Genomic DNA, 72,089 nt, shown 5'->3' with positions numbered 1-72,089 from the left:
TTTTAAATTGTGAATTTTGAAGTACAGTAGAGTCTCACTTATCCAACATTCACTTATCCAATGTTCTGGATTATCCAACACATTTTTGTAGTCAAGGTTTCCAATACATCATGATATTTTGGTGCTAAATTCGTAAATACAGTAATTACTACATAGCATTACTTTGTATTGAACTACTTATTCTGTCAAATTTGTTATATAACATGATGTTTTGGTGCTTAATTTGTAAAATCATAACCTAATTCGATGTTTAATAGGCTTTTCCTTAATCCCTCCTTATTATCCAAGATATTCGCTTATCCAAGCTTCTGCCGGCCCGTTTAGCTTGGATAAGTGAGACTCTACTGTATGTACAAGTTGCTTTAATATTTATGGATCACATAGATTATTTTAAACTATGTTTTAATTAGGTATATGTTATGTGTTGTTAACTGCTTGTATATGGTGTATTTGAATATGCTTTGTTCCCCACCTTAATCCATGGAGAAAGTAGGTAAGAAATGATGATGATGATGATGATGATGATGATGATGATGATGACATAAACATAGTGATAGCAGAGGGAAAACAGATTAGCATACTACTCTTGCTTGTATGTTTAATTAGCCATTATATAGAATTCATAAAAAGGTATTCCTTAAGAATCCTCCAATAAATTCACTTTCTTTCTCAAGACTTTGCTTGACAATATAATTCCTGCTCCACACTACAATTAATTCTAATATTGTTTTGATTTTTCATTGAATCATTTTATATTTAAAAATTAAAATGGTCCAATGAAGAATCAAAACAACAACTGTGGAGAGCCTGGCAACAACTCTGGCCAGTGAGAGAGAAGGGAAGCTGCCAATTTGTTCATAGGACCTCTTCACATGGGACAAATAGCCCCATTTTGCCACTTTTATTTGCGGCTTGGAAGAGGCATGCCGAAAGGCACTTCCTCCACCACTATGGGGAGGAAAGTGTGTTTTGGGTAGCTCCCCTTTTCCCCATAAGATGAGGGCAAGGGTGGCAGGGCAACGTGCGTTGTCGCGTGTTATTGTCCTTTCTCCCATCTGATGGGGACAGGGTGCCAAAGCAACCTGTCCCATACCCATCATATGATGGGGAAGGAGGGAGGGTGCATGAGGTGCCAAAAGGGCTATGTGAAGAAATCCATAATAGTGAAAGACTCCTTCCCAACAAAATATACCTCCCTTCCTGTCTGTCTAGTATGTACCTTTACCTTTACTTTAAAAAGCGGGGAAATATTTTAAAGAAACCCAGGAACAAATGCCAGTGATTCATCAAAAAAGGGGAAGTTCACGAACAAAGCTCTTTGGCATGGAGATGGAGTGATAGCACCCCACCCATGGCCAGAACCGAGCACAAACCTCCATGATGAAAAAACAGGAAAAACCTATATATACCTCTATTCTGTGTACAATTGTCTTGTGTGTATATAAACGGCATTGAATGTTTGCCACATATGTATGTTCTCTGATCCACCCTGAGTTCTGTTTGGGGTGAGAAGAGTGGAATATAAATACTGTAAAAATAAATAAATATGTTCACAAATGAACAAGAGATGGGTGACAATGATAGCTAGTTCCATGGTGCACAGGGCTCACAGAATGTCTTGAAAAGTGTGCTATCTAGTAGGGTTGTGCATTTGGTTCAGAATTTATTTGAATTCGGATCTAATTAGGATGTTTAGCACTTTTGAAGCGAGTTCAACCCACCTGCTTGCTGCCTCCCCCCCCCCCAATATTAAGAATTTGAATCTAAAAGAGCCTATAATTCTTAAGCCTGGGATGTCTTCAGATGTAGCTGTGACCAAGCCCTGCTGAGAGGTGAAGCCAAACTTGTTGGCATGCCTCTCAGCCAATCAGGGTTGATGGAGGAGGGAGGGGGAGACAGATGCAAAGATTGCTCTTTAGTCTTGAAAAATGTTTTTTAAAACTTTGAAAATCCCCCCCCCCAAAAAAAAATATCAGTGGATGTTTGAAACCTTATGAAACTTGATAGGCAAAAAGTGATAAATGTGTTCTACTATTGTAGCAAGTTTCACCCCCAATAGCTTTAAAAATGAGGGAGAAAGGAGCCCCTGGATTTTCCCCATTTATAGTGATATAATGGGAACTAAGGCAAGGCCTGCACTAAACTACACTATCCAGAATGCATTGGGCTGGAGCAGCTAGCTGTGGTGTTGAGAGATAGTCTAATTAATATATATATAAAATCATAGAATCTGCAAAGAGAACAGCAATTAATAGTATAAATCTGTGCTAAGTTGTGTGGTTGTGTGTCAATAGGAGAAGCATAATAATTGGATGTCAAGAGAGTTTGGGTACTGCCTTTCTGTCCGGAAGAAAGGGGTCAGTCTAGATGTCCTTTGATGGTCTGTACAGTGATTTCTGTTCCTGGGGTCATCATAAAAACATGGTGAAACTTTATTACACTGCTCAAACTTTGTCTTTGTGCAAGAGACATCATTATATATATATATATATATATATATATATATATATATATATATATATATATTATAGCACATTTTGCTTTGTTGAGTCTCCACCAATTTAACACAGTTTCTTCCACAAAACAAAGTTTCTAGAGTAGAACAATGAAGTAAAGACCACACAATGAAACAGGATATAACACTTTCAAACAAGGAACAGATTTTTTATTATTAAAATATTTTTTATAAAAATTTTGAAACTTCACCAAAAATCTGTGGATAAGTCAAACGTTCTGAAATTTAGGAAATGTGTTCTACTATTGTAGCAAGTTTCACCTCAATAGCTTTAAAAATAAGTGAGATGTGAGCTCCTGAAGTTTTTCCACTGGCAATGATGTCTTCCTTATTGAGCAATGTCAACCGCCATTAACGAAATACTTACGAAGATTTGGAAGTTTTGTAAAGTTTTGAAATTTTTACCCCCAAAATTTGGAAAGTACTTTAGAAATGAAGTGCCAGTGCTCCCTACTTTTGAACACAGTTTAGAAACAGCAATGACATCATTGTGGTGGTTTACTACAGATTTATGTTTCAAAGGCAAACAAATTCAGAGCTAAAATTAAAAAATTAAAATGGAAGATGTCGCACAATAAAAACACAAAGCACATTCTTGTTATTGGAAATCCAAAAGCAACCAGGGAAAAACTACCACAATTCATTCCCCAGAAAATACACTCAAAATTGTATTACATTTCATTTGAGGAAAATGGCATTATGTTCCTGTTTTAATTATTGTTTATATGAAAATGCAATCAAAGTAATTAAATAAATTCATACAAAGTAATTGTATGGATTTTGATTTACAGAGGAACCTGCTGGTAAAAAGGAGAATGCAGTTCTTCTTCACTTGCCAGCTTTTATACTTAACTACATTCAGTTGCAAGCAAGGAATAAAAATGACAGAGAAGGGAATCATGTGTTCAGAGCCTGGGACTCTTTAAAGTAAAAATCTAGTTTCATATTTAGCCGCAGGATTTTACTTTACAGTTAGCAGCAAGCTAATTTTTTTTTACTTTGCAGTTAGCAACAAGGTAGATTTTGTTTTTTCTTCCAAATAGACCTTGTTAGTCCTGGGGGCCCTTCCACACAGCCATATAACACAGAATATCAAGGCAGAAAATCCCAAAATATTTGCTTTGAACTGGGATATCTGAGTCCACACTGTCATATATTCCAGTTCAAAGCAGATAATATGGGATATAATTCAGCTGTGTGGAAGGGGCCTGGGACACCTGGAATCTTGGCATTAATCATGAAACAGATCTGCAATAAATCTTCTAGGATTGCATGGACAATTTTCAAGGAAGGGAATGTCAAATAGGAAGCAGTAAGAACATTGATTCATATGAGTCACTGCTAGTGCTACACTAATTTTAGTATTGTAGGGCTCCAGAATTTAGCTGTCAGAGGTCTTCCAACAGGTCATTCCACAGTTGCAGGATGGCCAATGAAAAGGACATCTGGGTGATGTTTGCCAGTAAGGTTCTGGCTGGTTGAAGATCAAAGGGCCCTTCCACACAGCCATATAACCAAGAATATCAAGGCAGAATAACCCACAATATCTGCTTTGAACTGGGTTATCTGAGTTCGCACTGTCATATATCCCAGTTCAAGGCAAATAATGTGGATTTTATTCATCTGTGTGTAAGGGGTCTAAGCATTTTAAAGGATGGACTGTGCAAAAGAAGGCAATCCTGTAGATAACCTGGCTACAAACCATATAGGGCTTTAAAGGTTAAAACCAACACTTTGTACTTTGCCTGGAAATTAATTGGCAACCATTAGGCGTGACTTTAATGTGGATGGCATATGCTCACTCTTAGATGTTCTTGTAACCAATCTGGCTGCCATGTTTTGAACTTTGTATAGAGGTAACCAAATGTAAAGCGCATTTCAGCAGTCCAAACTTGAGATCACCAGCACATGCACCACCATCTTTAGGTTCTCTGATTCTAGGAAGGGGCACAGCAAGCGCATCAGCTGAAGCTGGTTGCAAGCACTCCTGACCATTGCATCTACCTGGAATGATATTTGGAGACACAGATCCAGGAACACTACCAAATTACAGTCTTTCAGGGGATTCTTGGATTCATCTCCAAGAAAAACCAAGCCTATCATCCCAGAATAACTATCCACTGTTCAATCAAGGAGACATTCCCCTTTGTCAGCTGATATCAATCAATGGACTTTTTTCTCCTAAAGAAATTGCATGAATTAATGAATTCCCACAGGAGAAAAGGCGTGGCCAGAGGTGGTCCAACATTGAGGTGAATTAAGCGGTCGCCTGTGATGCAGACCATGCGGGGGTGCTGTCGAGGTGGTGGTGGCGGTAGCAGCGGAAGGCCCAGCCACCCATCTGCATGGCTACCCTCCTGCTCTCCCTCGCTGTACGAGGACTCCTTGCCCACCAACTGCCCGTCAATGGGCCTGTGCGTGTGCGTGGTCGATTGGAAGGCCTGCACATGTGCACAGGCCCATCAACGGGCGGGTGGAGTGGACAGCGAGAGAGAGCAGGACAGATGGCTCAGCCTTCCGCCACCGCCGCAAGCGGTATTTATCAGCAATTTGTTTGGGGGGCACCAAAATTTGGGAGGGGCACCAAAATTCCGGTTGCCTACTCCCGAAAATTACCCCGGGACGGCTCTGGCCAGGTGGCACAGATAAGAAAGACAAGCTCAAGAATTCTTCCAGTAAAAAGCTTTAAGTTTCCTGCCATACATTTGTATACCCATCAATAATGAATGTATTTTGAACTGATAACACTATGAATTGTAATGTGTACCACTCACAGCAATTTCTATTCTTTCGCAGGTCTATAAAATATCCATGTCTGCAACTGTGGGGTATGTCAAATCTGGGAAAACTCCCTTGACATCCTTCTTTGGCCAACAGAGTAATAAATAAATTCTGACTCTGCCCTTCACCTTTGTGTGTCTATATTCGGATCACTTGCAGCTTGGAATGCTGAGATTTTGAACAAAAACCTTATTGATCATGCTTGCATAAATTTTAAGTGAAATTTTAAAATACTGTATTTTAAAAATGTTCCTAACAGTTACTATTTCCTTCCATCTTAATTGAAGTAGCAAAATTTTATGACCTGAATGCTTACGTTACATTTAGTTTCCAGCCTGGCTTTTTTCTCTTTTTCCTAAACATTCTTTCATGAATGTTTAAAATGTCTTAAAGAGAAGAGCTAATTTTCATTGTATTTCCCTGCTTACATTCTGTTGCACTGATGAAAAGACACAGCCCTTTCATTTACACTTTAGCAGACCCCTCCCGTCCTCCCCATTTAACCACAAAGGGATGAATCGACTCAGAGTGAGAGAAATAGAACCTGATTCTTAATTTCTAATATCATTGTGTTATTATTTTATTGATTTTTTCTTTGTCCGGGAGTCTCTCCCAAATTAAGACCAATTTCCCCAGATGTATCTTAAGAGGGCTAATAGTAGGCACCTGAGGATGATCCACCCAGTTTTCTAGCTCTCATGCCTCCTTTCTCAGTGCCCTTTTTATTTCTTAAAATAGAGCCAGAAAAACTGAGGAACAAAAAAAAAACCCCATAAAACAAATCCAGGAACTTGTGAAAAGGAGCTTGGGGGGGGGGGGGGGACTCAAACTCTTCCTTTTCAAAATTTAGGATGGTTTAGGCTTTATTTAGGATCTACAACTTGCAACTTGGTTTTCCTCACTGATGCTGATCATTCTTCCTCTTTCCCCTTTGTTGTTTTCTCCTTCCCTTTAAGATAGCTGGCAGATGTCCATTCTCCCTGCCTCACATTGTTATCTAAGGATCTCTGAGGCAATTGCTTCAGTGCAGCTCAGATCTGTCAAGCCAGATCAATGGGAGGCTGGAGGCTGTTGCCTGCTCTGAGTAAAAGAAAATTTAAAAGAGGAAAGAACCTACTCAGTGTTGCCAGGAGTTTTATTTACCAGCTGATTCAACTGCTCTCCTGGCTAACAAGAGCAATCCGAGTCACTGCACCAATAAACTGACACTTTTTGTGGGTGCCCCATCAAATTATTCATCTATGAGCCCCAAACAGACAGGGTTGGAAAGTTAAGAAAAACAAGAATGTATTAAAAACTTTCTGTGCAGAAAAGAGAACATGCAGTGGAATCAATCCACAAAAGCTGTCATTCTGAGAAACAAGGGGCTTCCTTTTCGTTTATACTCTTAACCATCAAGGTTAGAATTCTCCCATGGCCCATACCTTATATGAGTAAATCCCCCTTTAACTCCTCCCCACCTGCTATTTAACCAGCGATCAATACATTCCTTCCCCCTTTGCAGCCACATGGTTCAACACCTGAAATGGCTGAAAACAACCCCCAAGCAAATTCTACTAATGTCAAGCTTTTCAAAACCGTCATGAGGTTTTCTTGGCATGATTTGTTCCATGGGAATTTACCTTTGCCTTCTTTTGTAGCTAAGAGAGTGTGAGTTTCCCAGAGTTACCAGAGATTTTCCTCAGCTGAGTGGGGATACATATGCTGGTCTCCTAGGTAGTAATCCAATGCTCAAACCACTGCACTACACTGGTGCACTACACTGCACTTGCATAACAGGATATAGTTTTAGGGGTGCATTTGGAAAACCAGTCACAGCTGAAAAAGGCACGTAGTGCATCCTGTGAATCCATAGATTAAAATTTGAGGTCAGAGGACCCCTCCCACCTATCCACTCTGAGGCTGCACATTGATCCAATACCATCCAGCAGAGATCTTATTCCTCCAGCTATAAACTGATTGTCTCACCTGTCTTAAGTATGTCATGTGTTCACATGCATTGACTGTAACATTGAGTAGTTGTAGAAACTTATAAATATGCCTTAGCCATCACTGACCAAATACCACTTGGAGGGTTCTCATCTTGCCTCAAAAACAACAAATTTCATTTTGAAGGTCTTTTTCACACTCAGAGTGAGTTCGCAATCATGTATGTATTTCTTTTTTGTTCTGAGTTCACAAGATGTCTGTTTGGGCTATATGGAGTTTAATTCCAATTTCATGGCCACTTTATGTTCCATATTGGGAGAATATTGGTTTTTTTTTCGTGTCAGGAGCAACTTGAGTTGCTTCTGGAGTGAGAGAATTGGCCGTCTGCAAGGATGTTGCCCAGGGGACACTCGGATATTTTGATGTTTTTACCATCCTTGTGGGAGGCTTCTCTCATGTCCCCGCATGGAGCTGGAGCTGATAGAGGGAGCTCATCCGCACTCTCCCCGAGTGGGATTCAAACCTAGGAGCTTTCAGGGCAGCAACCCAACCTTCAAGTCATGAGGCTTTAGTCCACTACGCCATCAGGGGCTCCAGTAGGGTAATTTATATTGAGATATAAATTACATTAAAAATAAATATATTTACTGTATACCAGTTGATAAGACATCGGTTAATTTCTTATGATACAATGGAACTTCATTGACTTTATTGTTCAATTATGGGGGATTGATCACTCTGGTTTATTTTGCAAACTTAGGATCAAACCAGCTCTTTGTTGCTCCAGTGTCAATTCAGTTCCTATCTTCTCTTTCAATTCATATTATTTTCCATTTATTTCTATTTTTTTTTTCGTGTCAAGAGCAACCGGAATTGCTTATGGAGTGAGAGAATTGGCCGTCTGCAAGGACGTTGCCCAGGGGACGCCCGGATGTTTTGATGTTTTAACATCCTTGTGGGAGGCTTCTCTCATGTTCCTGCATGGAGCTGGAGCTGATAGAGGGAGCTCGTCCGCGCTCTCCCTGGGTGGGATTTGAACCTGGCAGCTTTCAGGTCAGCAACCCAACCTTCAAGTCACCAGGCTTTTATCCCCTAGGCCACTGGAGGCTCCTTGTTATTTCTGTAGCAGCTGGAGTTTCTACCTCTTTCTATCCCTTCACAGTAACCACTCCATTTCACTCCTTTTGTCCTTCTTAGAAAGTATATTTCTGGGAAACCCTCAGGATTTGTTGGGATGGTGAGAGGATGCCTGGTCTCTCTCATGTGTCGAATCCTGAATATCTACAGTTTTTGAGAGCAATTTTCATGCTCCCAAAACAGATCAGATCAAAAGCCAATTGAACCATATAGTTTATTTTCAATTAAAATGGTTTTTTTTTCCTCTTGAAGACTTCTAATCAATATAATGGCAGTCTGACAAAAGAAGTAGAAAATCAATACACACATTTGAAATCACATTAAATTGAGAAAGTTCACTTGCTGCTTCACCACAATATTTGGAAAGATATAAAAAACTTGATCCATCATACTATAGAATCATTATTTTTAGGTAATGACTTGACATAGAATTAAATTATTTTTAGAGAATGTCATACCAAATTAGCTTCTTCAGCTGTATGGTCAATAAAAATGTTTTTAAATTAATTACAAAATTAGGGAGCATTGGTGTTTTGTTTCTAAAATGTTTCTAAAGTATCATTGGTAAAGATTTTGTTACTATAACAAGAGTAACAAAATTTAATTACTTTTTTGTTATAGTAATTGTGCAAGTGGGAAAACTTCAGGGGCTGCTTTCTCTCCCATTTTTACAGCTATTGGGATGAAACTTGCTACAATGGTAGAACACATTTACCACTGTTTGCCCATCAAGTTTCAGAATGTTACACTTATCCACAGAACTTTGGGAAATTTTCAAAAGTTTTATAAACAACATTTTAAAAAGAAAACTGCAAGAGTTTTCTTCTTGAATTTTAGATGCAATGACACAAGATAACAGGATCATTCCTCCCCAACTTACAGAAATATGCATACATCTATTAATTTTAGGAAATTTTTAAAAAGTTTTGACAAAAACTTTTTTAAAAAAAGCCACAACAGCTATTATTGAATGTCTCTAAGATTAACTAATAGAACTTCCATTTAGGGATTTCTTCCCAGCCCAGTACAGAGATTTACTTACTAGAAGTATCAGTCAGTCCTCTTTTTTACAGATTCAACGGTTTATTGGAACTCTAGCTGGATGCTGCTATGAAGGGAGAAATCTTTCCCCTATCCTGATTGGGACTTTCTAATGCTGAGCAGAATTCTAGGAAATGTAGTTTAGGGAAGGGGATTTCGAATTCTCTGGCATAGGGCCCCTTGCCTTCACAAATGACACTTCCAAGAATTCTGTGCTTTCTCATCCTCTTTTTCAGCGAACTCTGTTTTTCCCCTGCTGCTTCCTTCTCCTAATGGTGAGAGGCCATTAATTTAAAGAGGAAAGGCAGCCTTTTTGGATTTGCTTTGCTTGCTTACACTGAACTGACTTTGGGAAGCTTCTGAGATTTACAAAATTCAAACAAAAAAGTATTGGGTAAGTTTTTGGTGCAGGCACACCCACGCATCAGATATTGCATCATAAGTATGAATTTGATATGACTTATGATGACTAACTAAAACATTGCATAGCCACCATGCCTCTGTTTTTGTTGTTATTTATCCATAGGTTTTCACAAACCTTTTTCACAAATAGAATTTTAATGAACATAAACAACTCAGAAAAGAATTCATGGAAAATCAGACCAGTAGAAATGGAAACATATAAATATTTGTTTGTTTGATTGCTTTTAGCACTGAGATAGATGAATTATAGTATATATAAGCACTAAGCAGACATGCAAAAAATGTACAATGACATTATGATTCTCAACATTTATACCTGGCAGCTTAGTATATATTCTGAAGTACCATTATTCACTTTGTGAGTACTTAGTTTATGCATATTAGGCCCCAAGCCTGAATAAATCTGTGCCTTCAAGTCATTTACAACTAAAGGCAACCTTACACTAAATGAAGGTTCATTCCCATTAACCTCTGCAGTATGTTCAGTTCATCATGGAGCTTCTTTGTGCCAAGTTTGATCCCAGTCCATTGTCAGTGGGGGTCACAGTATCAGTGAAGGTACTGCAAGTTCCATCACCCATGGCAAGTGTGGTCCAGGTCCACTGTAGGTTGAGTTCTCAGTGCTCTCTGGAAATCATGGTGAATTCCCCCCCAAACCTCTTGTTCAGCTGGCTTAATTCCTGTGTTAACTGTGTGCCAGCATAGGAAAGGCAGGGCTGTAGCCGGAGGGTGGGTGGGGGGTGGGTGGGTGGGTGGGTTAAGGGTTCACCCCCCCCCCCCCCCGAAATTTTTCAGGTTAAAAAAACCTGGTTTACTCATGAATTTTAACTGGTTAACCAACTCCTCATGCTAAGTCTATGAGACACAAAAAAATTAAGAGTCCCTCCAGAACTACAAGCACTATCTCAAGCAAATATTGACAGGCCTGTAGCGGGGGGGGGGGGGGGGAGAGGGGTTCAACCCCCCCCCCCCAATTTCAAACCCCCCCAAAAAAATTTTTTCTGGCTACGGCCCTGAGGAAAGGGTAGGAAAGGGTTAAGAGAGAGGCAGTGGGCAGGGTCTTGCAAAATAAGGAACCCTGGGATGTCCATTCTGGAGGAAAAACAGAACATCTAGGATGAAATGGTCCCTGCATGAAAGCCTTCACTTGGATGGTGGGCAGGATGGTGTTTGTGGAGGACACTGGCAGGGTTTGGGCTACATGTTCATGGCACTCACTATAACCTGCATTGTCTCTTGGAGGGAGGGGCATTAGTGTCTCCTGCTCAGTGGGAACTATAGCTGTTTGTGGAGGCGGAAGGCTGGACATGTCTGCCACATACACACATACACATTTTTCACTTTTATTATGTGTATAGATATAGATATAATAGATATAGATATAGATTAATAAGGAACGGTATTAACGGTTAACAGGAAGTGCTTAGATTATGTTTATTTTAGCAGGAGATGCTGATCAACTGGAAGTGAAGACTTAAATGAATGTTTTGAATGCATCTGAATGTATGAAGAATATTTATTTTCTGTGCAACATAATCACCACATGTTTTTAGTCTCTACCCACTATTTGCTCTGTGGCAGCAGGCTGCAAATGCTCAGAAAGACATGTTATTATAATGGGACCAACTATAGGTAACCCAAGTCGGTCCATGTCATATGCAGGTAATCCAGAAAGTTGATGGAAAGGATAGAGAAATGATTCACATAAGAAAAGGAAAATAGTGTAAGAAAAAGTACATTAAATAAAATCAGTCCAATGTCTAACCCCCCCCCCCAAAATACCAAAAACAAACAAACAAACAAAACCCAAGAGAAAAACCAGTTGAGGAAAGTGAATGGTTGCAAGCAAGGAGTCCCAGGAGCTACTGCTAAAGTTAACAGTAGCTGACTCAGGACACCAGATGCTTCGTCAGCATTTCCCATTTAACAGACATTGATTGTTATGATGCTATCCTTCTCCTTTTACTGAACTTAAATGAATTCAGGTCCCTAGTGCCAGATCAACTACATCCAAGAGGGAACTTGCAGAGGTTATTTTGGAACCACTGGCAATCATCTTTGAGAGTTCTTGGAAAACAGGAGAAGTCCCAGCAGATTGGAGAAGGGCAAATGTGGTCCCTATCTTTAAGAAGAGAAAAAAGGACGACCCAAACAATTAGTGTCCGTCAGCGTCACGTTGATACCAGACAAGATTCTGGCAAAGATTGTTAAGGAAGTGGTCTGCAAACACTTCGAAACAAATGTGGTCTTCGCTAATAATCAACATGGATTTATCAAAAACAATCATGCCATACTAATCTGATATCTTTTTTTATAGAGTTACGAGCTAGGTAGATGCAGGGAACACCGTGGATGTAGCATATCTGGATTTTAGTAAGGCCTTTGATAAGGTCCCCCATGACCTTCTGGCAAACAAGCTAGTCAAATGTGGGCTAGGCAAAACTATGGTTAGGTGGATCTGTAATTGGTTAAGCAAACGAGCCCAATCTATTCCTTTTCATTCAATTTGTATTCTTCTCTGTTCTTGTTAAATTGTTTCCTAATCCCATATCTCAGTTCCCTCACAGCTCTTACTGCACTAGTTTTCACTAGCTAGCATGAGATTCATGTGATGCATTTTTTTCCTAATCCTAATCTTTATTAACAGGCCCTTCTGTTAAAGAGACCCTGGGTACATCGACACTGTAGTATTAATTCAGTTTGGCACCACTGTAATTGCCATGACTCAATGCTGTGGAATCTTGGAATTTATAGTTTGCTGAACACTTTTTGGAAGAGAAAGTTAAAGATGGAGTAAAACTACAACCCCCAAGATTTCATGTCATTGAGAAATAGGGCAGCACTATGGACACCACACAGGCCTGCATTAATTGAGAACTGTTTAAGGAGAATGCTACTAATACTACAGAATTACTTCTTGAAGGAGAACTATTTATTCATTTACTTTTATTATAAATTCATTAATGCATAAATATTTGTGAATACGGCAAGTTCTGTCTTTCTGGATTAAAAACTGGGTACTGTTTGCATTTTTCCAGCCTCTTAAAATATCCTTTTCTGGGAGTATATTTTCATCCCAGTGTCACTATTTCATCCTATTGCTTTCAAAATACATTTTTGGCATCACATTTGAATACATTTCTTACTGTTTAGCTATGATAATTGTGTAGCGCTGGATATATGATCCATTCTTGATTGTTCCACTAGCAGAGCGTTGCATGTGATAAGAAGGCTAGCATAAAACTCAATGGAATAGTCTTCCTTCCACTTCCTCCCTGTCTGGTCCATCATGTGTAGTCCACTTCTATCATTGTGTTTGGATATGGCGAAAGGTATTTTCTCCTTTGTGAGGGATTGTAAACAAAGTTAGTCATGTTTCTTTAAGATAAAAAAAAATTCCAGAAGGACAATTTCTTCTTTGGCAGTAAAAATGTAATAAAAACACAAAGTGGGTTTTTTTGGACATCCCTAAATCTTTGGTGTTCTCTTTCCTAGCCTCAAGTTACTTTCCAAAGTACTGCTAATAATGAAGAATTTGCTGCTTTTTCATCACACCCAAAATCTGATGCCCAAAGGAAACAATTTCATTCTGTCTCAATAGCAGGGCTAGCCCTGGAGCCCAGATATCTGGGATCACAATGCATGTAGCAGTGTGCTTTAACATAGTGTAGACAGTGCTAGCTTATATGCAGGAAAGACAGTATGGTCCACTTCTGTGTTTATACTAAATTAAAAGGTAGTTTCTTCAGCTTTCCCTAACATAGGGTCTACATAGAAATGACCATTTTGTGTTGTGCTTCATTCTTATCCTACTTCATCCCAAAACCTCCTGTGCAGTACTCAACAATTAGTACCTACTGCTTTGAGAAACTAATGAATCTCCTCCTACTTTGTGTGTTAGCCATCTATAGAGGGACCTAGGGAAAAATTCATAATCACAGCCACTAACTGGCACAGTGGACATGGCGATATATGCATCCCACAGTTTAAACAGAAAAGCAGGCTGTGGAACTATTTGCAATGCAGGCACATTTGCATTTGAATAAACAGAAAGCAAAATGCACTTTGCATGGAAATGTAAAGTAGTACCAAGGAGGGAAATGAAGCACACATTGTCTATTTTTGTCTTCAAGTGAAGTGAAAAAAGGTGGTAATAATATTGAGAATTTCTCTGTTGCCAGTACCAACCCCAAATATTTTACAACTAGACAAAAGGACAAAACAGTGTAGATCATCCCAGTCATGGGTCATGCATGGAAACCATCTGAACTGGCCATTGAGTTCAATAATGTCAAGAGTGTTGGAGGTTGTAAATGTAAATAAATAGAATCTTTACCATGACTTCTGGACCAAAGTTTACTCTGTAGTGTAATATAAATAAGTAACAGGAACTTCACTTCAATAGATAAATGAGACCAATTAATATCTCTGATTTCTTACAAAAACAGAGGGAATAAACAGAAGAGAGCCAGATACCACTCCCCTGAAGATCCGGAAACAAAAAATGAATTGGACTCAATGGATACTGACAACAACGAAGAAGAAGTAGAAATAGAAGATACACCCACAGATGAAAGAAACCAAAATGATATGTGAATTCACACGACAAAATGTTTTTCAAACCATATTAATGGATTTAATTTCCCAAATAAAAGAAAAGCAATTATGAAACAGATGAAGAAAGGGAGATTTGATATCGTGGCACTCCAGGAGACTCATATAACCCAGAGACATGTGGCACATTTGGCAAATAGTGCAATTGGAAAAGAATTTTATTTGGCTGACCAGGAGAAAAAAAGGGGGTTAGTTACATACATTAATAAGGACATTCCCACGGAACTAAAATTTAAAGATTTGGAAGGTAGAGCTGTGGCAGTTGAGATCATAATTGGAATTAGTCAATTCTTATATTTGCTATGCTTGCATTTGGCAACTTTGCTCCTTGTCCCCTTTTTTCAATGTCTAAAATGCATTTCTAAGTTTTCAAGTGAAGTTTTAAGTTAATGCAATTTAAGAAACTTGGGGACTGAAAGGAAATTTCACTTAGAGTGGCACATACCCATAGCTACCCCACTGATAATCATTGCTGTACAAATGTGCTTTCCCACTTTTTAACATTATTATGATTCCCTCTGACTCTTGTGCTATGTATTATGAAGGAGTTACTGCTTATTAAGGGTGGTTCTACACAACCATCTCAACTGACTCAGGATATGGATTAAAGTGAGATGGTTTGCTGTGGAATGCTTATACAGACACCACAGGAACCAGTTGAAGCAGGCTTGCACAACCTATGGCCCCCCAGGGGTTTTGGACTTCAGCTCCCAGAATTTGTGACCATTAGACAAGCTGGCTAGGCTTCTTGGAGTTGGAGACCCAAACACAGGTTGTGCAGGTCTGAGATGGACGCTGAAACTGTAGTCACAAAGATCTGCTAAATGCCGATCTAGTGAATCCATGCATAGTTTTTCATCTGTCCTTATGCACTGATGGACATCACCATGTCCAGCACTCATGGGCAGCAGCGGTGTTTCTAGGTTTTTTAAATACATGAGTTCTAGTTCTGTCCTCCACTCAAGTCCAACTCTGCATGGGATATAAGGTGATCAGATTCAGTGGATTTTCTGGAATTTCCAGTGAGTTTTTCTTAACATGCTGTTTCTTGCTCGATATGTTCTACAGCACATATTGAGGGTGTACATTTTGTGGACACCCTGCCCTTGAGACAGCTTGGAGCTGCATTTTAACACCTGTGTAGAACCATCTTAAATCAGACATGAAGACTTCCTATTGGGCTAAGCTATATATCAGGATCCAAACATCGCATTCATTCACAGACCTTTCATAAACAAAAGCAGGCAAATATGTTTTTCCATGCCTAGTCCTTGCTTCATTCACTCTGTAGAATTAGAAATATCCAGAAATTGACTGGAAAAATACAAAAATGGTTAAATAACACTGAAGAATTCAGGAGACTTTTAGGACTCAAACAGAAAGAAAACGATGCTATAAACAAAAACATGACAAAGAAGAGACAAGAGATGTTAAAAGAAATGACGGAACTAAAATCAAATATTTAGTCTTTAACATAATGGCTAAGAATTCACAACTCTAGAAAAATTCTGAAATAAAGTGGAAGGAAATAAAAAAAAGATCTGGAGAATTGGAAACATTTAAATTCATCTCTAATCGGAAGAAGAGCAGCAATTAAATGAATGTTCTTCCAAAAATGCTATTCCTATTTCAAAATAATCCAATATTAAGAAATGTCCAAATTTTTAAGAGTTTGGCAAGAAAAAAAATCAAGAATAAAATTTATAGATTTAATGGATGAGAAAAAAGAGATGGCTTTGGCCTACCAGATTTGAAATTATATTACGAGGCCTGTAGACTTCTCTGGATAAAAGAGTGGACAAAAGTAAATAAAACCAAGATTTTAACATTGGAAGGTTTTGATCTTAGACCTTGGCATGTGTACTTGTGGTACAAGAGGAAGAAAATTGAAAAGAACTTTGGAAACTATTTCATAAGATCGGTCCTAATTAAACTTTGGGAAAATATAATTCTGGGTTCTATTCAAAAACTCCATTATGGATCTTGCCCTTGGAAGCAATGCAAAGAGGAGAATTGGGTTGGGGAAAATGCCCTACATATAAGGAAATTTTAGAAAAACAAAATGGAAATTACACAATAAAAACTCAAGAAAAAATCCATAAAACACACAAAAGCATTTCATAGAATCATAGAATCATAGAATCATAGAATAGTAGAGTTGGAAGAGACCACATGGGCCATCTAGTCCAACCCCCTGCTAAGAAGCAGGAAATCGCATTCAAAGCACCCCCGACAGATGGCCATCCAGCCTCTGCTTAAAAGCCTCCAAGGAAGGAGCCTCCACCACGGCCCCGGGGAGAGAGTTCCACTGTCGAACAGCTCTCACAGTGAGGAAGTTCTTCCTGATGTTCAGGTGGAATCTCCTTTCCTGTAGTTTGAAGCCATTGTTCCGTGTCCTAGTCTGCAGGGCAGCAGAAAACAAGCTTGCTCCCTCTTCCCTATGACTTCCCTTCACATATTTGTACATGGCTATCATGTCTCCTCTCAGCCTTCTCTTCTGCAGGCTAAACATGCCCAGCTCTTTAAGCCGCTCCTCATAGGGCTTGTTCTCCAGACCCTTAATCATTTTAGTCGCCCTCCTCTGGACGCTTTCCAGCTTGTCAACATCTCCCTTCAACTGTGGTGCCCAAAATTGGACACAGTATTCCAGGTGTGGTCTGACCAAGGCAGAATAGAGGGGGAGCATAACTTCCCTGGACCTAGACGCTATTCCCCTATTGATGCAGGCCAGAATCCCATTGGCTTTTTTAGCAGCCGCATCACATTTCCTAGTTCCAGTACTGACAATTAAAATAATATTTTAACAAAGGCAAGAAAACAGGATTTTCAGAAAAATAATCCATATGGGATTATATAATCTTACTAGAAAAGGTTATAAAAAAAATCTGAGATACTACTAAAATGATCAACAGAAACCGAACACTTAAAAGACTGTATGATCAAATGGGCAGCCAATGTGGGGCATTCAATTAAGATGGAAGAGTGAGAAGAAATATGGAATAATAAATTAAAATATACAAAAGCATATGATCTGAAAGAAAACTGGTATAAATGATGTACCAGTGGTATATAACTCCCCAAAAATCGGCATAATGTTACAAAAACACACCAGATAAATGTTGGAAATGTGAAACCCATGTGGATACTTTTTAACCACATGTGGTGGTCTTGCAAACTAGCAAATAATTATTGGAAGAACATACAGGAAAAAATACAGAAAATATTGGGAATAAGTTTCCAATTGAAACTGGAATACTTCCTACTAGGTATAATGCATATGAAGTTAGATAAAAACAAGGACAATTTTTAAAATTATTTTGTTTCAGCGGTCAGAATAATTTATACAAGATATTGAAAAATAAAAGAAGTCCCAACAATTGATTAATGGCTATTGCATTTCGCCAACATAATGAGCATGGACGAATTGACACTATTATTAACTACCAAGACAATGCCAAAAAAACCGGACTGGTCACTTTTCAAATAATATTTAAAATGAGAAAAAATGACAATGACAATATAAGAAAGAGATATAGAAAAACTGTTCACACTGAGAGAAAATACAAATGGGTGAAGAATAAGCTAAAAAAGAGACAAACTAAGCTTTTTGAAGCACAATGAAGAAAATTGGAAGCCAACAAATCCCCAATACCTTCCTTGCCATACCTTATATCCTTAGGTAATAAATACTTCCGCATAGGTAGTAATTCCCAATAGCTTTACCCCAAAGTACCGTCCCCATCCCCAATATTCCCATTTTCTTTTTATTACTGTATTAAATATTTCTACTAATAATTATATATTTTTAAAAGAAATTTCCAGAAATTTCCATGAAAACTATCCAGTTGAAAAATTGGGAAGTAATTGAATAAACACATTTAATCAACTAATCAACACAGAATATTGTTTTAAAAATAGGAAGATAATATTTTTCCTACTGAAACATTTTAGCATTGCCTCAGGTTCTGTAGTTGTCTGGTTTTCACCCATATGAATAGTTTTATTGAATAGTAAACACTTTATTATCCAAAAGACTTTAAGAACAATTGCATTTTCTTATGAAACACCTATATTGTACAATACAGGGTGTTTGAAAAATAACTCCCTAGTTTTAAGTATAAATACATTAAAACTAGAGAGTTCTTTTTCGAACACCCTGTATATATAGACTTAGATTAAAATGAAAACTAAACCAAAGCTACTCTAACAGTGTGGCAATCATGAAATGCTTCCACTAAATTAGTGGGCATTGGTACTAAAATCCATTGAAACATATCAATGAATCATGAACTGACATCATCATCAAAATATCTCTAGATTCTATTGCTAATTCAGTGACTTAATGTATGATTTATGCAATATTTTGGAAGAGTGGGCTGAGGAGTACACAATAACAATGGGCTGAGGCTTAATAACAACAGTGCCAATATACTGTAGTTAATAATTATGCTTTGAGTGATCACTCATGGCCAAGCACAATTTTCTTTCAGAGATAGTTTTGGTGGTGGAACTATAACTGACTGTCAAGACCTATTGTGGATTCACATGGTGTTTCATATTCAGGACATAAATTTGCAGAGGGAAGGCAGCCATCACAAGGATTTGCTTGACGTGCCTTTCTCTTGAAAATGGCAAAACAGCTGTCATGGCTAGTGCTGAAAATGAGGTGGGGGAGGATTATTTCTCTCAGTATTTGAGGTGGGCTCTAAAATAGATCAAGATCATGTGCAGCCAGACACTGAAGAGCCCATTACTTTGGAACAGGAACAACAGCAATCCCAAGTAGACAATGAAAGACTTACTGCTCCTCTGGGCTCATAGTAAGGGCAGGATTGGGACCTTGAGTTGGGAGATCAGGGCTTAAGTATTTTGGACTGGCTACAATTAAGGACAAATCGGATTCAAGTGTGGAGGTCTAGTCATTTGTCTGAGAAGAGGGCCAGCAAGTGGGAGCTCTGCAGTTTTTGAGCTTCAGCCTGAAGTATTGTGTCTTGTGCCTTGTGCCTTGAATCCTTGAAAGATAGACTGTACTTTGGATCTTGGATTATGGATTGTGAACTATTTTTTAGAAATTGTGTTAGTGAGATAACGTGGCTTTGAATATTGGAATGGGCTTACAGTTTACCCTCTTCAGCTGTGTTGACCTCGGACTGCCCCTGGGCTATGTTTCTGTGCTTGGCTGCTTTACAGGAACTCACTGGGCAGGACTCTGACAATAGCTGCCATTTAGGACCTGATCCAGAAGGAGCATGCTAACCTGGCATGTATTACAGAGACCTTGCTGGATGAGACTGGGGGAGTTAATTTCACTCTGCTCTGCCCATCAGGATTCTTTTTGCAGCAGTAGGTGAAACCTGGAGGGTGGGGAGGTGGAGTTATAATGGCCTATTGGGAAAACATCCCCCTGACCAGGTGCCCTACCCCTCAGTCTGCACTCTTTGAGTGTGTTTACCTAAAGGTGGGGAGCCAGGACAGAACAGGGATTCTGTTGGTTCACTTCCCACCCTGCTACTCAACAGTCTCCCTTCATGAGTTAGCCAAGGTGATCTCAGGATTGATGTTGGCGTCTTCATGGCTCATAGTACTGGAGGACTTATCATAGCTGTTCAACAGTGGAACTTTCTGCGCCAGAGTGTGATGGAGGCTCCTACTTTGGAGGCTTTTAGACAGATGCTGGATGGCCATCTGTCAGGGTGCTTTGAATGTGGTTTTCCTGCTTCTTGGAAGGGGATTGGACTGGATAGCCCATGAAGTCTCCTCCAACTCTATGATTCTATGATTTCAACATCCATGCCGAGACTGCCCTGTCGAGAGTGGCTCAGGACTTCATGTCTGCCTTGACAACCATGGTTCTGTCCTGATTGGTATCTGGCCCCAAACATGCTGTTGAACACACTCTAGAACTTGTATTTCGTACAGAGGGTAGGGGTGATGATAATCTGGCAATGGAAGAGCTCTCTGTGGCACCATTGTCATGGACAGATTATTATCTGGTCAGGTTTAGACTGGCTGAGACTCAGAACCTCTGCAAAGATGAAAGACCCATTAAGATGGTCCACCCCCGGAGGCTTATGAATCCAAATAGATTCCTCATGGCTCTTGGGAAATTTCCTGCTACTCAGACAAATATTCCTGTCAAAGCTTTATAATCAGGACATGATTAGGCACAAGAGATCTCAGCCGGCATTTGGAAACAATAAACATTGACAAAATTACGATCTGCCAACTGCAAAAGGCCACCCTACTGGGATCTGCGCGCATCATCCAAAAATACATCACACAGTCCTAAACACTTGGGAAGTGTTCGACTGGTTTTGTGACACGAAATCCAGCATATCTATGTTGTTTGCTGTGTCATACTATGTTGTTGTGTCAATAATAATAATAATAATAATAATAATAATAATAATAATAATATAATCATAATGTATGAACAGCAGCTTGCTAAAAGATAAAAACTGGATCAGAGATGCCACTGGGTACCACAATGAAGGGGCTACTAGAGTGAAGGAGATATAACCCAACCTTAGTCTACCCTGCCATTATGTGGTTTGCTCAACCCATAATCTAAAAATGTTCTCAGTTATAGGTAAAGGTTTCCCCTGATGTTAAGTCCAGTTGCGTCCGACTCTGGGGGTTGGTGCTCATTTCCATTTCTAAGCCGAAGAGCCAGTATTGTCCGTAGACACTTCCAAGGTCATGTGACCGGCATGACAGCATGTTCTCAGTTATACAGTGTCATTAATTTAACAGCTTTCTCAGTATGTAGTTTGGTGCCAGTTATGCTCCCATGACATCAGCCTATGGAATTCTTGAATTTGCAGTTGATGGAAGACTTCAAACTACAGCAGAGAATTCTATGTAACAAACCAAATGACAAATCCCAGGATCCATATGATGGCACCATTGCAAAATGTCATCAAAGTGCTATAACTGCGGTGAAGAGACATACTTTGCCATTTTCAATTGAACATCCGAAAAAGTTAAAAGCTATAATTATTTGGTGTACTTTTCATAATATACATTGAGCAATTAACTGTACTAAAATTTGTAGTGATATTATCTTGTCTAAGTGATCATAGTCATTATTTTTGTAATCTTTACAACATCCCTGTAAGGGTGCCATCCTTATTGCAAATAGAGGGTGTGGGGACAGGAAGACATTATGAAAGTTGTTTTTTCTTGTTCTTTCAATCTGCTTTTTCTGTTTACAAAAGCCAATCAGATTGACATTTATTGCTCTCACCCTTCATTCGCACTTTTTCATACCATGGTAATTATGTGCGGAGCAGGCAGCTTCCAAAAACAATAAGCCAGTGAATTCCTTCTGATATTGAAAACAAAGCATCTTTTTCTGAAATGCTGGTGTTAAGTTGATGACTTCTTGTCATGCAAAACTGTTTTTGCAACCATTCATCTGGGTGAGTGGAATGTCGCACTCTTTGAGGTTTTCCCTCTTCATTCAGCAGCAAAGGGGTGGCATTCATATCAAGGTCTAATGATAATGAAAAAGTTTTTATTAAAAAATCTCCATATAACTTGTATAATAAGGCTATAGTTCTACCAATGCTTGCCTAAGAATAAGCTGAATTGAAACCAGTGGAATGTATATCTGAGTAAACACAAATATAGCAGCAGTGGGATTGATATTGTTAACAACTATCATGTTGACTTTGACCTAATGTGACCCTATGAATGAGAGGCCTCTAAAGGTGTAGCTTCAACACTCATGATGGTGAACCTATGACACGCATGTCAGCACTGAGACGCGTAGCCATTTTCAATTACACGCGGCCACATTCGGCCCCATACAGAGGAGTATGGGGCTGCATACCGAGAAGGACATTTCACCCTTGGCTCCTGCATGGCCAAGTTCAGTAGTCGAGGATAAAACATTTACTGTAGTGTCATGTAGACACTCCTGGATCCTGTTTTTATTATTATTATTATACAAGATCACTATGCTGGCTGCTGTATTGGATCATATGTTGGACACTTGCGGTCTAGGACTATGTGATATATTTGCGAATAATGCGTGCAAATCCGAGTAAGGTGGCCTTTTGCAGCTGATAGATGGTAATTTTGTCAGCACGGATTGTTTTCAAGTGCAGGCACTGCACCCAGTGTGCCGATCACACTGGGACCACTTTTACTGGCTTGTGCCAGTGTCTTTGCAGTTCAATCTTTAAATCCTTGTATCCAGGGCCGTAGCCAGAAAAAAATTTCGGGAGGGGTTTTGAAAATTTCGGGGGGGGGGGGTTGAACCCCTCCCCCCCCCCCCCCCCCGCTGCTACAAACCTGTCAATATCTGCTTGAGATAGTGCCTGGAGGGACTCTTAATGTTTTGCATCTCATAGACTTAGCATGGGGATTTGGTTAACCAGTTAAAATTCATGAGTAAACGAGATTTTTTTTTATAACTTGAAAAATTTCGGGAGGGGTTTGAACCCCTAACCCCCCCCCCCCCTCGCTACAGGCCTGCTTGTATCATGTCAGCTTTTCCAGTTGCTTCTTATTCATTCTGGAATTGCAACATTGACGATCCATACTTTGTTTTTTAACACAATCGTGAGGAGTATTGTGCTCCAAAACTCTGTCATTCTGAATTCAGAAGTCCTAGACTAGCTTTACGTGTTCATTTTTTGTAATATTATTGTTATTTGCAATTTCCTTCTCTAAATAAAGTTGGATCCAACATGGACTGCTAATCATTCCTCGTGAGACTTATGATGCATCTCCATGGTAGAATTAATGCAGATTGGCATCACTTTAACTGTCATGGCTCAAAGGTATGGAATCATGGGAGTTGTGGTTTTACAAGGCCTTAGCCTTCTTTGTCAAAGAGTGCTATGCCTAAAAATCTAAAATTCCATAGCACTAATTCATGGCAATCAAAGTGGTATCAAACTATACTAATTCTATAGCATAGAAGGACCCTAGGAGAAGCAATTCCACTTCAGTATGAAGTATTTCTTAAGGTTTGTGGAAGTAATAATGCCCTAATGGTTATATGGAATAAGTAGAAAATGCAGCAATTGCACATGCTGAAAATTTAAGGTGCATCCGTAAGGGGATTTTTAGTTTGATGGACTGCTTAAGTGTTTGGCATTGAATCTTGCTGGGTGTTGTAAGCCACCTTGAATCCCCTCGGGTGAAATGTTGTAAATAAATAAATAAATAAATAAATCTAGTCCAGTCTAATCCTCACAAGTCACATAGGCCCTGGTATGTAACTTTATAGCTGGTATTCATTTTGTCTGTATACTGATAAGAAATTAAACCTGGACTAATATTGAGCATGCTACACAGAAATCTTACGTTTTAATATATGGATAATAAAGTAATAAAGTATTACGTCATTTTGCCTTTATTACTCCAAAAAGTAATCTGTTATAAGTACTGCTACAATAGAGTTCTGGTTATCCGACATAAACAGGCGGGCCGAATGTCTGATAACCGAAACTGTTGGCTAATAGGGAGGCACTATTATCCATCACGGCAAGCCGTGTGCTTGCCAGCAGGGAAAAGCCTCAACCCTCCCGGCAGGCAAGCTTAGAGATGCCCCATCACATATTACTGCCTAGCAACATGTGGCAGGGCTTCTCCAAAGGACCGGGTGCTTTCTGGGAGGGACGAACTTCGTCTCTCCTGGCAAGCACGCAACCGGTTTAGAGAAGCCCCGCCGCATGTGGCTGCCTAGCAATATGCGGCAGGCTTCTCTAAACTGGTTGCTTTCTGGGAGAGAAAGTCTGCTCCAGCCACATCTCGTCCCTCCAGCAAGCACCCTGGGCTGCACATCGGATAATACGGTAGGTCGGATAACGGGAAGCTGAAAAACTGGAACTCTACTGTATTTTAACAATGAATGATACTTCCTTTAACTAATCTCAGGTTAATAACTGCATACCTTTCTTTACGTCACAGATGAAAACCAGGACAGACAGCCAAGCAGCATCAGAGGATCATCAAAATAGCAGAAAATATTAATATGGAAAAACACACAAGCTAGGGGAGGCTGCAGAAGTTTGCTTTTTACTCAGCTTATAGGGAAAGGCAAAACTCCACCCCAGCTCCTTTCATCTCTCTGTTGAGTTAATTAATTGCAAAGTACTTTTTCACTTTGAGTTAAGTTTGCACAATTGAAGTAAGCTGAGGACTAAGTGGAAGAAGAGAGAAAAACTGGGACATTAAATGGAGCAAAAACTGGGACATTAAAAGGAATTAAAAACTGAGACAACAGGGGAATAATTAGGACTGTGCTTACCACCCTCCAGATGAGAATTTTTTCCCCTAAAATTCTCAGGTTTTCTTTCTGTACATACTGATTTTTTTTTGGGGAGATCCCCATGAAGTTTTCTTCATTTCAAACTATTTCCTGAGAAATTGTGGCATTGCCAATAATTTTTCATTCGTACTTCCCAGGTTAGTTTAATTAAATTTAATTCAGTATTTTTCTGAAATGAAATATTTCTCTATTTGGCATTCTATTTATATAATCCCAGAACTAGCTTAGATAAATCCTACCAGTAAACACAGATATTCTTTCCAGGAAACACATTAAACAGACATAAAGGAAAATGAGTCTAATATTTAACTACTGTAATATTTGTATGGCATAATTCAATGATGGGCAACCTTTTGCGCTTGGTGTGTCAAAACTCATCAAAAAACCTAACATGACTTGGGTGGTGTGTCACTTCGAGAAAAAAACCACAATTTCGCAATATGTATAGTTTAAACAACAAAAATATATAATTGTAATATATAACTGTATTCAATAAATCAAAAACTATTTACTACCATTATTTCCATGTACAACAATCTATGGTAACTCTTGCAGTTTCCATGCTGATTTCTCTCTATTCTAGTTTCAATGTAGTCATGAATAATGAATAATATAATATAATAGTAATAATATGATAATATACTACAATAATAATAGAGTAATAATAGAATGATATTATACACACACATAATTCCCATGGAGTAAACAACAAAACCACTGGACCAAATCACACCAAATTTGGCCACAAAAGACATACTCATCCAGTCAATCTGCATGCGGCAGTGTGTCAGCAAAAATTGCTAGGCGTGTCAGTGCTGACACGCGTGTCATAGGTTGGCCATCACTGGCATAATTCCTGAATACAGAAAGCCTAATGAAAATTGTTCAAAATAAATTTCAGGAAAGTTGGGTGAGTTTAGATGTGACAAATAATAAAGGGAAGGGGGAGGTATCAGAAGATGAGAAATAAGGGGAACCTGGGATATTTTAAGAATGAGTTTGAATGCAATCCTGGGAATCTGCAGGTAACATCAAAACAGAAAGAACTGGAAACAGTAGTTCCAAATAAAGTAATACTTTGACATATGAGTTCAATTCATTCTGTGACCAAGCTTGTAACGCAATTTGCTTGTATGTCCAATTAAAATATCCCATTGAAATACTATTAACCTGTTCCTTCCAACCCCAAAAATCACACACATTTTTGTTACCTTTCTTCTCCTCCACAACGGTGATTGAAGAATGTCCGCCTCATGCACATCATGCTCCTGCCCTTCTTGCAGCCATGCACACACTCCCCTCCCCATCCTGATCTCTTCCTCATACTTGGCCTGGCTTTAGCTTAAGCCCATTCTTGCCACTGCCACCACTGCTCTGTGGCAGGAGGAGTCATTCACACTATCAGTGGGGGGGGGGCACACCCCTCCATATACAGAGAGAGTGCATATTGTTCTCTCATGATGGACACATAGCTCATCCAATCCAAGCTTCCATCATGAAAGGGATGAGGCCCTCAGCCAATGGCATTGAGGCATGCATTAAAGGTCATTCAAAGGGCTGTCACACTTTCTGACCTTTACATTTTTGCCATGTCCCTCTACTTTCCTCATCACAGTCCTGTCTATTGAAGGAAAATAACTGATATGTGTACATGGCAAATACAGTCATAATGTATATGATTTTTAGGATCCATAATATAATAATAATAATAATAATAATAATAATAATAATAATAATAATAATACTTTATTTATACCCCACCACCATCTCCCCAACGGGGACTCGGGGCGGCTTACATGGGGCCATGCCCAAAACAATACAATGTAAACAGCATATAAAAGAACAGCACAACACAATATAATAAGAAATACAGTAAATAATATCCATTACAAAATAAAACAAGGAGACAATAAAAACAAGGGCAGACCACATGAACATTAAGTTAAAACACGGGGTGAGACAGACATAAAAATAAAAACCACAGCGAACAGGGTCATAAGGGAGTGGGGTATTCTGGAGGATAGATATTGGGGGAGCAACGGAAAAGAAATATAAAATGGTTACTCTCCAAAAGCACAGCGAAAGAGCCATGTTTTCAAGTCTTTCTTGAAGGCTGCTAGTGTGGGGCCTTGCCTAATCTCCGCGGGCAGAGAATTCCACAATCGGGGGGCCACAGCAGAAAAAGCCCTCTCCCTTGTTCCCACAAGGCGGGTCTGGGATATCGGGAGTGGGGACAGGAGAGCTTCCCCTGATGAACGAAGGGATCGTGTAGGCTTGTGGTAGGAGATACGGTCACGAAGGTAGGTGGGTCCCAAACCGTTTAGGGCTTTATATGTGATGGTATACACCTTGAATTGGGACCGGAAAATAAAAGGCAGCCAGTGGAGCTCCTTGAACAGGGGAGTAGATCTCGCCCTGTAACTCGCCCCCGTAATTAACCTGGCAGCCGAGCGCTGGACCAATTGTAGTTTCCTGGCCGTCTTCAAGGGAAGCCCCACGTAGAGCACATTACAGTAGTCCAGTCTAGAGGTAACTAAGGCATGCACCACTGTGGTCAAGTCAGACTTCACAAGGTATGGTCGCAGTTGGCGCACAAGCTTGAGTTGTGCGAAGGCCCTCCCGGCCACCGCCGACACCTGCGCCTCAAGCGTCAGTGCTGAGTCCAGGAGGACCCCCAAACTGCGGACCTGTGATTTCAGGGGAAGTGCGACCCTGTCCAGCACAGGTTGCCACCCAATACCCCGATCCGACGCGCGACTGACCAGGAGGGCCTCTGTCTTGTCAGGATTGATCCTCAGCTTGTTCCTCCTCATCCAGTCCGCCACAGCGGCCAGGCACTGGTTCAGCATCCGAGGGGCTTCCTTGGAGTCAGATGGGAACGAGTAGTGGATTTGCGTGTCATCTGCGTAGAGATGGCAACGCCCTCCAAAACTCCGGATGACTTCTCCCAGCGGTTTCATGCGGAGGTTGAATAGCATGGGGATAGAATAGACCAGGGGTCCTCAAACTTTTAAAGCCGAGGGCCGGTCCACAATCCTTCAGACTGTTGAGGGGCCGAATTATCAATTGGGGGGAAAAACGAACAAATTCCTATGCACACTGCACATATGTTATTTGTAGTGCAAAAAACAACAATAACAATGAAAGAACAATACAATATTTAAAAATGAAAATAATTTTAACCAACATAAACCTATCAGGATTTCAATAGGAAGTGTGGGCCTGCTTCTGGCCAATGAGATAGTCAGGTTAATTAGGATTGTTGTTGTTGTGTGTCTTTAAGTCATTTCAGACTTTGGGCAAGCTTAAGTCCAAAATTATTTATTTATTCATTTACTACATTTATTTACTACATTTATATCCCACCCTTCTCACCCCGAAGGGAACTCAGAGCAGCTGTATGTACATACAGTATATTATATTATTAGCATAGCACAATATTAGCATTATATATTACTACATTGAACTATACCACTATACTGTAATATTATATGTAATATATAACATATAATTAATATTATATGGTATTATTATTAGTATTACAGTAGAGTCTCACTTATCCAACACTCACTTATCCAACATTCTGGATTATCCAACGCATTTTAGTAGTCAATGTTTTCAATACATTGTGATATTTTGGTGCTAAATTCTTAAATACAGTAATTACTACATAGCATTACTGTGTATTGAACTACTTTTTATGTCAAATTTGTTGTATAACATGATGTTTTGGTGCTTAATTTGTAAAATCATAACCCAATTTGATGTTTAATAGGCTTTTCCTTAATCCCTCCTTATTATCCAACATATTCGCTTATCCAACGTTCTGCCGGCCCGTTTATGTTGGATAAGTGAGACTCTACTGTATATTGTATAAAATGATAATATTATTATCAATATCATATGTATATACAATATATTATATTATTAAAACGGATATAAAAATATTATATTATAAATGAGGGCGGGGGCCAGGTAAATGACCTTGGAGGGCCGCATCCGGCCCCCGGGCCTTAGTTTGGGGACCCCTGGAATAGACCCTTGCGGGACCCCACAGGTCAATGGCCAGGGGTCCGAGCAGGTGTCCCCCAGCTTCACCAACTGGGAACGGCCCTCCAGGAAGGACTGGAGCCACAGCAGAACCGTGCCACCGAGCCCCATCCCAGAGAGCTTCCCCAGAAGGATACCATGGTCGATGGTATCGAAAGCCGCTGAGATGTCCAAGAGAACCAGCAGGTTCACACTTCCCCTGTCCAGCTCCCTGCGGAGGTCATCCATCAAGGCGACCAAAGCCGACTCGGTGCTGTACCCAGGCCTGAAGCCAGACTGCGAGCGGTCCAGAAAATATATAGATTGACTTGTAGAACAGGTATGTCCAAGTATCTCCAGACGTTTTTGAAATTCAGTTCCAACAATTCTCACAACTAGCTCTTTGGCTAGGGCTGTTGGAGATTGCAGGCCTGGATGGCTAGTTGTAAAATCTACACGTGCATGCAGAATACAGCAGGACTAGGACTCATAAAACAGAGAACTAATCAATTCACAGTTCAAAACAAAAATACTAATAATAATTTCATTAATAAAAATATCTTGGTATGCTGGTTGGAAAATACAAAAGAGCATGTGTTGTTTCAGATATATATGAACTCTAGCAAGCACTGTAGTTATATCTCCAATGTTCAGAGTGGTCTTGCAGGCAAATAACCTCAGCTCTTAAATAACCATTTGTCTCCTGAATAATAAAAGATCCTTTGAAATGTGGCATGTTTTACAAATCATTAGCTAATTCAATGAATGTAAGATCCATTAGGAAGATAAACAGTATCACAAAAGGAATCCTGGCTATTCTGTAAGGAAGGAAAAGCCTGCAGTGCTCATCTCTTCTCCCAGAAATCTTGCTTTTTTACTGAACTTATAGAAAGGAATTACCGTATATACTTGAGTATAAGCTGAGTTTTTCAGAACTTTTTTAAGGCTGAAAAAGCCTCCCTCAACTTATACTTGAGTGAAGGTCCTGGTGGGACCCTCACTTCACCAGGACTGTCACCTCTCTGTACCCAGCTGAGTCCTATGCAAGAGGAGAGGGTCATGCCTTCCTCTCCCCCCCCTCTCTCTCCAGCTGGGTTGCTGTGCAGAGAGGGCACCCGCTTGTTTCACTCTCTTGCACAGTAACCCAGCCAGGAGAGAGAGAGAGAGAGAGAGAGAGAGAGAGAGAGAGAGGAGAGAAAGGCAAGTGCCCAGATTGAGAGACAGAGGAGAAAGAGGAAAGGAAGGGGCATGTGGTTGCTGTGCAAATTTACAAAGAAGGGGCCCCTGGTGGCACAGTGTGTTAAAGCGCTGAGCTGCTGAACTTGTGGACCAAAAGGTGCCAGGTTCAAATCCCGGGAGTGGAATGAGCGCCCGCTGTTAGCCCCAGCTCCTGCCAACCTAGCAGTTCGAAAACATGCAAATGTGAGTAGATCAATAGGTACCGCTCCGGCGGGAAGGTAACTGCGCTCCATGCAGTCATGCCGGCCACATGACCTTGGAGGTGTCTATGGACAACGCTGGCTCTTCGGCTTAGAAATGGAGATGAGCACCAACCCCCAGAGTCGGTCACGACTGGACTCAACATCAGGGGAAAACCTTTACCTTTTTATCCACACAAGCGATAAGCAGGAAGATGAGATTTGCGGACACAGAAAATATGCATGCACAGTCTCCTGCCTGCAGATTAAGCTTACAAGGAGAGGAGCTAACACAATGGTGAACATCATGGTATATATACCCAAAAGAAAAAGGCAAGCACACCTTGAAACCCAGGAGAGGAAGGGCCGCATGGTTGTTGTGCAGAGAGAGCGCATGCCTGTGCTGAGCCACTCTCAGAGCTCTCTCTCTCTCTGTGCACTTGCCTTCCTATTCTCTCGGCTTATATTCAGGTCGGTTGATACTTGAGTATATACGGCACATATTGCCTTTCTCCCTGCCTAGCCCCCCAAATGGGGTAGAATAAAATGCCAATATGAAAATTGAAAAAAAAGATTTAAAAACATTAAAAATGTTGGGTTGTTGTATGTCTTTCGGGCTGTGTGGCCATGTACCAGAAGTATTCTCTCCTGACGTTTCGCCCACATCTATGGCAGGCATCCTCAGAGGTTCTGAGGTATGGAAAAACTAAACAAGGACTATTTATATATATCTGTGGGAAGTCCAGGGTGAGGGAAGAACTCTTATCAGTTGGAAGCTAGCTTGAATGTTCCAGTTAATCACCCTAATTTGCATAGAATGGCTACATCTAACTACTTTCTGCCTGGGGGCATTCTTTGTTAACTGCCCCTAGTTTATTTATTTATTTTATTTACAGCATTTATATTCCGCCCTTCTCACCCCGAAGGGGACTCAGGGCGGATCACATTACACATATAGGCAAACATTCAATGCCTTTTAACATAGAACAAAGACAGACAAACATAGGCTCCGAGCGGGTCTCGAACTCATGACCTCCTGGTCAGAGTGATTCATTGCAGTGATTCATTGCAGCTGCTCTCCAGCCTGCACCACAGCCCGAGCCCTAGTTCCCATGTATCAGAGTGTTGCTTCTTATTTACTGTTCTGATTTTTGAGTTTTTTAATACTGGTAGCCAGATTTTGTTCATTTTCATGGTTTCCTCCTTTCTGTTGAAGGGGCCGGGCTGTGGCACAGCTGGCTAGTAACCAGCTGCTATAAATCACTACTGACCGAGAGGTCATGAGTTCGAAGCCCAGGTCGGGTTAAGCCTCCGACCATTAATAGCCCCGGCTTGCTGTTGACCTATGCAGCCCTGAAAGACAGTTGCACCTGTCAATTAGGGAAATTTAGGGACGCTTTATGCGGGAGGATAATTTACAACACCATAAAAACTGCCAGCAAAACATGAGGAAAGGAATGAGGAAGTACAGCCACTACTTGACGGTGAAGCAACAGCTCCCCCTGTGCCCGGAATCGTGAAGCTGGAAAAATGTTAAAAATGCCTCTGAGTCTGTCTAATGTATGTTGTTTGTCTGTTGGCATTGAATGTTTGCCATATATGTGTTCATTGTAATCCGCCCTGAGTTTCCTTCGGGGTGAGAAGGGCGGAATATAAACACTGTAAATAACTAAATAAATAAATTGTCCAAATGTTTGTGAATTTCAATGGCTTCTCTGTGTAGTCTGACATGAAAGTTGTTGGAGTGATCAAGCATTTCTGTGTTCTCAAATAATATATTGTGTCCAGGTTGGTTCATCAAGTTCTCTGCTATGGCTGATTTCTCTGGTTGATATGTTTATTCCCGAGACCCCAATTTCAGCTTTTCCATTCTAAGGATCTCAGGAAGCAAAGGCACAAGTAACAAAGACTCTGCCTGACTGGTGCTGTTGGTCAGAACAGATTAACCAATATTGGATAGATGATTCTGTGGTTAGAAAAAATATAAACTAGTTCCAAAAGCAACATAGCTACTTGAAAGGACTGTAGGGATATAGAAAAAGGCTATGTAGCAGAATTTTTAAAAAGCCAGGTAGGGAACCCATGAAAATATTTTATCTTCCTAGATTTTCAAAATGCTTCTAAACAAACATTTCTCAATTGGGGGGGGGGGGGAATAAAATACAGGCCCCATCAACACAGCTCTAAAACATGGGCTGTAAAATGGATTAGCATGAAACATCCAAATGATATCCCAAGTTAATCCAGTAAAAAAAAATGCCTGGAAAGGTGCGGACCTTCCTGGAAGGTCATTTTAACTTCATTGAACTACATTATATGAGTCTACACTGACCATATAATGCAATTTCTAACAGCATTATATGGCAGTGTAGTTGGGGCCTAAGAACCCATGTTTTGAGCAGCAACGGAGAAGAGGTTCATTCCACCATTTTGGGGTGAGGACCACAATGGAATATTAGTTAACAACACTGGTGTCTTGCAAATGTTGCTATGTTGAATTCTCCTACTGTATGTGTTGTTCCTTTTCATGCCCTGTTTTGGTGTAGAGATCATTGTGTTTCTTGCTTTAGGCTACTGACAAGATGATGATGGTGGTGGTGATGATGATAGTGATAGTGGTGGTGGTTTCTATTTAAATACTGCTTTTTAACTTAAATATACTCAAAGCAGTGAACAGTGGTATAAACAATACAATATACATTCCATTCCAACAACTATCATGTCAGACTACACAGAGAAGCCATTGAAATCCACAGGCATGTGGACAACTTCAACAAAAAGTAAGAAACCATGAAAATGAACAGAATCTGGCTACCAGTATTAAAAAACTCTAAAATCAAAACAGTAGATGGGAACCAACACTCTGAGGGCAGAGGACAGCTAATGACTGAACAAAGGATGCCCCCAGGTAAGAGACAAAACCTTTCCAATGCTAATTAGGGTGATTAACTGAAACATTAATGCTGGCTTCCCAGTGACAAAGGACTCTTGCCACACCCTGGACTCTCCACAGATATATTCTTTCCTTTCCTTACTTAGTTTATCCATACCTCACAACCTCTGAGGATGCCTGCCATAGATGTGGGCGAAACGTCAGGAGAGAATACTTCTGGAACATGGCCACACAGCCCGAAAGACATACAACAACACAATACAATATACAATTTAAAACCTACAGTTTATAAACATTGAAATAAAACAAAACCTAAAACTATCTAAAATGAAAATAAAGATGACCTGGATATGTAGGAAAGAAAGCCCAAGATACAATTTCTACCAATGTGGCCCCATAATTGGCATTTTTTCATACATTTAATGAATCTTTCCCATGCAAACATTTCCTTTAAGAGTTTTTGGAGGCTCAGTAATAATACTCTTTATACATTTGCAGATAATCAGCATTCTGCAAAACATATTTGCTTCAGCTGACATACATACTAGTAGCAGCTCTATTGTGAGGTATTGTGAGGAAGTTTGCCAGAATGGGGTTTTAATGAAGGGAAGAATAAATTCTCCTATACACATGTATTCCCTGAAGCCAAACTTTTTAGTAAAATACAATGCCAACTATCACAAGACTCATGATAAAGCCACAAGAACCAGCAGATGCTATATTCTTGGATGATTATCCTTAGCTTTTAAAAATCCCCTTGAGCTTATTTGATTTATGAACATGTTGGGTGCAACAATTCTCTCCAGATGAAAAAAGAGTCAAGATAAACGTATATGTTGCTTTTTAAATGTTTTTGATGTACAGCTTTCTATAAATAGACAGTGAGTAAATGTTTCAGGTAGGCAGGTGTCTAGACATGACTCATCCTTCTTGCTAAGCATCTCGCTTCTTCATGAACTATTTAAATCACATTACCTTAAAGTAATGGTAAGGAGAGAGATATTGGTCCGCATCTCCAGGAGTGGCAGTTTAGCACAAGTTTACACGTGCATGCATTTGAAGGTTACAGCTTCAAATTATAGCTGACATGCATGAATGCATTGTCACAGATCAAACACTGCAGGAGCACTTGTATCTCATGGCAAAAAATCTTCATAATGATTCTAATTATTTTTTTAAGCAAATGCAAGTTTACATGCCCAAGTAAGGATGTGTTCAACCATCAAGCACCTTTCATTTAATTTATAAGAGAATATTAACTTCTTATAAAAAATAAGAGAGGGGAAAGTTTCAGTGCTATGGGTGGAACCATATTAATTTAGTACAGCTATTCTTAACATGAAGTGGATGATACTGAACCTGTTTACTCTGTAGCAGTTAAAGACTGGGAGAACTCAGAAAAAAAGAGGTGGCAAGCCTTGTTCAGAATGATAAAGATAGTGGAATGCAGAGTTATTTCAGCCAAGCACTCAAAGCCTTCTCCATAGAATCATCTATATCTATATCTATATCTATATTTATATCTATATATCTATATCTATATCCATAATAAAAGTGAAAACCCGTATGTGTGTATGTGGCATGGGTGTTCGCTCACACAGACAGCCTCCAGCCTCCACAAACAGGCTATAGTTCCCAGTGCTGAGGAGCCAGCAAATCACTCTTTTCCACTGACATTGCGGTTACAGCGAGCTCCATGAACATGTAGCCCAACCCCTGCCAATGTCCTTCCCAAACACTACGGCCCACCATGCAAGGAATGCTTTAGTTTGGGGACCATTTCATCCTAGATTTTGTATTTCCCTCCACCACAGGCAGACATCCCAGGGTTCTCCGTTAGTGTGAAATTTGCATGACCCCGCCTACTGCCTTCCCTTTCAAATCTCTCTGCAGAACAAACACAGCAGAACTACACTTCCTGGAGGAGTTTGGGGAATTGACTCCACATGGTGGAAGTTGTAGTTCACCCTGTATCAAATCAGAGAACTGTGACTCCTACTGGAGAATGTAGAGGAGTTGTAGTTCACCTAAATCCAGAATGCTATGAACCCAAACAATGATGGCTCTGAGCCAAACTTGCCATGCATATCCAATATGCCCAGATTTGAATACTGGTGGGTTTGGAGGGGAATTGGCCTGGACATTTGAGAGTAGTAGGTACTGGTATTTATAGTTCACCTGTAATAAATGAGCACTCCGAACCCCTCCGATGATGGACCAGGACCAAACTTGGCACACAGAGCCCCCATAACCAAAAGAGCATACTGGACAAGTTTGGGGGAAAGGGAGTTATAGCTCACCTGCATCCAGAGAAACAGTGACCCCCACCGACAATGGACCAGGACCAAATTTTGCACAGAGAAGCCTCATGACCAACTGAACATACTGCAGGGGTTTGTGGGAATGGCCCTTGATTTTGGGAGTTGTAGTTCTCTTGCATCCAAAGAGCACTGAGCCCCGCCAACGATGGATCTGGATCAAACTTGGCACACAGATTCAGCATAGCCTGCTGTGGATGCTGACAGATGTTTTGGGACAATTGCCCAGGGAATCTGGGAGTTGTAGCACTTCACCCCCATCCAGAGAACACTGCAGCCAGGCGATGACCAGCCAACGACAGATCTGGACCACACTTGGTACACAGAACAAAAATGACCAACTTTGAGTACTGGCAGGGTTTAGGTGGGATTGGCTCACGATTCTGGGAATTGTATTTCACCCACTCCAAACTAAGAATACCTAACAAACAAAGACAAATAATGCCTTTATCAAATAACCCGGGCATCGCCGGGTTCCCAAGCTAGTAGAATAAGAAAGTTGGAAGAGACCTCATGGACCATCCAATCCAACCCCCTGTCAAGAAGTAGGAAATTGCATTCCAAGCACCCCCGACAGATGGCCATCGAGCCTCTGCTTAAAAGCCTCCAAAGAAGGAGCCTCCTTCTCAGGGATGGTGAATCTGTTAAGTTTATATGTTCATTTTTTGAATTTAGTACAAATTTTGTGAATTTTGAAAATTATCACTTGAAATTCTCCCATATCCCTATACCCAACTGCCAGTCATGCAATGCACAAAATATGTCTGAGTTTAGGGTCTAACTACAACTTATGCTAAATCTAATTCCAAATGTATTTTTAGGTTATTCTAATGGATCTGCTTTACATATTGTGTAACGATTTTGATGGGAAGAATAATTGTTTCCAGATAGCATGTGGAAGTGGATCCATCCAGACCCAAACAGCCACTGATTGACCATTCAGGAGGATGTATGGTAGTATTTTCATACTACAAAAAGTATTTTATTGTTTTGTTTTTGTTGGTGGGTGAGGACTGGTCTTTACTTTTCTGTATTTTGTATTGTGATTTTTGCTTTTTGTTTGTTTGTAATACTGTTGGTTTGTTTCCCAGAAAAATATATATTCCAAACTCCTCTGGACTATAAACTTTAAAAAACATTGTGAGACTTACTGATGAATATCACATGGGCTGCTGCAGCCAACACATTTTAGGAGCAATGTGGGCAGATGAGATTGCGAGTTCTAACAGCAATGCACAAGAAGGGAAATTGGCATGAGAAGGAACTGACATAGATGTTCTTGTAACAAGTCTTTAAAATCATTTTTAAAAGACTCGCTTTTTGACAGTTGACAGTGAATACAAAATGAATTTCATCTATCTCTAGTTTTGAAATGTTAAATGCAACACACTAATACAGCTTTCCTACATTCAGGATGTTGGGGAAAGTCCTGGTTTTCCTTAGATCTCTTCTACTTATCTTGTCTTACAGTTTTAGAACCCACTAGGCAGGTGTAAAATGTTCAAAAATGAAATTACTATATTTTACTTCTGAGAGATCAAAATATGTTTGCATTATTTATTAACAGAAGGATGGGAATATTCACCTATAGCAGTTGCAAATTGGGCATGATCATTACCCCACATCTGCAGCCTCCTGATAGTAACAACAAAAGGAACAATAATTTACTGGCAAAATAGCTTGTGTGTTAACATTTCTTCATTCCTGCATTAATACTATTGTAGCTCTGTTTTCATCACCAGCCAGTCTTAACTATTTACTGCCTTAACCCTCGGCACTTTACCCTATTCCTGAATCTCATTGCCTTGCATTTTTGCACATGCCTGACTTCCCTGTAATTTCTTAATAGCTCCACCGTTTAGTTCTGATGCTCACTATGTATTTTATGAATGTTATTTTACTGTTATTGTTTTCATTATATATGCTGTTTTTTATTGTTTTATCTATTGATCAAGCTTGGTCCCTATGTGAACCGCTCTGAATCCCCTCGGGGAGATGGAAGCAGGTTATAAATAAAGTTTTATTTATTATTTTAGTATTATACTATTAATAAATAGTAAATACAGAACTATTTGAAAATCACATATCTGAGTACAAAGCAGCATGAGCACTGCAATCTGTGGAGAAGGCCCTGCTCTTGGTACCACCCAGTTGGTAGAAATGAGAAAGACGGCCTTAGAAGGCCTTCTCTGTGGCTGCGCCTCACTTCTGGAACTCCTTTCCTAAAGAACTGAAAATAGTCACCTTTCTCCTCTCCTTCAAAATGCTTTTAAAGACCAATCTGTGTAATCTGATTTATGGAGAGGAGGAGGATTAGCATTTCTTACACACGTCCTCATTTTTATGTTGCATGCTTACCTTAGCCTGCTGATGTGATATTATGCTTGTAATCTATAGTATTTTAATCAGTTTGTCCCCTTGTACTTATTAAATTTATTTAGTTTAACCCTCACTTTTGGTTGTCTATAAGTCATATTAAGTTAATTTTATTTCACGTTTTGCCTAGTTTGTTGTTCATTTGTTTTTGGGCATTGAATGTTTGCCATTGTTGTTATTTTTGTAAACTGCCCTGAGTCACTTCAGGGAGAGAGGAACATTATAGATAAATTATTATTATTATTATTATTATTATTATTATTATTATTATTATTATTGGCATAATAATAATATGGCAAAAGGACCCTGGTGGCAAAGTGCGTTAAAGCGCTGAGCTGCTGAACTTGCAGACCGAAAGGTCCCAGGTTCAAATCCTGGGAGTGGCTTGAGCACCCGCTGTTAGCTCCAGCTCCTGCCAACCTAGCAGTTCGAAAACATGGAAATGTGAGTAGATCAATAGGTACCGCTCCGGTGGGAAGGTAACAGCGCTCCATGCAGTCATGCCGGCCACATGACCTTGGAGGTGTCTACGGACAATGCCAGCTCTTCGGCTTAGAAATGGAGATGAGCACCAATCCCCAGAGTCAGACATGACTGGACTTAACGTCAGGGAAAACCTTTACCTTTACCTAATAATATGGCAGTTCAGATCGCATCATAGGTTTATGATGTTTCTACTGGAAATATCAATATTCCCAATAGCATTATAATTGCACTCTGTTTATTCTATTCCTATTTATGTTTTTAAAGCTGGACACTGAAGAAAACAAACTCATTTGAAATGTATTGTTGGAAAAGAGTCCTCCAGGTAAATAAAACAAATCAGGCCTGAGCTCTCCCTAGAAGTCAAGATGACCAAACTGAGACTGTTTTTTTTTTTTTTTTTTTTTTTTGGCTACATGACGAGAAGACACACCTAACCAAAAAGAAAAATACTGCTTGGCAAGGTAGAAAGTAGAATTGGGAGGAACACTGCATGTTAGCTGGATAGACTCCATCAAAAAAACCATAGCAACATGCAAACAGTAGATGCCTCTGAAGTTGCTGCAGATGGTGCTTCAGATTACTGCATGGTTCAAATCACACCTGAAGACTTCTTGAACAGCTCTAAAATGTTCAGCAGCCCTAAAACTTTGCCCATTTTCAGAAGTCAGTTCTAGCAAATGTTGTAAATCTGAGAAAAAAATTGGGATGTTTTATCATATGCGGTGATCTTACAAAAAGGCCCAGAAATGCTGGACTTAGCATTTGCTTTATTTCAAGATTTGTTCAGAGATTTCACTTTCCTTCTTCTGAGGCTAAGATATTCCTAAGGGCACACATTGGGTTTCTATGGCTGAACAGGAATGTAAACTTTGGTCTCCAGAGATGTAGTCCAGTATTCAACCACTACACCGTGCTGGTTCTCTGTTCAAGACCGTACATATTCCATTCATTGCATTCTTTTATTAAATTTCATTTATTTTGTTGCCTAATTCCATCTTCTAGTTTTTATTTCCCCTTTCCTTTTTGTTATTTGTGGGACTGCTTGTGTTTTTGCCAGCAATTAAATTATTTTGGCAACTACCTCCTTCATTTCATGTGGCTCTCTATCTAAATTTTATGCACCATTTAACTGCTTTTTCCTCTTATGAAGAGACTAAAACAGCTTGAAGGAATGAGCTAGCTAGGACTGAGTGACTGTAACAGCAGCTTCCTAATTACTAATGCACATGGGCTGAAAGAACATGTATCAGTTAAGGACACAGCAGAGTTTGAACAAAGAGTTGCCAATGCACAGGTGAGATGATATCAGTAGCTGCATAAGTAGGAGACTGCACACTAGTAGAATGATATATAAAGCTCCCAGAAAGCCTTGCAAAGTTGGGTCTCACTACTGAGGCCCCTTCTACACTGCCATATAAAATCCAGATTATGTCATTTGAATTGAATTATATGGTAGTGTAGAGAAGTCCAATTAAGATAAGAGGAGAAATCAAAGGAAGTAGTTTTGGTTCATGAAACGTGTGAGTTAGAAATATTTGGCTTTTTTAGTGATGAATATTTCAAACAGGAACATTTGACAGCTCTTAATTTAAGTTATTTGCAAAGTTGGTGCACATCCTGAAATCCCAGATTTTGAATTCAGAGAAGACCTGAAATTCAGTATAAGTTGAATGAGTCCCAGAATAACAAAATGAATACTACAATAAAGACTTTGCAGGGGAGGAGGTTTGAATTAGAAGGAATAGACATGGACTTCCAAAACAGAAAACTTGAAACACTCCACTGAGGTAAAGAAGACAGTGAGTGATGAGTTTTACACTTTTGGACTTCACTGAGGAAAAATTTGTTTGAGCAAAAATGCACATTGTTTTCCTGGCTAGAAGGTGTGCTGGAGGAAAGAAAATTCTAAAAAAACCATTGTTTTTATGATGTGAAAACACATGGGTGGAGCTACACATGAATTTTCGATGTAAGAATCTGTACATTTATGCAAATAGCATACATTAGCTAGGATCCATTTACTTACATCCAAAACTCAACTTAAAAGTCAACCACAAAGAATGTGAGAAATTAACACTGATGTTAAGTGGTAGTTATCTTAGGTAATGTTCAGAAACATGAAATTTAAGTTTAGTAGAATTACAAAATAATGTCTTTCTCGAGATTTGCTCACACAAAGACTGCAATACATTTTCTTTGTGTCCAAGATAAATATAAAGTAGTTCGAAATGGTTATCTCTGGGGTTTTGTAATATTAGCAATTGGCCAAGATTGGCTTCCCAACCATGTTGATAAATATTCAACAACTGCGAATCCCCTCTAACTCCACTGGAATGTTGTAAGTCTGGCATGTTAGAGGTTTGATTCCAATTTCCAAACAATGTGCTTACATGGATGCCCCTTCAATTTGGGGTGGAAGCACAACTCACCTTGAAAAGTTTTGGAAATATGGCATTTTTCCTATTTTGGAAGATATCAGATTTTAACCTTTGGTTATCAAGTATAGGATGCCAAGAACAGGTTCAAACCCCAGTGGAAAAATACATATCCCTCAGTTGTTTTGCAGAAACATACCTGTGAGATGGATAGAGATGCTGTGGATGACCATGGGCCAATCAATTAATAGGATAAAAACACACGGATAAAAGTTGTACTTTTGAGCTAAGAAGGAAAGGGGCTTTTCGCCGTGCATGAAGGACTTATCAGTCTTAAGTATAAGCAGTCTTTTAAGGCTTCCTCGGTTCTTTGATTTCTTCAGGCAAATGTTTGGACAAATGGTCTAGCTCTAAACCCTGTATGCAACTCTATATCCTATAACACAACAGTTGTGTGTGCCATGTTAACATTTATGTCATGACTGCTAAGGAGTCATGACAATAAGGTACCCAAGTCTCATTCCCAGTTCAACCATACATGCATAGGTTTCCCACATTCACTAACATGATTTTCAAATGGTCATGTATCATTGTTGTGAAGATGACAGGAAGAAAGGAATGGGTTTTTTAAATTGGTTTCAGTAGAAATGTTCAGAATTTGCTTTATTGGTGTGTCTCTCTTCTGGATTTCATTCTTAAACAGAAAGAAATTGTTTTATCACCACCAAGTGAATCAGCAATAATTAAGCATTGATAGCAATAAGCATCCCCGATGCGTGTGAAGCTTTAGTCAGTAACCTCATTTACATTAGTGTCCAAACTATTCCTATACCATTTCTCAGTAATCTCGGGTTGTTGTGTATTTTTCGGGCTGTAGAATACTTCTGGAACATGGCCATACAGCCCGAAAAACACACAACAACCCTGTGATTCCGGCCAAGAAAGCCTTCGACAACACATTGAACCTCTCAGTAATCTTTTCCAACTATGTATACTGGACAATCATTAATCCTATATTACGTGCAAGAAACCTAGATGGAAACACTTGGGTAATATTATGATACTTCAGCTCCTTACAGGGTATTATAAACAGATACAGATCCCTGGCCTAATAAAGTTCCAGTGTAAATTGCGACCCTTGGCGGAGAGATAGGAGGGCATCAAGGAACAAATGTTAACAAATGCATTTAATGTATTTAGACTTAATTTTATATCAGCAATATACATTTATTGTTGATGGAAAGATAAAACAATTTACTATATGGATAAACTGCCTATTGACTTTGGCAGAGAATTTGAAAATGATAAAATGGGCAGAGAAGTTCATATGTTGGAACGTGTCATCTGGTGATTAAATTATCTTTTAAAAACCAAGAAGAACACTCTAAGGAATGAATAGCTATTTGTAATATCACTATTCTAATATGAATCCTACCAGACAGACTCACAATTTTAAAGCAGAATGGCACAGGAATATACAGAGATGTAGCATTTGATGCACCATTCATTTTTATACATTTCTCTTGTCATGTTTTACAGCAAAGCTGTAAAACACAGATTTTTGTCTTTTCTTCTTAGACTTAATGAGTTTATGAAAATCGTACTCATAACTTTATTCAGATGTGTACATTCGCTGTCTCCCTGCTTCCCTCTTTCAAACTTTTTTGCTGTAAAATCACACACACAAAACATTTCCATATCACACTCCATTTTTCCATTATCAGGATGTTGTTTATAATTTATGAAGTGGATGTGACACTATTTGATTTTCATAAGCTTCAATAATCGTGTGGGCCAATGAACTATATTCATTTTGACTAGTAATCTGAATAAAAACAATTTTGTTGTAATCACTGAAGAAACATATATCAACCTAACACTTCAAAGTTATTCTTCTTCTACCCCAGCAAATAAAACATGCTTTACATCTCAGCATGGTTTGCTGGTTAGCATTTCCAGGTTATGACAGGAACCTGCTTATTCAACACTTTTTAAAAATGTATTTTGGTGAATGCTTGCTGACTCCTGCAAAGACCAGATTTGTTGCCTCATTGTGGCAGGGAGATAACCCTGGGCTCTTGAGAACTATTCCTGCTGACTAGCATAGTTAAGTATGGAAAGAAAAGTACATACTTGAGTGATACGCCAAGCCAAGGATGCAAAATTTATTAAACTAAAATTCCCCAGACTTTTCCATCAAATATTATTTTACAAAATGATGCAGGGGAAGAACAGTGAAAGTGTTAACCATCATAAGGTCTGTGTCATGATTTAGATGATTGCTTCAGGATTTATTAAGTAAGGGTCTGAACATGAAGAAAGGTTATGCCATAGACACCCCATGACCCAGAAGTGACTAGAAACAAAAATGGTAAACAAAAAGTCACACAGTTTCCCTACTCTATTTACACCCACAAACATCTCCTTTTGAGATCTGGACCTGTCTTTGTGCACATCTACGTCGATCCTTTATCCTGGAACTGATGTGGAATGCTGAATCCCATATCAGTCCTGGAAAGGTTTTCACTGCCTGCACCCCGTTTCTGCAGATGCAGGAAGAAGTCCTAACCATCCAGTAGTGCTAAACCTGGTTTGGCAGCATCAGATGTTCACCCTCTCATTTTTATTGTAGTAGCAGAGCACAAAGGCGATCTTATTCTAGGCAATGAACAATGGGTACTACTATCCATGTTGATCCTGCTGACCACTGCTGTGATGAATCATGGCAGCTCTGTTAAATCCACAGCAAAAAAGGGACACCTTAATTGTCTTTTCTAAGAAAGAAAGAATATGTAACCTATGAGATTCATTCCTGGTTGTTGGAAGATGTGGATAACCTAAACCAGGGATCCCCAAACATTTTAAACAGGGGGTCAGTTCACAGTCCCTCAGACAATTGGAGGGCCGGACTATTGTTGTTGTTTTTTTAAAAACTATGAACAAATTCCTATGCACACTGGAACAAATACAGCCTCAATGTTGTTAATAATAATAATAATAATAATAATAATAATAATAATAATAATAATAATCAGCTGATGACCCAAAATGCAGACTGTGCAAGGAAACCGACGAAACCATCGATCATATCCTCAGCTGCTGTAAGAAAATTGCACAGACAGACTACAAACAGAGGCACAACTATGTGGCCCAAATGATTCATTGGAACTTATGCCTCAAGTACCACCTCCCAGCAGCAAAGAACTGGTGGGATCACAAACCTGCAAAAGTATTGGAAAATGAGCACGCAAAGATACTGTGGGACTTCCGAATCCAGACTGACAAAGTTCTGGAACACAACACACCAGATATCACAGTTGTGGAAAGGAAAAAGGTTTGGATCATTGATGTTGCCATCCCAGGTGACAGTTGCATTGACAAAAAACAACAGGAAAAACTCAGCCGCTATCAGGACCTCAAGATTGAACTTCAAAGACTCTGGCAGAAACCAGTGCAGGTGGTCCCGGTGGTGATGGGCACCAATCTACCAACTGCAAAAGGCCACCCTACTGGGATCTGCACGCATCATCTGAAAATACATCACACAGTCCTAGACACTTGGGAAGTGTTCAACTTGTGATTTTGTGATATGAAATCCAGCATATCTATCTTGTTTGCTGTGTCATAATAAAATAATAATAATAATAATAATAATAATAATAATAATAATAATAATAATAATAATAATAGTGCGGTTTTCTGGCATTGTATATTTCTGCCGCTTCTGTGACTGTTCATTTGTATTTTGATTCCATAGCCCACTTGTCGATGGATGTCCAGAATCAGCAGCATCCACCACGGTCCTTTTTATCCTGGGCGATGACCGAGCCAGTATAGACTTCATTTTGGCTTGATTCTCCATAATGCTAATGGGTTAGATGCTCTTAGTTCCATTCCTCAGCTGAGACCTCTCTGGCTTGGTTGGACCTGCCGGTAGTTACACTACCGCCAGCATAGCTCTCAGTCATCATTGGAGCAGTTAAGCCCCCCCACCACGGCAAGGTGACACTTGGGAAGTGTTCGACTTGTGATTTTGTGATACAAAATCCAGCATATCAATCTTGTTTGCTGTGTCATATAAATAATAATAATAATAATAATAATAACAATAATAATAATAATAGTTGGAAGAGACCCCTTGGGGTCTCTTCTGCCTTTGTGCACCAAAACCTCTAGCAAAGCACCCCTTGATAATTAATTATTAATTAAAATACCATTATAAACACAAGCAAAACTTTGGAAAGCACGTATCAGGCATGCGCCTTTCCCTCCTTCGCGCCACATGTGCCCTCCTTGGAAGAGAAGGAGGGAGCTGCCGCTGTGGGGGCTGGATAAATGGTTTCAATGGGCCGCATGTGGCTCACGGGCTGTAGTTTGGGGACCCCTGACCTAAATGTATCATCTGGGAATTGAAAGTAATAATATACAGGCACTGCAGCTGATAGGCTTTAAAGAAGATTAAGAAACACACATTCACCTGATTCACCAAACTGGGTGAATTGAGATTGCTGAGAAAAGAATTAACAGCAGAAATCAAAGAAATACATATCAAAGGAGAAGTAAAGAAGAGGATGGACTGTTTTCTGATGCAGATCCATCTGGAAGATTGAAAACAAGAGCTTTTGATAGCAGCTAACAAAGACTTGTGAACCAACTGAGATGGATAAATTGATTAGTTGGATAAGGAAAGAATATTTGTCTATTTTAAGAGATATTTGGTATTTATTGAATAATATATTCCAACAACTCTGGGGCTAGGTGTTCATTGCTTGTGGGATTTATGGGTTTGTAGTATATTAGATATAGGTGTGACAATATAATATTTCTTGGGGGGGGGGGGGACTATTTAAAAAAACAACAGACAGAGAGTAAGGGGTCTCATTCTAAACCTGAGTGCATTTGCAATATCCTGCGGATTGTCTGTAATTTCTGATATAGATATAGAATTCTGGGCTGAAATAGGCAAAATATGTCAATATTACTCAAATTAGATCAACATGACTTACCTAAATGGGAACAAATTGCCAGAAAATCTAATTCCAAGAAAGGGAAGTAAGAAGACAAATTCCTATCCCTACAGAACTTCATGTTCGATGACTAAATTTTGTATCTTCACATTAAAGTATTGCTAAGTATGGAGAGGTTCACCACTTTATATTACAGTATTGCTAAGTATGGAAGGATTCACTACCAGAAAGTTTGCAATCAGTTGGTAAGCTATGCACAACAAATATAGATATAATGGTGGTATGAAATAATTGTGAACTGCATCAGCAGGAGGTTTTTGTTTCTAGTGGAATATGCTACCTCAAGTGTGGAGGACTCTCCTTCACTTGAGGCTTTAAAACAGAGGCTGAGTGGTCATCTGTTTGCAGTGTTTGCTCCTGTTCTAGTGGAAAAATGAAGTTGTCCAACTTGGGCAGATGTAACTTTGGTGTGGGAATGGGCCACATGAGCTCTGTAGGTCTTGAGCTGGTCTTTTGCAATGCTTGCTATGATTGGTTTAATGTAATTTGTTTGGAGTGGATTAAACATAATCATAATTAGCACACTGCCAAGTAAGATTCGGTCTCTTCCACTGGAAATGCGGTGTGAAAGGAAAGAGAAATAAAGACTATCAGTAGCATGGCAAACCAGTTATGATCAGCATGGGTACAAGCGTAATTAATCCATTAACCAGAGGTCTTGGAAAGGGGAACGTATGGTCAATAAGGAACGGAAGTCCAACGAGTCTACAACTAGAGGCCTTGGGAAAAGCTAGTAGTGATGCAACCTCTATATTCACTCTATAATGCCATCTGCCCTTCTCTGTGTGTAAAGAAATAAAATCCATGTGGAATCATCTTTTAGGGGCAAGGTTTTTGGTTCCATTGGAAAAGAGAAATAATCAGACCTGGCCATGGTAGTATATGCCTTTGTTACATCCCAGTTTGACTACTATAATGTGCTGTACATGGGGCTACCTTTGAAATATGCTCAGAAGCTTCACTTGGTCCAAAGAGCTGCAGCCAGACTGCAAACTGTGGTTGGCTAAAGAGCATACAATTCCTTTATTTCAGTAGCCCCACACAATTCAAAGTTATGGTTTTGATCTACAGAGCCCTATACGGCTCTGGTCCAGATAATCTGAAGGGCCATATCTCTTTCTATGAACATGGTAGACATTTACAATCAACTAGGGAGGGCCTTCTTTCTGACCCACCACTTGCACAAGTGCATTTGGTGGGAAAGTGGGAGAGAGCCTTTTCAGTGGCTGCTCCCAGACTGTGGACCTCCCTTTCAAGAGAGACCAGCATGGTCCCATCCCTGCTGGCCTTCCACAAGCAGGTCAAGACTTTTTCTGCAGGCAGGCATTTGGAAGTGGATAAGGGGCATGTTGCTTGGGAGGTTGTGGGTAGGATGGGGGGGGGATTGGGTGTTTTGAAATGCATTTTAATTGTATTTATTGTATTTAACTGTATTTTAACCTAATACATGCAATACTGTTTAACTGTTTTTATTTTTTATGTTTTGTTTTGTTTTGTTTTGGCTTGCATCAACGAGACCCGGTTGGATGAGCTGGGTGGAATAAATCTCACCCAGCTGTGTCTTCCGGATTTTGGGATGCATCTACAGGCCAGGCCTGGAGGGCAGGGAGGAGGGATCCCCGATTCTCTAGACCAATCGTAGTCCGGTTTCAGGACTGGGTTCAGTACTGAAAGGGCTTTGGTTGATGACCTCCGTAGAGAGCTACACAGGGGAGTGTGAACCTGCTGGTTGTCTTGGACATCTCAGCAGCTATCGATACCATCGACCATGGTATCCTTCTAGGTCAGCTTTTGTGGTTAGGTCTTGGGGGCACAGCATTGCTGTGGCTCTGGTCCTTCCTGGAGGGCTGTTCCCAGTCGGTGAAGCTGGGGGACACCTGCTCAGACCACTGGCTACTGACCTGTGGGGTCCTACAAGGTTCCATTCTGTCCCCCATGCTATTCAATATCTACATCAAACTGCTGGGAGAGGTCATTGGGAGTTTTGGAGTTCGGGGCCACCTCTAAGCAGATGACACTCAACTCTACTACTCATTTCCACCAAATTCCAAGGAAGCCCCCCAGATACTGGACCAGTGCCTGCCTGCTATGATGGGCTGGATGAGGGCAAACAAATTGAAGCTTAATCCCAACAAGACAGAGGTCCTCCAGATCAGTCGTACATCGGATCGGGATATAAGGTGGCAAGCTGTGCTCATTGGGGTTGCACTCCCCCTGAAAACACAGGTCTGCAGTCTGGAGGTCCTTCTGGAATCAGCACTGACACTTGATGCCCAGGTATTGGCAGTGGCCGGGAGGGCCTTTGCACATTTAAAACTTTTGCACCAGCTGCAACCGTACCTCTGACTTGGCCAGGGTGGTCCATGCCTTAGTTACCTGTAGATTGGACTGTTGAAATGCGCTCTATGTGGGGCTACCCTTGAAGACGGCCCAGAAATTACAACTAGTCCAACGATCGGCTGCCAGACTGCCCAACTGGGGCCGGGCTGTGGCGCAGCTGGCTAGCAACCAGCTGCTATAAATTACTACTGACCGAGAGGTCATGAGTTCGAAGCCCGGGTCGGGTTAAGCCTCCGACCATTAATAGCCCCGGCTTGCTGTTGACCTATGCAGCCCCGAAAGACAGTTGCATCTGTCAATTAGGGAAATTTAGGGACGCTTTATGCGGGAGGCTAATTTACAACACCACAAAACTGCCAGCAAAACACGAGGAAAGGAATGAGGAAGTACAGCCACTACTGGACGGTGAAGCAACAGCTCCCTTTAAGGCCGGAATCGTGAAGCTGGAAAAATGTTTAGACAGACTCAGAGGCAATTTTTTTTAAATGTATGTTGTTTATCTGTTGGCATTGAATGTTTGCCATATATGTGTTCATTGTAATTTGCCCTGAGTCCCCTTCGGGGTGAGAAGGGTGGAATATAAATGCTGTAAATAAATAAATAATAAATAATAAATAATTACAGAGAGCAGTTAACCCTCCTGTTTAAGGAAATCAATTGACTACCGATAATGTTCCAGTCCCAATTCAATGTGCAGGCTATCACCTACAAAGCCCTGAACGGTTTGGGACCCGCCTACATTTGCGATCGCGTTTCTCCCTATGAACCTGCACGATCTGTTCAATCGTTAGGGGAGGCCCTCCTCTCGCTTCCACCTCCATCACAAGCGCAGCTTGTGGGGACAAGGGAGAGGGCCTTCTCCGTGGTGGCCCCTCGGTTCTGGAATTCCCTCCCCAGGGAGATCAGGCAGGCACCCACCCTGGCAGCTTTAAGAAAGACTTAAAAACATGGCTCTTCCAGTGTGGCTTCAATAACTGATCATAAGAATAACCTCTTCAGTATTAATTATTACCGATCCTGATTTATTGCTTTTTCTTGCCCTTTTTTTTTCGTGTCAAGAGCGACTTGCACCAAGTCACTTCTGGTGCAAGAGAATTGGTGTGAGAATCCAAGCCTCTGGATAATCCAAGCCATTTTTGTAGTCAATGTTTTCAATATATCATGATATTTTGGTGCTAAAGTCATAAATAGAGTAATTACAACATAACATTACTGCATATTGAACTACTTTTTCTGTCAAATTTGTTGTATAACATGATGTTTTGGTGCTTAATTTGTAAAATCGTAACCTAATTTGATGTTTAATAGGCTTTTCCTTAATTCCTTCTTATTATCCAAGATATTCGCTTATCCAAGCTTCTGCCGGCCCGTTTAGCTTGGATAAGTGAGACTCTACTGTACTATAATTCAAATAGAAATGAAATGTTTCTTACCATAATGGAAAGACCTGCTCCATTTGCTGTTGCGGAGCAAGTTGATAGATATCTTCAAAGTCTCTGCTCACCCTTATTAGAGTTCCTAATCTTTAATGCAGATTTAAGGACATCATCATAACCGCATCTTTCCCTATAAACCCGTGCAATCTCTAAGATCTTCTGGAGAGGCTCTTCTCTCGCTTCCTCCCCCTTCGCAAGTGCAATTGGTGGGGACACAGGAGAGGGCCTTCTCTGTGGTGGCTCCCCGGCTCTGGAATTCCCTCCCCAGGGAGATTAGGTTAACAGCTACCTTCTCCATCTTCTGCAAAGAATTAAAAACATGGCTGTCAGAACCCTGGCAGCAGAGCACCAATAACCATACGCAGAGGCCAATCTCTATCTAATATCTTTATTAAAGAAATATATAAAAGCAATAAAAACAAGTGAAGAATATAGTTCAGAAGCAGACCTTTCAAAAGAGGTCAAATATAGTCCAAAAATGTATTGTCCAATATAAGATATTAGAGTTCAAAGTTTTAATCCACTTGACCGAAACACACACTTTGCCAAGCAATAGTGTGGGGAAATAGCAGAGTCCCAGAGTTCAATGAAGCTTGACAACAAGGCTGGAATTAAACTTGATTCTTGGCTAGATTCATAACTGGAAACAAAGGCAAAACATGAGCATGGAGCAGGGTCCGTGGTAAAACTGCAAGGCTAGGCAAGGCTCGAAAACTTGATCCGAGAAGCAAGGAACTGGGGTACGAAGTCCACACACGATCTCTCTCCTGAAGCTGATCAATTGACTCCGCAAAGAATTCTTCGCGCCAACCACCTATATTGGGTCTCGTTTTCCCGCCAACAGAACTCTTTCCCTAGAGAACGAGAAGCGAAACCCAACTCTGTCCAGATGTGTGACTCCTTAGAATTTCCCAAGGGAAGCAAGCCTAATCAGCTTGATTTCTGGCAGCAATGCGTAAACTCCTTCGTTGAGCTTCTCTGTTTCCCCTTTCTCTGGAATAAGATTCTTTTCTGGGAAACGGGGGGGAGTTCTGCCCAAGGCCTGTTTGGCTGAATTCTTGAGGGCAAACATCAACATCCTGCAGGTGAAGAGACTCCGGCTCTTGCTGAACCGGCGAAAACCCCATGTTTTCCTCTTCGTCTGCCACAATAGTACTAGGAACAGGACTACAAGGCCCATGAGTCATCACAATGGCTGTTCTGCTGCGCATTTGATTAGTCAAGTGCTTATAATCGGCTCCTAATTGGATTTGTAATCTGCTCTGGCACCTTACTATTGTTCTCCACCCCAAGATCATTTTCCCTGCCCTATTTTGTCCACCCCATGCATTTTATTTTACTCGTGCACTTTATTCATCAGCTCCAAACTTTAGTGAGCTGTGACAATTATGAGTACCTACTCATGCTTAGCTGGATTTTTCAATGTCTTGCTGATGATTGATCAAGATTGTTTCATGCCTTATGGTTTTATAATCTTAAACTATTTTAAACTACAGTTTGATTGTCTTGTTTTTAATTATGATGTATATGTTTTAAACTGTTTATTTTATGATATTCGATGGTTGGGCTTGTCCCTATGTGAGCCGCTCCGAGTCGCCTCGAGGAGATGGAGGTAGCATACAAAAATAAAGTTCTTATTATTGTTATTGTATGACACAACAAACAAGATAGATATGCTGGATTTAGTATCACAAAATCACAAGTCGAAGACTTCTCAAGTGTCTAGGACTGTGTGATGTATTTTCAGATGATGCGCGCAGATCCCAGTAGGGTGGCCTTTTGCAGTTGCTCATTTTCTAATACTTTTACAGGTTTGTGATCCCACCAGTTCTTTGCTGCTGGGAGGTGGTACTTGAGGCATAAGTTCCAATGAATCATTTGGGCCACATGGTTGTGCCTCTGTTTGTAGTCTGTCTGTGCGATTTTCTTACAGCAGCTGAGGATATGATCAAAGGTTTCATCGGTTTCCTTGCACAGTCTGCATTTTGGGTCATCAGCTGATTTTTCGATCTTGGCCTTAATTGCATTTGTTCTGATGGCTTGCTCCTGGGCTGCAAGGATCAGGCCTTCTGTCTCCTTCTTCAGTGTCCCATTTGTGAGCCATAGCCAGGTCTTCTCCTTATCAGCTTTTCCTTCAATTTTGTCAAGGAACTATTATTATTATTATTATTATTATTATTATTATTATTATTATTATTACACTAGAGCACTTACCCACTTTAAATCCTGTGACTGCCTCCTGCAAAATTCTGGGGTTTGTAGTTTAGTGAAGCCCATGACCTCTCTGACTGAGCAGTTTAAAAGCCTTGTAAGGTTTTATGATGAGGTCATAAAACCTTACAATCCTTCCATGGCTACCTTGGAAGAAATGCTTTTTGTATGGCCATGTGTGCACATGGTGTACAAAGATCTCTTTGATATTATTACTGTTCTTTCAGAACATGTAGCTCAGTGATAATTTGATACGAAATGCCTCATTTTCCTTCTTCTGAGAGCACGCTGAGTTCTTAAAAAGGACAGAGAATGAACAAAATGTAAATCCAAATAGTTTTTAACTGCATCACATCCAAATGTAGAAGATCAATGCCAACCTCTCTCTGTGTATATACAAGCTTTCCCTGTAATGTCATGCCATTTGTGGGAGTTGTTTTTACATAGTTCAATCCAACATGGCTGTACTGGAGCTATTTAGAGAGAGCAATAATGTATTTTCCAGGTGATTACCGGCCCATTCTGGAGGATTCAATTTCAGTCAACATCATGAGTAACTTCCTTTGATACTAATTTAAAAGAGTAAGCTGTAGTTCACTGGTGTGGGGAATGTACTGCTGCATATCATCAATCCAATCGATCCATTGTAGTCTGCGGTAGGAAATAGTTGCAGGTGAAAGCAAATAACATATTCACATTGTTTTGATGAGGGAAAGCTGTACATAGTAGATATGGTTACATAATGAGTACTGCAGAGAAACGTGGTTACCCGACCTGCCTATTGGCCTCCAACAGACATGGACTGGGGAAATAGCTAGCTTTCCAACTGCCATTTTTATTGCCACCTTAACTAGGTAGGAAAATAGTAGCAAGCCACTTTGACAAATTATTTAAATGCAACCTTTACTTTCTTGAACTAACAATTCAAACATTTTCACTCCCATATTCTGACATTTGGCAAATGCGCTACCCTTGTTTTCCTCCTGAAAATAAGATTGTAAACTGAGGGAAGACAGTTCACAACAACCCATATAAAATAAACATTTTCTCTCCTGCAATACATTTTGATTTATTAGGGTCAAGTTCTTGCTGGCCAACTTGTGGAGCAGCATAAATCTATCCTAACAGAATCATGCTGTGCTTGTTGGGTTGGATTGGGAAGTAGCAATAGTTCATTTTTATTTGGAATGTGCAAGAGCAACTGAAGGCTATAGAGTCTCACCCTCCCCATCCACTGATTGGCCATTTAACTGTCCTTGCACACCCAGGTAAGAAAAAGAAAACCAGTTGTTGTGAGTTTTCTGGGCTGTATGGCCATGTTCCAGAAGCATTCCTCTCCTGAGGTACCTCACAACCTCTGAGGATGCCTGCCATAGATGTGGGCAAAACATCAGAGAGAATGCTTCTGGAACATGGCCATGCAGCCCAGAAAACTCACAACAACCCTATGATTCTGGCCATGAAAGCCTTCGACAGAAAACCAGTTGCTCTTCTCATCAGTGGAAAAAGGCAGAATCTGCTTCTGTTTTCTAGTTGCACAAGTGCAGCTGGATGGGAGCTGGGCACACTGTTGAGGCTAATTGGTGATGGTGGAGGAACTGCACCAGGAAACATTGGGATGTCTTTCTATATCCAAACTGAAGGCATAGCACAAGGAGAGTCTTTTCAAACAGTACAAAATGTGGCAGCTAGTTAAATTCCAACCCATTCATATTCTGCCTTGTGTGGACCATATCATTATACAAATGAAGCACGAAGATATCTGCCTCTTATTTTTTGTGCATGTTGATAATGGTTTTTTATTGTTATACCTTGCAAAAATAAAATAAAAGCAAAAACACACAGTATTATTCACACACACAAAAGATAAAAATAGAAAGGGGGTTGGGGGTTGTGGAATTCTGGTTAGTAAATTACAGTTATATAAATATCTGCTGTATCCCCAAAGAGGAAGGGGATTGGGGAGACAAAAATTGTTTGTTAGTGTATATTTATATTTGTTTATACCCTGCTTTATCTCCCCAAAGGAGACTCAAAGTGGCTTGACATAGAAGCATTAGTATACAATTTAAAATATACAAATATACAAACATTAAAACAGAATTATACAAATATACAAACATTGAAACAGAATTAAACACAAGCAGCACTAAATAAATTCAAGGTTAAAATCCATCAGAACATGTTCACAGTTAAAAATCACAGCACCCCCTGATTTAAAAGCCTGGACAGGGAGTTTCAGAGTCCTGGGGCAATCACTGAGAAGCCATCCATATTTTCCACATAAGTATTATTACACCCATCATCTAAAATTTTAAGTTTCAAAAATCTTCTATAACAAAGCAGATATTTTTTTGTCATCCAATGTCAAGACTTGTCATGTTGATAATGAGACCCAATCTCTGTAGTAATGACAAAGTAAACTGAATATTGCTTTGTAATTGTTCACATGTTTTAGCGACCAGTCATCGATGTAGGGATAGACCTCTACACCGTGCTCTCTAAGGTGAGCTGCCACCGCCGCCATCACCTTGGTAAACACTCTGGGAGCTGTAGAGATGCCAAAGGGGAGTACACAAAAACAAAAAGCTTGGCCATTAGTCAAAAAGGCCCTGTTGTCTAATTGCAACACGAAAATAAGCATCCTTAAGATTGATGCTTGCAAACCAAGCATTAATGGGCAAAAGGGGGAGGATGGTTGATAAAGTCACCAACCGAAAATGACGATAAACAATGTACGCATTTAGCCCTCTAGATCCAAAATAGGATGGAGACCTCCATCTATTTTTAGAAACTAAAAAATATTTAGAGAAAAAGGAAACATAGAGGGCGACAGGCGTGCTATAGCCCCTTTATCAAGTAACATAATAACTTCTTGCCAAAGGGCAGAAGAATGAGGGGTAACTTGAACAGTTCCCACAGGGGGTTGTTCAAAAAAACTCAATGGCATAGCCATGTTCTACAATTTGTAACACCAAAGCATCTGATGTTATAGCACGCCAAGCTTCTACAAATGGAGCTAAATGGTCTCCAAAAACAGGGGAGGAAGTCAAAGCTGAAGGGGTGCAGGGGTCACCCAGTCAACAAATTGCCATCACCCAGAGAAGAAGGTATAGGGTCATCAAAAACAACACCTGTTGTTTTCCTTTAGTTGACTGAAGTCCCCTGGTTGAAGAGTTATGTCTACCGGGGACTGAAAATCTAGGATTTTGGGCCTGAGAAGGCCTAAAGGGAGTAGGCCATAAAGGCTGATGGTAGAGCGTTGAGGCATTAGCCACTGAAATCTTGGCTGATAAGTGGGTTGAGAAAATCTAAACTTTTGTATGCCTTTCGGATCTTTTGCGTTCTTTTTAACTCAGCATCTGTGTCTGGATGAAATAAATTGTTCTCTGACATTGGTAGTTCTTCTGCTGTGGCTCTAACTTCCTCAGATAGTGTAGAAGATCTTAGCCAAGCATGGCATCAAATAGCTGTTGAAGCTGCAAACATTCTCCCTGCTGTGTCAGCCCCATGTTTTGCTAAGTCCCTCTGATGAAGTGCTAAAGTGATTCACTCTTGGTGAAAAGTCCTTGGTAATTGTTGATGCTCTGGAGGAATCATATCTAAATAAGGTGTTAAAGTGTCCCATAAATAAGACTGATAAGCTGCCATATAGGCCTGATAGTGAGCCATTCGGGTAATTAGGCTGGCAGCAGTATGGACCTTTTCCCCACAACCATCCATCTTCTTGCCTTCCTTGTCTGATGGAAGAGATGGTAGTTTTTAAAAAAAAATTCTTAGGTTGTACTACTTTCATTACAATTCAGTTAGGTTTGTAGACCTTATTAACCATTGTGCTGCAGAAGTATCTATACAGTAGAGAATGTCTACACGTTTAGACACAGCAGGCACAGATGGAGGTCCAGATTGAGTTTTTGCCAGCTTTAACAAATAATAAAGTGCAGGAAGTACAGTATTAGGCACTTGTTCCTTTTGTTGGTCAGAAGAAAACAATAAACCATCAACCAGATCATCAGGTGTAGATGAAGTAGGCAATTGCAGAGAGTGAGCTAAACGTAAAATTAATGAAGAAAAAGAAGAGGGGTCCTCTGGAGGGAAAACTGAAGATGTACAACATTGCATTAAAGTGTCCTCCTCATCATCAGAAGAATCAGAATCTACATCAGAGTCATTATTTTGCACCTGAGGAACACGAGGAGCAGTGAAGCTACTTAGATGGTTAGATTGAAGAAAGGAACCCCCCAAATTATGATAAAAAATTAGGAGTTGGAGGAGGAGGAGGCAAATAATACCAGCCACCTTGCTGTGTGGCTGGCCAAACAGATTGGGAAGAGACAAAAGGAAACATACTTGCTGTTTGAAGAAGTGCCGGCTGAGTAAGGCCATGAGGAACCGCTCGAGGCAGGGGGGCAGCTAGAGGGACCCTCAAGTGGGTCATCCTCTTGGGGCTGAGCCCCAGTGCCCCAGCAAGCCATCGCTCATGCAGGCAGTGTGGCTGCCAGAAGTTTGCTCTCCTGTGAGGGAGGCAGGAGCATGGCAGGGAGAGGCCCTCTCCCTGCTTGCTCAGACAAATGGGGCAGGGCGGGGAGAGGATCGGAGGCTCTGAAGGCCTCGCTCCCACTGCCAAAGAAAGGGGGCATGGTGTTGGAAGGCTTTGACCCATGGAGAAGCCGGAAGTCAGCTTGACTTCTGCCAGCATTTGGCTGGCACTGGCTCTGCCCCCTCCTGAGCATCCGCCAGGGGGACAGAAAGCCTTTTCACTGACGTCTTCCCTCCTGCCTGAGAGCCAGCAACTAAGGAGGGAGAATGTAAGTCTGCAGCCGCAAGGGCTGTAGTCAATGTGGGTTGTACCTCTATAGGCGCAGCAGCAGTGCACGAGGCAGCCGAGTGGTCTCCTCAGCGACACAAAACACATAAGGGATGGAGTAAGACATGTTTTAAAGGCTGCAAATCCTATGAAGACTGCTGGACTGGATGGCATTTCTGGTCGGGTGCTTAAAAATTATGCTGACCAATTGGCCAATATTTTTACTGTGATTTTTAACCGGTCTTTATCTCAGTCTATTACTCCATCTTGTTTGAAGGCCTTCATATTTGTTCCAGTACCAAAGAAGTTCCCTAGTGGTAATTTTCAGGATTACAGATTGGTAGCACTCGCTTCCATCATCATGAAGTGCCTTGAAAAACTTGTCTGCAGGGATGTCATTTCTTGCCTTCCGCATACATTGGACAACCATCAGTTTGCATATAGATCCAACACATCAACAGAGAATGTCATAACCATCATGCTCCACACAGTTCGGACTCACCTGGAACAATGGGGGAACTATGTGAGGATGCTTTTTGAAGACTTTGGTTCCACATTTAACACAATCCTCCCTCATGGACTGGTATTTAAACTTATAGGTCTTGGATTGTCATATTCACTTTGTTCCTGGGTTATGGACTTCTTGTCTGGATATTCCCAGAGGTTAGATTACATAACCATACCTTGTCAGTTCTCACTCTCAACATTGGAATGCCACTGGGCTGTGTGTTGCGTCCTCAGCTTTACACTTTGTACACATATGACTGCACCTCCATCCATCAGAGCAAGATCATTGCCAAATTTGTGGATGATACAGTGGTGGGGATGAATCTGCCTATCGTGATGAGGTGGATTGGTTTCTCTCATGTGGCAGGGATAATAATCTGGTTCTTAACATCAGTAAGATCAAGGAGCTCATAGTGGACCATAAAAAGAACACACCAGAATTCCAGACCTTGGTTATAAATGAAGACCAAGTGGAGCAGGTGGACATTTTTAAGTTCCGGGGATCACTATGACCTGAGGCACCCATATGGAAGTGCTGATTAAGAGGGTCCAGCAGAGATTGTACTACTTGAGACTTCTAAGGAATGAATAACTGAATAAAAAACTGCTGGTGACTTTTTACTGTTGTGCTATAGAGTCCTAACCTAATGCATCTCTGTGTGGTTTGGTACAGTGACAGATAGGAAAGTGCTCCAAAGGGTCACCACTGCTGCACAGAGAATCATTGGTTGCCCTGTCTCCTCATTGGAAGAACTTTATAGGTCCTGCAGCCTTAAGAATGCCCAGAGAATTCTTGGGGATCTCTCTCCCCAAGATATTCTTTTTATTATTATTAATACCATCTGCCAGATGGTACAAGATGACAAAGGAAAAGACAAACAGACTGAGAGACAGCTTTTATCCTAGAGCTATAACTATATTGAACTCTGTGGCTTTGTATTGGGGGCTATTTCGTAAGGTGGGAGTGTGGAGGGATGGGTGTTTTTTTGTGTGATGTGTGCTGGGGAAAGCATTTAATTTCATTGTACAATGTACGGCAGTAAAGTTATTCTATTCTTCCATTCTATTCTGCAAGATATCTTCCATCAAATCATTGCTTAGAGCCATCTCTGATGACCTGTTGCCTTCTAGAGGGATTGAACTACAAATCCTACAACCTCAGACAGTATAGGATTTGCAATGATGGTTGGGTCAGATATTACCAACAAGCAAATCTGAACTTTAACCACTTGTCAGTTCAAAAGAGTCATGTGGATCTCACGTTCAAAAGTACTATATTGTCTGAACTCTCGCCTTTTATTTATCAGAGTGATTCTCAAATTCTGACAAGCATATCAACCTATATAAGCTGCTGTTATAGTCTTTAACAAAAGATAAATGTCAATAAAAAGAAAAATATCATAGAACTTGATTTACTGGTACATTTGTGCAATTTCAGGCCTAAAATACCCTAAAGGCACTAGATTATTTCTGATCTGGGAGCCAAGCAGGATCAGTTCTTAGATGGGAGGCAGCCAATGAATCCTGGATGCTGTAGGCTATATTTCAGAGAAGGAAATGGCAATCCACCTCGGAATATTTCTTGCCTAAAAACCTATAAGATCCACTAAGTCACCATAAACTGACAGGTGACTTGAAAGCACACACATACACACACAATTTAGGAAGAGAGAATAGGCTTGCTATCACTGTTTACTTTATTAGTGGACTAAGAAGATAAATTTGAGAGGAAGCGACTCGAGCCTGAGAATATCGGTCTATCAGGAAGCAACAGAGCAGAAAAAATAGGGGGGAACCCAAACTATCTGCCTTTTCCCTCCTGTAAGTACTATTCACTTGTGCAAGAAAATCTCTCCCCCCCCCCCCCCCCACTTGCCATGTAGTATCCAGTGTACGGGTCTGTGTGTGGAGAAGCAACTGATTAAGAAAGATTTCCCATAGTTGGTTATCAGAATCAGTGAAAGCATGACCATGTAATGGTTGGTACCGTGTTTCCCTGAAAATAAGACAGTGTCTTATATTAATTTTTGCTCCCAAAGATGCTCTAGGTCTTATTTCAGGGGATGTCTTATTTTTCTATGAAGAAGAATTCACATTTATTGTTGAACAAAAAAACGAACATTTATTATATACTGTACAGTAGTTGTCATCATAAACCAGCATAGCCAGACAAACTGTGAATCCTGTCAAGAATTTCTTGTTACTACCAATATTTTCATGTACAACACTTTATGGTATGTACATTTATCGATCCTGCATGCTCTGGTGTTCTGTTTGGCGGGCATGCTTCCAAACAAAAACTTTGCTAGGTCTTACTTTCAGGGGAGGCCTTATATTTAGCAATTCAGCAAAACCTCTACTAGGTCTTATTTTCTGGGGATGTCTTATTTTAGGGGAAACAGGCAAGGGCAAATGATCAGGGAGGAGTGGAAGGCTGAGGGGCAACTAAACAAAGAATATGGCCTTAGAATATAGTCTGTTTGAAGGCTCATATGAATAAACTGGAAAGGGGCATTAGAAGGATTTTCCTCTTTAAAGTTTTCGGACATTTGAAAAGAACCTTTTTAATTGCCCCTTGCCTTCAAATATTATTTCCATCAGTAGGTGAAAAAAACCCTGTATTTTTAATGTTTAGAAAAGAGCAGTTCTGAGGTTCTGATACCGTGGCTATTAAAATGCATATTTACTGATGGTTCATTACGCTTTTCAGCTTCAGTAAACAAACCAATATTTCTGACACTGAAAAATAATGGTTATCCAAGTCCCTTTCTTAAATGAATAAAGTATACAAGTTCATTGAAATCTGCTTCTATGCTTGTACACTGGCTTTCCATGCTCTGGGTACAGAGGGATTGAAAAAAATTCAAAATTCCACAAGTGGTAATGGCATATTTTATAAAGATTAATCAACTATAAAGTCTATAATGAAATACATGAGTGTAGTCATTGCTTGATTATTTGTTTCACTAAAATAATCAACTCTATCTACATTTTCATAGAAACTGAAGTTTTGGAACCAAAGTGAAGAGTTGTGGTAATGACACCTTCCCCATCCCCAAAAAAGCCCACCACTCTGTACTGTATATACTGCTTCTCCTAAATATTATTATATATTCTGTGTGTATATATAAGAATAATATTCAGGAGAAGCAATATATACAGTACAGAGTGGTGGGGTTTTTTGGGTGGGTGGGTGGAGGGTGTCATTATCACAACTCTTCACTTTGGTTCCAAAACTTCAGTTTCTTTGAAAATAATATGGATTCTGATTAAAGTTGACAGCCACTTAGCCATATCTTAGAGCATGAGTCATGCTACAGTATTGTGTATAAGTGTGCATGGGAGAAAGAGAGAGATTATTTAAAGTGATGTGGGGCAGAGAGGAAATGAATGTTATACAGTTCTTTCACTCAGTACTCCCCACATCAAATTATGTCCCTCGAAAACATTTCTCCCATTCCAGTTTATATGGCCTGTACAAGTTGTTTTTCTTCCCATTGTGGAGTGATTTCAATATATGCTAAAATTATAGGTTCGGAGCCCGGTGCACCATGCTACCCCAAAGGAGAAATCAGTTCACAAACTTTATTCTTTCAGGCCCGAATAGTTGGATGATAAAGTAGGAAGGGTTCTTGGAATATACAAATATTCATTAATCTATACACATAATAAAACTGAAAATCTGTATGCATGTAAGTGGCATGGATGTCCCCTCACAGAGAGAGCCACTAGCCTCCAGAAACAGGCTATAGTTCTCAGTGCTGTGGAGCCACCAAGTCACTTCCTCCCAGGACATTGCAGGTTACAGTGAACATCCCAGAGTTCCTTTCTCTCTCCATTTACATGACCCCACCCACTGCCTCTCCCTTAACCCTTTCCTTCCCTTTCGTATGGCACATAGCAGAGGAACAGACTGGAGAGGTTTGGGGAGAATTCAGCATGTAGTATGTTTTATAGATTAGCCTATTGGCCATATCAAAACATTTAACACATAGACATACATACAACATACAACCCGTGGTACAAAAGAAGTTAAAATAAACAAGCTGTTAACAAGATCCCGTCCAGGTCAAATATCTGCATCACCTTTACAGTTTATCCCAATTGATTCCAAATATGTAGTTCTCAGCTGTGTTGCTTTGAATAGGAAAATGGCTGTTTTGTGTGTTATTTTAGGATTCTGGCCAGCCAACAAAGATGTAGTTTTAATATGTGGGTCCCAGTGAATAACGTATTATTTATAGGAGTTGTAGGGACTGGGATGTATAGTTCACCTGCAATCTAAGAGCTCTATGAACCCCACCTATGATGGACCTGGAACTACCTTGGCACACAGACTCAACAAGGCAATACTGGGGGTATTGTCCTGGGAATCTGGAAGTTGTAGTTCACCCTTATCCAGAGAACACTGAACCCAGCCAATGTCAGATCTAGACCAAACCAAATATGGTCAACTGTGAATACTGGTACAGTTTTGGAGTGATTGCCCTGGAAATCTGGACTTGTAGTTCACCTTTATCCAGAGAACGCTGAACCCAGCAGATGATGGATCTGGATCAAATTTGACACACATACCCAACATGACCAATTGTGAATACTGGGGGGGGGGGGGGTTTGGAGGGTTGACTCAAGAGTTGAAGTTTACACACACCCTTATGCATTTTCTAATGGGAGCATTCATAAAAAATAAAAGCAAAGACTGAATTTTTTCTAAGAAATAGAATAACATATGACCAAACTGATATTACCTCAAATCCAAAAATAAACAAGGCCCTTTTCAAATAACCTGGGCATTGCAAGGTACCCAAGTTAGTATAAAATAAAAAAACAGTAGGCCTACTTTGAAACTATATGCTTCTAAACACAAAAATGAATTTTCTTTTATATTCCATCTGTTAAAAATTGTTTGTTTTTTCACATACATACCCCTTTGAGAGCTGTGCTAGATATTTAGTCTGGTATAGGGAATGGAACTGTTGTCGACCGCGATTTTGTATGGATTTATCCCGTGAGGGAAATCCGATCCGTATCCCAGCTGAGGGAACGAACCTTGGCGAGCCGGCTGAGAGCAGGAAATAACCCGGAATATAATTTACCTGAGTCCGAAAGAAAGGAGGCTCTGCCAAGTTGAAGGAAAACCGTCAAAATGTTTATTAAAACAATTCAATTGAAAAGGACATCCGCCGCGATAGATCGACATGCGAGATGTAATTTTACATTGAGAAATAAAGCCATTTTATACATTTTCAAGTTTGAAGTCTGTTTGAACTTCCCGCCCCGTCCCTCCGCTCATCTGGCTGCTGATTGGGCAAGGGCGCCGCACTAGGCGGGAGTTGGGCTTCCCGCTCTGTGCCCGAGCCAATGAGGAGCAACCCTCACCTCTGCCAGGGCCAATCAGGTTGGGGAAGGCGGGAGTCAGCTAGACAATGGGTTCTGGTGAATGAATCATTGGAGTTATCTTATGCAAAGCGACCACCCGAGGCTAGTGCCTTCCAGGATAATCTTAAGATTATTGCTGTTTTTTGAATAGGGTCATTTGGGATGTCCGGGGTCCTTTACGCACGTACACAGTTCATGAATACCTTGAGGAATGGCGGAGATGTCAGTTTATATTGACACTATGGGATTACGGAGACAGGACCAGTGGGGAGTCTTCCTTGGGCTCCCCAGGGGTCCAGGATGGGATTGTGGTCAACATTTCCATATGAGATTCAATCACCCGTGGGGCTGCTCCGATCTTAGGTGACAATCTCTAGCTATGGGTCATGCAGATGCAAATAGATACGGTTTTATGGTGACCGTTTACCCTTCTTTGTGTGTGGAGCTCAAGGTTCAAGAGGAGGGAGGGAGGGATTTCCGGGTTCAGCTAGAGTTCAGACTGTGCCTTCATTGATTAAAACATACTAGGGAATATAGAGAATCATATTATAGCCATTTTACCCCAAAACTACCAAAAAAAGTATTAAATATTAACACTTATAGCTCATTTTCCCTCCCTGCACTAATAGCGCTGATCGGGAGGCTATTTACACAAAGAGCGCGGTCTGACAATCAGCTGATGAGCCGAGGGAAAATGGTCAAAAATGGTTTCTGCTGGTTGTATTTTAAAGACTAGACGATTATAGGCATAAATATGAAAAGGGGTGATTTTTGGTGTGAAATTGAGTGAGTTCTGAGTGGAAGTATAGGCTGGGGTGTGTGTGAGTAAACAATCTGGCCATATCGCGGGTTTCCTGGGGACCGGGAGGAAATTCAGGTTCTCTCCGGCTTTAAAGTGGAGAGTAAACCCAGTTTCCTTTTTTTGTAATATATTATATAAAAAGGGGAAATATATGAATTTGGGAATCTTCCAGGGGACCTATAGACCAAGTCACATTTGGCTAAACAGTCAATAAAGAATTGATTCCAATATTTCATAAACATATAAGCATACAATTCATGAAAAGTTCATAAACAGCTCAGGCAATTGGAAGTTCATAAAAATAATAAAGTGAAAGAATTCCTGTTGATCTCTGTTCTTGGTAGCCCGGCGATTCATAGAACTGAAGACAAGTATATGAATGAGAAGTCCGGTCATTCATAAAAATGAAGATGAATGAATAGGAGAAATTCATCCGGGAGCTCTTTCCGCAGTAGAGATCACAGCTGGTCCTTGAGGAAACTACAGTTCCCTTCCAGGGGAGATGGAAGTCCACTACCAACAGCCCTGGGAGAAGCTTGTGTCCCTGCAAAGGCAATCCGCCAGCCGCGGGAGCCGGGAAGCGGCTGCGGCTGTAAAAGAGCGATCGGAGCCGGCTTTTTGACAATCAGCTGATCCGAAATTTTAAACTGGACCGATTCTGGCGCTGTTGGTGGTCCCGGAACCAGGGGCTTCCAAAAGTGTTAGATATAAAAGATGGGCATGCTTGGAGTATTTTTGGTAAAGTTATGGGTCAAGTTGTTCCGTTCGCCATGTTACGCAATGGCAGGGAGAGCTCAGGAGGCTTCCCGCCAGAGTTGAACGGCGGCTGGGCTAGTGGAAGATAGGAAAAAGGTTTTGCATGCAGAGGGGCCAGAAAAAGGGATACAAAATAACCACTGGAGAGAGCTTCAAGTTAAAAGAAAGGATACTTTTATTGGGGGATTAGTTACAATGTTAGGACTGGGGGGGGGAGTGATAAAAGAAATTAATAATAATTTGTTGTGGTCCGCGCGTTTTTCCTTCGGTTGGTGATCCGGATCTGTGGAACCCTCCGCAGTCAGATGAATTTAAAGGCGGGGGTCTCGGTCATCAGAACCTTTAGTGCAGGGGTCTAACATGGCTGCGAGCTTCAAAGTGGGGAAGCAGGGGAGAGCCTTTTCTTGTTACCTGACCACACATATGACAATCCTAAGCTAATATACTTAGAGACTAGGAAGTCTCTAAGTAGTGCTATTATATTAATTAGTAGGAAATCAAAATTTTAAAAATCTCTCCTAAGAGAAGTGGCAATGAAGACAGTGATGATAGATTTTATCTAACTTGGAGGGTTATGGGAAGTGCAGTAGGTCAGTCATTTCAAACAAAGAAGGGAGGAGGGAACCAGAGGGGCATTTCTTGGCTTTACCAAAGTTGCTATTTTGTTTTGTTTTGATGCTGAATTATCAGCCTTTATTGTGTGCCAATAGATACGAGGGGAGTGTGTGTCTTTTCCTGCTCTAAAGCTCTGACAATTATGGGGCAATTGAAAATAAGCTAGTACAACAATTCTCCATGTTGTGTCTTATTAAGAGTTTTTAGAATGTTGCTATTCTAAAAACTCAAAGTGTTTTCTTCTGTGAGGAATGAACACACTAAAATGCAATGAACTTGTTTTACTTTATCATTGTATGGTATTGCTTTCCAAAAAAATGAATGGTGCTAACGTTACACAAAGAAGGCTTCTCATATCAGTTGCAGGCTATGTCCCTGGGCTGTTAAAACTCAGTATGTTGCTAAAAATATTTGAAATGTTTCTCTGGCATAAAGGGAAGAACCTGCTGGTATTCTTCCAAAAATATAATTGATTTCCACCTTTTAATTATACTACTGGATGAAGCTTTTATTTCATTTGAGAGGAATACTTCATAAACGTACAACATGAAACAAATGTTTCAATCCATTATTAGTGCTCCAGTAAAAATCTGTTCAGGGATTTTGACTTCACCAATTGTACTACAAAACATTCATTTTCATTAAAGATGAAAACGGTTGTCAAATCTTGTGGCACAAATTAGGACTGGAAGTTAGGAGTAAAACAAGAAAATGGGATACATGATCAATGGTACTCATCTGAAAAGTATACCAGAACTAGAATGTTACAGGATTGCTGAAATGAAGGCAGTTATCATAAACCATGGATGAATGTTTGTGCAGAAGTTCCTTTTAATTGTTACTCAGTAAAAAGTGCCCACTGCCCCCCCCCCAAATTTCCAACAGTCACTAGAACTATTTTTGTACATCTTAGCAATCCTTTCTGGTGTCAGGTACCAAATACATCATTTTAAAATGTTTTCGTTCAAGACATTATACAGTGTACATTTCAGACTCTTTCCCATTTTCCATTTGTATTTGTTTACCAAAATTTTGTGCCCATACAATCTTTCACCTATTCCTCCTCCATTTAATATTTTAATAACAATTTATACAACTTAGCAATCAAATGATCATATCTAGAGTCTAAAATAATTTCAAGTTTAGGTTTATCAATAACAAATACAAATACATTTTTATCCATTTTAAATCATTCTGTAGATAAACCATTGTATTGGGAAGTTTTTCATATGTTATGGTCATGTAAAAAGCTCAGAAACACTGGGCACAAATACATATGGTTCTAGAAGAAACCGTTAAAATCAAATTTGAAATGAAACCTGAACTCTATCTGCTTGGGATGTTAGATGAACAACTTGATAAAAATGTTATACATGATAACGGAAGCAAGAATTACCTACCCTCAAAGATGAAAGAATCAATGATTCTGTCCCTAGATAATTGGCTTATGAAAAAAAGTGAATTTGCAGAAATTGATAAACTTACTACGTTGATTAAAAAGAAATCTTTAACTTTAGGAAAGACTGGGGCCTATATATTGTGTTTCTCCAGCAAAGATGGGGTCAATTTTCAATCACTGTTTTTTTGGACTAGAAGTGTGTTACTATGTGGGGAAAGGATGTGCCAATGTTTTTTTTTTTCACTAAATGGGTGTAGAAAACTGAGATAATATAACCAGACAGACAATATAAACCCCCTAGATCTAATAATGTAGCTTGTAGCTATTGTTTTTTTTATGTTTGGGATGCAATAGTATTATTCCAGAAAATGTATTTTTAATATTTAGTTGTTGATGATGTCTTGTTTTTTGTATGTTTGTATGTAGGTTTTGTTTTAATCTGTCTTAATAAAACATTAAACATGAAAAGAAATTCTTTACTCAGAATTAACTACTTGATAGTTGATTCTTCAATTCATATTATTTATCTTTTGCATCAGACTGATTATAGATTGCACGTTTGAATAAAATAATGAAGATCTTACAGATGTAGCCTTTCCTCAGCTCTAGGTAAACGCAGTATACCATCTTTTCTATTATTCAAATGGGGAAAACCAAATACAGCTGTGCAAGATGACAAAAGAAGCAAGAAAAGAAAGGCAGAAGGATAATGCACACCATTGTAATACACTGTATCTTGTGCATCTGTGTGTCCCAATTTGTGCCAGACATGATCAGAATTTCATATCCAATTTTAAAGATATCTAGAAGATGGACCCTTTCAGTACAACAAGTCCTTATACATTTCATTAGAGCAGGAATGAAAAGTTGTTTGATAAAAGGTGATTTTTTTTGTCCTAAAAATTCGTAAAAATTGTCCACACAAACTAAAAATGCAGGGATTGGTTCTTTTCATCCTTACAGCTCCCCCATATCAGTTGAAAATGGGATAAAATGGCAGTTGGAAGTGATGCAATGTCATTTTAGTGTGCTGGAACACACTGTTGGAGCCTGTGGGTAGTTTTAAGAAGGAAAAATATCCCCTGTGCAGCTGGTCACCCTTGGTTGGAGATTTATTCTTCTTGCTTTGGCAAAACACAATTCACTAGATGCAAGAAGGAGAAAACACTACTCTGGGGTTTGGTGTGACCCATAAATTGGTTTAAACTAACAGGTATCCTCTTATGTTCTAGACCAGGAGTCCTCAAACTAAGGCCTTCAGGCCAGATTTGGCCCTTCAAGATCATTTACCTGACCCTCTGCCATAAACTTTAGACTTAGGGTCTGAAATAGTCGACTTGGAGGCACACAACAACAGCAACAATCCTAATTAACTTGACCTTCTCATCAGCCAAAAGTAGGCTCAAACTTCCCATTGAAATACTGGTAAGTTAAAATTGTTCTTTCATATTTTTTCCATTACAATGAAACTTTTTAGATCAAAAGCTGTGGCTAAATCAGGCTGGATCTACATTGCCATATAATCCAATTCAAAGCAGATAATATGGGATCAGAAACAGAATTATATGGGAGTGTAGATGGGGCCTCATATGCCAATCAAGATACACATCTATGGGCTCTTCTATGCTGCCATATAAAATCCAGATTATCTGCTTTAAACTGGATTATATGGCAATGTAGACTCATATAATCCACTTCAAAGCAGATAATGTGGATTGTTTGCTTTGATCATTTGGATTATATGGCAGTGTAGAAGGGACTTATGTCAATATGACTTGCTGTATTTCAATGAAATGTGCATTTCGCTGCTTGAACAAAGCACAACCCAATATATACATGTAAGTGTCCGCAATTTTATTTCAAAACAGTGCCATATAAATAGATTTCTAAGCTCTGGTAATATGTGTATAGTCACTGTTTCTTGAATCTGTCAGTGATCTGCACAATGGAAACTTCCTCGGTTGGATTAGTGCAATGTAATGTGAATATGGACTTAACTCTAGCCCTTGTTTTAGTTGTTTTAGGAAGATGTTACATGGAAAAGAATACATAAAGTATGTTTATATTTATTTACTATATATTTACCTCAATTAGTGAGATACAGATCACTTCACGGTAGCTTGTAAGTAAGGTTAACATCAGTCATGAATACATACACCCAGTGATCAGAAATCTTCCCAAAAAGCAGACTTTCAAATGCCCGAAAACTCTATTTTCTGGTATCCTTCCCACATGCCAGATGGTAGGAAATGGCCCTGTGTGTGGGTAGGACAGACCAGCTGGAGCAGGTTCTAAATTTTTACTAGCCTACTTCTCTAAATATCATATGCTGGTATTTAGACTTCTTGGATGTAGCCTAGAGAGACATGTGTTTGTTGGATCCCCAGATCAGTTATAGTATTAGGAGGCCCCAGACAAGTCATTATTTCTTTAATCTACCTCTGAATGTTGCCTAGGATACAAGTAAAATTGAATGCTTCCTTCTCGTACCATATCTTATTCCTTTTTGAAACCAATGAAGTGTACACTTGTATTATTGGGCATCATTCAGTCACATGAGACCACACCTAATCTGAAATGATTCCTTTCTGATAGATTTTCTAGGGTTGATTTCCTACTATGGAATTCCTATCCATAGTATTTTGAAGATGCCCCAATAAAGAGCATGTACTATGTGAGGTCAGACCAATATACAACTCATACTACTACATTTTGACAATTATTACCAATTTTGGTCAGAAACTTGGCTGTCTTTGTCAAACATAAAGTCACTTCAAAAATAATGCACACCATTTTAAAAAAATACAAATGTTATTCTGAAGGTGGTGGTGAATGCCTCCCTTTGGGAAGGCATTTTTCCAGCGAGCCTCAAATTGGCTGTGATCAAACCACTGTTGAAGAAGCCTTCACTGGACCCCACTCAATTGGAGAACTTTCAGCCTATTTCCAATCTCCCCTTTTTGGGCAAGGTCGTGGAACGTATGGTGGCCGCACAACTCCAGGCATTCTTGGTTGACACTAATTTTCTAGATCCAGCAGAGTCTGGTTTCAGGCCGGGGCATGGTACCGAGACAGCCTTGGTCGCCTTAGTCAATGATCTACGCCGGGAACTGGACAGGGGGAGTGTGTCCCTGCTGGTTCTGCTGGACCTCTCAGCTGCCTTCGATACCGTCGATCACGGTATCCTTCTGGGGCGCCTTGCCGGGATGGGGCTCAGAGGTACTGTTCTGCAGTGGCTCCGGTCCTTCCTGGAGGGTCCTTCCCAGATGAGGTCATATGTGCGTAATCTGCATATGTTTCCCAAGTCTGAGAAGAAAGGAGGTTTGATTGGTGAGGAGAGAGAATAAGTTAAGACAATAATATATCGAAGAAGTATGGAATACTTTTTGATTTCAACAGTTTCTGCGAACATTTCAGTGACAATTTTTCATAGATTCCATGGCATTTCTCAATCCAACCCTTACATGACTTCCACTTTGCTGGAACACCAGAAATCTGACAACAAAATGGATTTTTCCATTTTTCTAAATCTCTAGAAATAATTTTCATAACTCAGTGAATAAATAAATGCTTTGGGTTGTGCATTAGTATACATCCACTTCTGTTTCACCTTTAAACTGTACTGAATACACCTACAGTGACTTTAAGAAATTGAACATAAATTCAAGTTAATGAAACCATCTTCATTTGCCCCTTCAAATAATGCAGACTAGATTTGTGTGTGAGATTCTTGTTCCCTAGGTAGGAACAATTATCATGAGATAATTGGGTAGGCTGGCCTCTGGGTAGGCTGGCCTCTGGATAGGCATTTAACATAATTATAGTCATGCTAGTCCCCAATTGGTCAGCCTGCACAGACCTATTTAACTGACTAGCCTACCAAGCTTAATATATCTTACGGTTACTCCAAATTAGGCACCGAGACAAAGCTGATAGTCCAGCAGGACCAAACTGAACATTAAATCAGCCATAAGTTTCCCATACACATGACCGCTTGCTTTTCATATTTTGTAAAGAACCGTGTTGACATTAATCAATTTATTCTTTCAATTATTTAAAAAGAAAATGAAAGTATTATTCAAAAATAGTTGCAAAACTGCTGTGGGAACTGAGATGATAGCACCTTACTTGCTTCAAGACTACTGGTACTACCCAGAGCTCTCTTTTTTTCAGCAAAACTTTAGATTGCTTTGTACCTGGAGAGGAAAAGTTACATTTGCATTGAACACAGTAAGGGCAATTTCAAACTGACTACACTACGTTAATCCTCTCTCTTCAATATTGACTAATGCCATCTGCGTGATCAGATAAGTACTTTTAGAAATCTATGAGGGATATCTATGGAGAAGCAGCATAACTACAGATCCTCCTACTGACTTTCCAGTTGTCTTGCTGAGAGAGTTTAAAATAAGAATAAGAACCAAGGATTCTACCCAACTTCCAGCCAGAGAAATTCAGCACAGTAAAAATTTGTTTTGATAAGCTACCAGCATCAAGATTGAAATAGGAGATTGCACAAAAAAGTATAGATTTGCTGCAAAAGAGACAAAACTTCATTTCCTGAGTATACTAAAGCTATCGAATATTAGAAGAATTAGGGAAGGCAAAATGTTTTTTTTTGTTGTGCCAAAAATATTTTTGATAATAATAGAGCAGATTGTGTAATGATAAACCATGATGTGGCTATTATTGCTGTTGCTGCGTTATGCCATTTCTCTCATGTTGACTGTAATTTTGCTATTGCCTGGGATTTTGGACTAAAAGCTTATTCAACAGCAATCTAGAGCACACAGTTAAGAACTTGAATCCTATTGATTTTGGCGCACCTTTATTCCCCTTCCAAAATTCCTGCTCTGATGCATTTATGGAATGCTTCAGTACATATACTACATTGACTATGTAAAATATATATTTTATTGTATTCAATATAGATTATTCAAGACACTACATTCTCATTTAACAACTAATCATAAAACATCAGCATTACAAGAAAACTCCACTTTTCATGTTTCTGCTGAAACAAATGCAAGCTGAGCTATTGATCTTGCTCAGGCACCTTCTACACTGCCATATAAAATCCATATTGTCTGCTTTGAACTGGATTATATCGGAGTGTAGACATATAATCCAGTTCAAAGCAGATAATTTGGATTATCTGCATTGATAATATGGATTATATGGCAGTCTAGAAGAGGTCTCTGCTTTGTCAAATAATCTGGGATCAAATCCTGGGATATAGGGCAGTGTAGAAGGGGCCTGAGTATTATTTGCTTATGAAAATGTGAAGGCTCTCTCTCACACACACACAGACACACACATTTAGGAATTATGTGTGTGAGAGAGAGTTACCACTAGGTTGTACAATTCAGCAAAAATCCATGCCATTTTCATCATCCAGTTTTGGGCTGTTTGGTTTTTAGGGAACTGTTGTATCCTAGAGCAGGAACACCTCTGTACTTAAACACCACACTAGTCCAATCAAATCAGCAAGTAGTTTATTGAAGAATATATAAAGGCAAAGTAATAAAAATGGTAAAAACAGTATAGTCCAAAGATGTGAATTAGTCCATTAACTCCAAGGTACAAAGGTAGAATACAAAATCCAAGGATGCAAAATCCAGATAAACAAGGCAACATGAAATCTAATACACAGAACTCCAGAATAATCCTTTCAGACTTGGAAACAGGAACTTGGCTAAGCTTGAAACATGAAACTAGAAATTCCCTTGACAAAGGCTTGATGCATGATGTTCTTAAACTCCAACATTGCCCAGATTGCTCTAAAATCTTTTTTCCTGCCTCCTATAAAGCTTTTCCTGACTCATACACCATTAAGAAGTCATTTTGTTTACCTTTGCAACCAGATAACAACCTCTTCGCTAATGAGTGCAATGACCTTCAATGGGCTTGGGAACTCGCCCTAAAATTAGACAAATTTTGTCTCCTATCTCCTAACTCATTAACTTCTGTACCTGATAATTCATCTTCTGAAGTTACTTCCCTAGAAAAAGCCTGCCCTGCCCCCCTTTCAGGAATTTGGCGTTCGGACTCTACAGGAGAAACACACCATTCATTTTCAGAACTTGAAACATCAGCAAAGCCAGGACTTGAAACCTCAAGCCCAGCAAAGCCATCATCTCCAGTGACATCAGATACAGTCATTGGCTGAATTACAACAGGAACTTTTTTC

Source organism: Anolis carolinensis, chromosome 6 (assembly GCF_035594765.1).
Source record: "Anolis carolinensis isolate JA03-04 chromosome 6, rAnoCar3.1.pri, whole genome shotgun sequence".
Lineage (NCBI taxonomy): Eukaryota > Metazoa > Chordata > Lepidosauria > Squamata > Dactyloidae > Anolis > Anolis carolinensis.
Note: the sequence above shows the minus strand (reverse complement) of the source record.